The 72,089-nt window shown below is 37.4% G+C and overlaps 1 long non-coding RNA gene and 1 pseudogene across 2 annotated transcripts; both read right to left on the reverse strand.

The window, feature by feature from the left end:
- Positions 1-641: 641 nt before the first annotated feature.
- LOC140513592 (uncharacterized) lies at positions 642-36,663 on the reverse strand. 2 transcript variants are annotated; one of them, XR_011970245.1, is made up of 3 exons: positions 35,035-36,663; positions 34,202-34,302; positions 642-894 (listed from the first exon to the last, which is right to left on the reverse strand). It is a non-coding gene; the product is annotated as an uncharacterized lncRNA (long non-coding RNA). The 2 variants fall into 2 exon arrangements; XR_011970244.1 differs by lacking the exon at positions 642-894 and adding an exon at positions 22,448-22,845.
- Positions 18,141-19,249, reverse strand: LOC140514315 (large ribosomal subunit protein mL44 pseudogene; annotated as a pseudogene).
- Positions 36,664-72,089: the final 35,426 nt, after the last annotated feature.

A 72,089-nucleotide genomic window follows, 5' to 3' on the forward strand; every position in this document is an offset into this window, starting at 1 on the left:
TTGATTGGACAACAATAGGTTCCTGCCTAGGCAGCACTTAATGGTTGCCTTTTGGGTCCTCCTGTCTCAGAGAGAATGCAAGTAGTATTTTTTTTCTCTTTTGGTCAGCAAATCTGAGCGTCTTTCCCTCTCAGTTTGATTTTTTTTTTTTTATTAAAAAGGCCATTCCTTAATTCAAATCTTCAACAAGCTTATTAACTGAATGGGTGCTGCCTCACACAGTGAATAGCTTTAAATGGAGCTTTTTTTGGCATGAATTGCCTAGGTATGAACAGCATTTGAACACTTAGGTCCATTACTATATTTAAATGCAAATGTGAGTACTCACATAGTTTATGATAACTCCCACAGAGCAGAGGGCAGAAATAGTACTAGAACATAGCAGTTTACTCTTTAGTGATAGAATGAGGGGAGTGACTAAATAAGGGAAGCTCTATAAAAGATAAATGTATATATAGAATAATTTTGTATACATACTTATATACCATGTCAAATGGCAGTCATCTCTAGGGCAGGATACTGGGGAAGGTAGACAAAAAGGAGAGAGTTACATGATAATTTCATTGCATATTTGAAAAGTTGTGTGTAGTGACTTGTAGTTTCATGTATAATAACCTTTTTATTGTATTATGTTATGGAAATGAGCGGTTTTTTTCAATAAATATGTATTAATGTAATACAAAAAATAAAAGGGAGGGAAAAAGACAATTCTGACTTGAATTACCCAGGTGTTCACATCATTGTGAACACTTGCTTTCATTACTGGATTTGGAAACAAATGTAAGAAGTCCCATAAGTAAGAACTTCCTCAAAGCAAGGACCAGAAGCAATCTCAGGCCATAGCAGTTCACACTTCAGTGATACAATGAGGAGAGAAGGTAAACAGTGGAAGCCCTGGAAAAGAACACAACAATTTAGTCATGTAATCTCCTTTGATGCCCAAACATGGAGGAAAGAGCTCCAGTTACCCTTCCTGAGTTGACTGTCTTCGAAGAAAGGAATAGAAGGTCAGGTTTTCTTGGGAAGATTTTTCTCAATTATATATTTAGAATAATGAAAATATCTCCTTTCAGTCAATAGATTGTAACTTTGGCAGATGACAAAAATATTTACAAATTTAATTGATGAGTAAGCAGTTTGGGGGAAAGACATAATGATTTTACTTTTTACCTACCCTATTAATATCTCATATAATTGAAAATGTAACTCTGCTAGCCTTTGGAAATGATATTAGTTATTCCAAAGTACCAAAAAAGTTACGCTAAACTAATAACCTTGGGAAGGACTTAGAAGAAACTTAAGAGGCTTATTTTTCAGAACATGGTGACTCTGATTTGAGGAATAAGAGGAGTAGAAGCTAGGAGGAACAAATAGTAGTCAGTGGGAGCCCCCATCATCCAGGGTCCTTTTGTGAGAGAGCTCAGGCTCAGTTTTAGGGCTATCAGGTTCCATGATCCCTTGGACTAAAATGTATGAATACATGAAAACAGATATTTATTTTCTTCAAGATGAGTAGAGATGGGGAGACAAGACAGACTACTGGCTTCCTCAGTTATGCTCTATTCTAACTGGAGGGGCACAGAGTTGTCCCCTGAATCAGTTAGGAATGGAGTTGAACCTATGAAAATCAAACCATCAATGCAGAAATAGAAAAATAAAGTTTATTGTGAAAAAGAAAAACTAGATATAAGATACAGCCATAAACTAGCATTATATCTCTCAGCCCATAATCTCTGAGTCCCAGGACTCTCATTTCCCTGATTATGGGTGGGTGGCTTGAGACTTGGTATCTCTGATCCATCTCCTTAGAATGTGGGGAGGACATGACTTACATTTGATCCAGGCCATCCACTATTTCTCAGTCCCTTCAAATAAGTCTGTCCCAAATGTCTGAGGTGTGTTCTATTGCACATGAACGCCCTAGTCAACATTTTCACTGACTTTTTCTCCTCAGGCCTAGAAACACGGATGCTAAAAACTAGACTCAAAGCCTCAAAGTGGATCCCAAGTGTTTCCTTCCCTTGGGCTATTTCACTAACTCAGTGATTGGCAAATGTGGCCACATCTTCTGCAAAGAGTGTCTTTCAGCTGCTGGAAGGAATCTCACACACCAATAACCTCCAAAACTTGCAAGAAAATCATTGAATTTGAAGACTTTTTGAACAATAGGAGACTGCAGAATCTGATTATCATTGGCAAGATGCTTAGACTTCACTTACTGTGGAGCATCAAGGACTTGACCACCTGTGAGAAATATGGGCAAGAAAAGATCTTATTCTTTGAGGAGGATCTCAGACCCTTGCATGGCCCTTGCTTTTTAATGAGAGCACAAAGAGCACACAATCCTTTCCTTGGAAAAAGCTGCCAGTCAGTGCATGTTAAGATGACCCATTCCCTTTCAATCCTGGAATAGTGTGTGATCATTCAACTCTCTTCATGATAAACTGGGGGCATTTTTGGTATAAAACAGAGACTGGATGAAAAAGTCGTTTTTTTTTTCTTTTGCAGGAGAAACTACAGGCAATATGAGGTATTTTAAAGAGCAAGAAATGAAAATCTCAATTGGAATTTCAATAGGAGAAAATGAGAGAAGCACCATGGAAGGTAAATATCTGACTTTTGTTTTTAGTGATAAAAAAGAAAGGTGCCCTGTCTCCTGAAAGTTTATTTCACCTGGATGTAAATGGCAGAAGAAGTAACTTCTATAATAGAACAGACTTCTATTAAGGATGGAAGTTCTCAACACAGTTATTCATGAATATTTTGAGCCCCAAATAACAATATTTTCAAAAATATAATTTGCAGGGGAAGGGGGAGGAAAAACTTTAGAGCTCAAAGCTTTTTTTAGAAGTGAATGTTGAAAACTAAAATTAAATAAATTTTAAGAAAGAAAAGAATCTACATATTTATGTAAAGTGAATATAAACAATTTCTAGTTGATTTTAGACAGTTTGGAAAATATCAATATTTAGCATACATTTGAACACTCTTCATTTATTCCTTTGTACAAAGCACTCTCTCTGACCTTTTCATCATCAGATATTCCTTAGGAAAAGAATCTTAGGGAGGACGGAGCCAAGATGACGGAGTAGAAAGACGCACATACACATAGCTCCAAACCTACAACCCGTAGAACATCTAAAAGAAAGTAACTCAGGGTGAATTCTGCACCCAGAGGCCACAGAACATTGGAGTGAGGGAGATTTCTGTTCCAGAGAGACCTGCAAACCTCTCGCAAAAGGTCCTTCGTGCTGTGGACTGGGCGCTGGGACTGGAAGCTGAGTACAGTCCTGCCGCGGCCACGGCACCGAGAGGAAAAGATTCCAGCAGGCTTCAGGGATGGAATCTCCAGTGGCCACGTGGGTCCCTCCAACCACAGGTGACAGGGGTTGGTGAGAGGGTCTCTTTGGTGGGTCGAGAGGGGAGTGGGATTGCCCCCATAACTCAGGCCCCCTCGGGAGGCAACAGCGGAGACGGGAGCAGACCAGGGATCCCCAAGCAGGCAGGAGCCTGGACCCATTGTTGAAGGTCTCTGCATAAACCCCCTGAGGGAACTGAGCCAGTGAGGCGGCCCTGCCCCAATCTGAGCACCTGAACTTAATCTCACACTGAATAGCAGCCCTGCCCCCACCAAAAGCCCTGAGGCTGGGAAGCAGCATTTGAATCTCAAACCCCAAGCGCTGGCTGGGAGGATCTGGAGGCGAAGTGGGTGTGAAGAGAATATTCAGAAGTCAAATCACTGGCTGGGAAAATGCCCAGAAAGGGGAAAAGAAATAAGACTATAGAAGGTTACTTTCTTGGTGAACAGGCATCTCCTCCCTTCCCTTCTGATGAGGAAGAACAATGCTTACCATCAGGCAAAGACACAGAAGTCAAGGCCTCTATATCCCAGCCCACTCAATGGGCTCAGGCCATAGAAGGGCTCATAGAAAATCAAGCTAGAGAGGTGGAAGAAAAGCTGGGAAGAGAAATGAGAGACATGCAGTCAAAGCATGAACAACAGATCAGCTCCCTGCTAAAGGAGACCCAAAAAAATGCTGAAGAAAATAACACCTTGAAAAATAGGCTAACTCAATTGGCAAAAGAGGTTCAAGAAGCCAATGAGGAGAAGAATGCTTTCAAAAGCAGAATTAGCCAGATGGAAAAGGAGATTCAAAAGCTCACTGAAGAAAATAATTCTTTCAAAATTAGAATGGAACAGATGGAGGCTAATGACTTTATGAGAAACTAAGAAATCACAGAACAAAACCAAAAGAATGAAAAAATGGAAGATAATGTGAAATATCTCAGTGGAAAAACAACTGACCTGGAGAATAGATCCAGGAGAGACAATTTAAAAATTATGGGCCTACCTGAAAGCCAGGATCAAAAAAAGAGCCTAGACATCATCTTTCATGAAATTATCAAGGAAAACTGCCCTGAGATTCTAGAACCAGAGGGCAAAATAAGTATTCAAGGAATCCACAGATCACCGCCTGAAAGAGATCCAAAAAGAGAAACTCTTAGAAACATTTTGGCCAAATTCCAGAATTCCCAGGTGAAAGACAAAATATTGCAAGCATCTAGAAAGAAACAATTCAGGTATTGTGGAAATACAATCAGGATAACACAAGATCTTGCAGCTTCCACATTAAGGGATTGAAGGGCTTGGAATAGGATATTCCAGAAGTCAAAGGAACTAGGACTAAAACCAAGAATCACCTACCCAGCAAAACTGAATATAATACTTCAGGGGAAAAATTGGTCTTTCAATGAAATCAAGGACTTTCAAGCATTCTTTATGAAAAGACCAGAGCTGAAAAGAAAATTTGACTTTCAAACACAAGAATGAAGAGAAGCATGAAAAAGTAAATAGCAAAGAGAAGTCAAAAGGGACTTTACAAAAGTAGAACCGTTTACATTCCTACATGGAAAGACAATATTTGTAACTCTTGAAACTATTCAGCATCTGGGTACAGGGTGGGATAACCCACACACACATGCACACGCACACGCACACACACATAGAGACAGAGTTCACAGAGTGAACTGAAGAGGAGGGGATCATATCTTAAAAAAAAATGAAATCAAGTAGTGAGAGAGAAATATATTGGGAGGAGAAAGGGAGAAATGGAATGGGGCAAATTATCTCTCATAAAAGAGGCAAGCAAAAGATTTTTAGTGAAGGGAAAAGAGGGGAGGTGAGAGAAAAACATGAAGTTTACTCCCATCACATTCCACTAAAGGAAGGAATAAAAGAGAGAGAGAAAAAAAGGAAAAGAATCTTAAAAACTCTACCCTACTGTGCCTGGAAGTGAAAAAATCATTGAGGAAGGCAGAGAGTAAAATTGTGTCTGTCAACATGGCCCATGAATCTGCTCAGACAGACAAAAGCAAGTAATAATGAACACAAATGTTTGATGCTGTCTTAGACACTGACACTCATTGACTTTTCTTTCCTTCTTTTACTTCAATTTCTTGGGTGGTAGGTGGAAGGCTAGACTCTCAAAAACATGGCTGTAGCTGAATATGAGAAATTACACCAGTTCTTGGAGGAAGAACAGCTACAATTTCAAAGACTGGACAAGGAAGCAGGGGACAACTTGGCATCTGAGGAGAGCAAGGCTAGTCAGTTCCAAGAGATCCTCAACATACCAGTGAATTCAGAATACCACAGAACCCCAGGTAACTACAACAGCCGTTCCTAAGGCTAGGAAAATCACTAAGGAGGGCCCTCTTCTTGTGGCTGAAGGGACACAGTGCAAGACCAGAGCTGTTCCAGACAGCCCCAGTTCAGCAAACCAGGAGGAGATCCTGAACACCAGGGAGGTGGACACCACAATGGCCAATACCAGGACCCCAGGTGTGCTTCATCACACCAGGGAAATCGGAAAGACACTATCACAGATGAGCTTTACCAACCACTGAGCTTTCCTATGCTCTAGCTCAGCAGAGGAGATCTCCTGTGTCCAGACCACCCCTCCCCCACACTTAACCCAGCTAGCTGCAGGGTAACACTGGGGAAACCCAGAAAAACATCACCTGGCGTCTGCTTTGGCACACCAGTCAACTCAGCACCAGGTAAGCTGCAGTATTTTAACTTCTAGCTGAAAGAATCAGAGGACATAATACACAAACCCTCAGGTTCTAAGCACAAGAACTGTGGAACAGAGCCCCCTGTGCCTCAAAAGCAGAGATCCACTTTAAAAACCAGGAAAACGGTGATCATCATGATCAAGAAGCAAAAAAGAAAAGACAATGGAAATTTTCTATGGGAATAAGGACCAAAACACGAATGCCAAAGAGATGAGCATTGAGACTGTACTCCCATATGAAACTTCAGAAGGGAATATGAGCTGGTCTCAAGCACAAAGAGCATTCTTGGAAGAGCCGAGAAGGATTTTAAAAGCAAATTAGAGAAGAATAAGAAAAACTGGTCAATGATTTTTAAAATATCAAAAAGAATTCACAGAAGAGAACAATTCCTTTAAAAGGAAAATTAGATAAATGGAAAAGGAAGTGCAAAACCTAACTGGAGAAAATAACTCCTTAAAAGGAACAATTGGGCAAATGGAGAAAGGAGATGCAAAAGTTAACTGAAGAAAACAATCTATTAAAATTCAGAATTGGGCAAGTAGAAACTAAAGACTCTGTAAGACACCAAAAATCAGTCAAACAGAATCTAAAGAATGAAAAACTAGAAGAAAACTATAAAATATCTCACTGGAAAAACAACTCACCTGGAAAATATATCCAGGAGAGACAATTTTAGGAATCATTGGTTGACCAGAAAACCACGATGAAAACAAGAACCCAGACAATATCTTCCAAGAAATCATTAAGGAAATCTTCCCAGAGGCCCTAGGACCAGAGTGAAAATTAGTCATGTAAAGAATCCACCATTCACCTCCTGAAATGGATCCCAAAACTATAGACACCAAGGAACATTGTTGCCAAATTCCAGAACTATAAAGTGAAGGAGAAAATACCACAGGCAGACAGAAAGAAACAATTCAAATATCAAGGTGCTACAATCAGAATCACACAGGACCTTGCAGCTTCTACATTAAAAGATCAGAGGGATTAGAATATGATATTCTCTAAGGCAAAGGAGCTGGGACTACAACAAAGGATCAATTACCTAGCAAAATTGAGCATAGTATTCCAGGCAAGGAAGTGGACATTTTATGAAATAAGGGATTTCCAGACATTTCTGATGAAAAGACCAGAGGTCAATAAAAAATTTGATATTCAAACACAAGTCTCAAGAGAGGCATGAAAAGGTAAAGAGGGGAAAAAACTTGTTATTCAATATGGGCAAACTATTTATATTTCCTATAAGGGAAGATGATACTTGTTAATCTTGAGGATTGCATACTTATTATGATATTTAAAAGGGATATACATAGAGGAAGTCGGTATAAAGTAAATGATGTGAAGATAAAAACATGACTTAAGGGTGTGAAAGGATTGTAATGGGAGATGTGAGAAGGAGGAGGTAAATAGCATCACAGGAAGATGCACAAAAATACTTTTCATTAAAGGTAAAGAGGGGAGGGAGATGAGTATTTTTTGAGATTTACTCTCATCTGATTTGGTTCAAGGAGGGGACAAAAAACTCATTAAGTATAGAAATCAAACTAGTTCTATAAGGAATAGGAGGGTATGGGGGAAAGAAAGGGGCAGGGAGGCTAAAAGGGAGCGAAGAAATAGTAAGGGAGAAGGGGAGTAAAAAAGAGAGTGGGCCGAAAAGAAGGGAGGGAAGACTGAGGGAGGTGGTGATCAAAAACAAAATTTTTGTTTAATTGTTTAATTAACTTAAATCTATTGTCTATTGTGGAAGGGAAGGGAGAAGGGAGAACTAAAAGCATAAAGAGGGGAGAAAGAGAATGGAGAGAAAGACACAGATAGTAGTCATAACTGTGAATGTAAAAAACGGAGGCAGATGGCAAAATGAATCAAAAAACCATAATCCAATAATATGTTGTCTATAAGAAAAACATTAGAAACACAGGTAAAGGGAAAAGGTTGGAGCAGAATATATTTTTGCTTCAGCTGATGTAAAAAAAAAAACAGGGGTAGCAATCTTAATCTCAAACAGAGAAAAAGCAGAAATAGATCTTATCAAAAGAGGTAAGGAACGAAAATATATCCTGCTAAAAGGCACCATAGATAATGAAACATTATCCTTACTAAACATATGTGCTCCAAGTGGTAGAGGGTCCAAATTCTTAGAGGAAAATTTAAGGGAGTTGCAGGAAGAGATAGAAAACAAAACTATACTAGTGGGGGACATCACCCTCCCCCTTTCTGAACTTGATAAATCTAATCTCAAAATAAACATGAAAGAAGTTAAGGAGGTGAATAAAACTCGGGATAAGGTAAATATGATAGATCTCGAGAGAAAAATGGATTGGGATAGAAAGAAATATACTTTTTTCTCCATGGTATATGGCACATGTACAAAATTTGACCATGTACTATGGTATAGAAACCTCACAATCCAATGCAGAGAAGCAGAGATAGTCAATGCATCCTCCTCAGATCATAACGCAATAAAAAATTACATGTAGCCAAAGGCCATGGAAAGATAAACCAAAAAATAATTGGAAACTAAATAATCTATTACTAAAGAATGAATAAGTTAAGCAACAAATCATAGAAACAATCAATTATTTCATTCAAGAGAATGGCAATAATGAGACAACCTACCAACAGTTATGACATACTGCAAAAGCAGTTCTTATGGGAAATTTTAAATCATTGAACACCTACATGAATAAAAATGGAGAAAGAGGGGATCAAAGAATCAGGCTGAGAAAGCTAGAAAAGAATGAATTGAAAAATCTCAAGTAAATACCAAATTAGGAATACTGAAAAACAAAGGAGAGATCAATAAAATTGAAATTAAGTAAATTATTAGCCTAATAAATAAAACTAAGGGTTGGTTTTATGAAAAAAAATCAATAAAATTGATAAACCTTTGGTCAATTTATTTTAAAAAAAACAAAGAAGAAAACAAAATACCAATATAAACATGAAGAGGGTGGAGGAAGAAATTAAAGGAACAATTAGAAATTAGTTTGCCCAACTGTGTGCTCATAAATTCGACAATGTAAATGAGATGGATGAATATCTTAAAAATATAAATTGCCCACGTTAACAGAAGAGGACGCTGAATATTTAAATAACACCATCTTAGAAAAATAAATTGAACAAATCATCAATGAACTCCTAAGGAAAAAATCTCCAGGGCCAGGTGGATTTAGAGGTGAATTGTATCAAACTTTTAAAGAACAGTTCAGTACAATACTTTATAGACTATTTGGGGAAATTAGTGAAGAAGTCCTACCAAATTCTTTTTATGATACAAATATAGTTCTGACACCTAAACCAGGAGGAGCCAAAACACAGAGAAAATTATAGACCAATTTCTCTAGTGAATATAGATACAAAAATTTTAATAAGATATTAGCAATAAGAATACAGCAACTTATCACTAGAATGATAAATTATGATCAGGTAGAATTTATACCAGGAATGCAGGAGTGATTCAATATTTGGAAAACTAACAGTATTATTGTTCATATCAACAACAAAACTAACAAACCACATGATTATCTCAATAGATGCAGAAAAAGCTTTTGACAAAAAACAGCACCATTCCTATTAAAAACACTGAAGAGCATAAGAATAAATGGAACTTTCCATAAAATAATAAGCAGTATCTACCTAAAACCATCAGCAAGCCTTATATGCAATGGGGATAAGCTAGATGCAATTCCAGTGAGATCAGGGGTGAATCAAGGATGTCCATTATCACCACTGTTATTCAACATGGTACTAGAAATGTTATCTTCAGCACTAAGAGAAGAAAAAGAAATGGAAGGAATTAGAATAGGCAAAGAAGAAGCTAAGTTATAGTTCTTTGCAGATTATATGGTGATATTTCGAGAAGACAAGAGAATCAAGTGAAAATCTACTTGAAATAATAAACAACTTTGGCAAACTTGCAGGTTACAAAATAAACCCAGATAGATCACCTGAATTTCTATATATTACTAACAAAGCCCAGCAAAAAAAGATAGAAAGACAAATTCCATTTAAAGCTATGGTAGACACTATAAAATATCTAGAAGTCTACCTACCAAAACAAACCCAGGGACTATGTGAACCCAATTACAAAACACTTTTCACACAAATAAAATCAGATTTAAGTAAATGGAAAAACATTAGTTGCTCATGGGTAGGCTGAGTTAATATAATAAAAATGACAATTATACCCAAGTTAATTTACTTATTCAGTGAAATCCTAATCAAACTATCAGATAATTATTTTCTAGAGCTAGAAAAAGTAATGTCAAAATTCATCTAGAAGAACAGAAGGTCCAGAATATGAAGGGAACTAATGAAAAGAAATGCTATGGAAGGTGGTCTAACTCCACCAGATCTCAAATTGTATTATAAAGCAGCAATCATCAAAACTGGCTAAGAAATAGAAGGATAGACCAATGGAAAAGACTAGGCACTCAAGACACAGTAGTCAAAGAATTCATCAATCTAGTATTTGATATACCCAATAACTCCAGCTACTGGGATAAGAACTCACTTTTTAACAGAAACTGTTGTAAAAACTAGATGATAGTGTGACAGAAACTGAGCATAGACCAATGCCTGACACCATAGAAAAGAATAAAGTCCAAATGAATATATGATTTAGGTATAAAGACTGATACTATAAACAAATTAGGGGAGCAAGGAATAGTGGATTTGTCAGATTTATGGAGAATAGAGAATGTTTTAACCAAACAAGAGACAGAGAACATTATGAAGTGCAAAATGAATAATTTTGATCACATTAAACTGAAAAGTTTTTGCGCAAACAAACCCAATGCAGCCAAAGGTAGGAGGGAAGCAGAAAACTGGGAAAGAAGTTTTGCAAGCAGTGTCTGTGATAAAAGCCTCACTTCTAAAGTGTATAGAGAACTGAGTCAAATGTACAAGAATACATGTCATTCCCCAATTGATAAATGGTCAAAGATATGAACAGAGAGTTTTCAGAGGCAGAATTTAAAACTATTCTATAGTCATATGAAAAAATTCTCTAAAACACTATTGATTAGAGAGATGTAAATCCAAACAACTGTGAGGTACCACATCACACCTATCAGATTGGTTAATGACAAAACAGGAAGATGAAAAATGTTGGAGAAGATGTGGGAGATTTGGAACACTAATTCATTGTTGGTGGAGCTGATCTAACTACTCTAGAGAGCAATTTCCAACTATGCCCAAAGAGCTACAAAAATGTGCATACCTTTTGACCAAGCAATATCACTTCTAGGACTGTATTCTAAAGAGATTCTAAAAATGAGAAACATACAAAAATGTACACGTACAAAAATATTTACAGTAGCTCTCTTTGTGGTGGCCAAGAATTGGAAATCAAGGGGATGTCCATCAATTGTGGGATGGCTGAACAAGTTGGGGTATATGAATGTAATGCTATTGTGCTATAAGAAATGATTAAAAAGGAAGACTTCAGAAAAGCCTGGAAGGACTTATTTGAACTGATGCTGAGTTAAAGAAAGGAGCAGAAGAAGGAGTACTCTGTACACAGCAACAACCACAATGTGGCAGGTATTTTTCTGGTAGACTTAGTCCTTCACAGCAACGCAAGGACATAAAAAATTCCCTATGGACTCCAGACAAAATGCCTTCCACATCCAGAGAAAGAACTATGAAATTGGATCGCAGGATGAAGCACATCATTTTCTCTTTCCTTTTGTTTTGTTTTATGGTTTCTCCTATTCATTTTAATCCTTCTGTGCAACATGGCTAAGGTGAAAATGTAGTTAAAAAGAATGTGTGTAGGACCTATGTAAAATTGCATGCCATCTTGGGAGGGAGGGATGAGGGAAGGGAGAAGGAAGGGGATGGAGGAGGAGACATCTAAGATCCATGGAAGTGATAGAAAACTGAAAACAAAATAATTTTTAAAAATAAAAATGAGATAATTACTTATCTTAGGATAAAAGTTCCCTTGTATCTATCCAATTGGGAGATAACATTTGCCTCGTGTTCAAATCATGATGTTCATGTAAGCCAATCTACTTATAAGGTGGGCATTGTCCTTGATTATGAAAGAGGACAAATGCTGCAGATGAAATTCTAATCTCCAGTCCCCCAAAGGATGTTTTTAAAGGGCCTCTTCACCCTTGCTTCTCTCCTTGCTATCTAAAGGGGAAAAACAACTTTGGAACTCCACATATCTGCCCCAGGACCAATTAGCAAAATGATGAGAAAGATGACGATGACTAAAGTGAGATTTTCAAATTCAAGCAACCAAAAACAGCTCCCCAAACCACTCCACCCATTAGAAGCCATATGGAGTGTGTAAATAAAGTTGTGTATCACTATCAAAAACAATACAAAGAATTTCTATGTTATTTATACTAGTTAACAAAACTAGTTGCCTCACTTTGTATCAATCAACACCTGGTGTCACACAGTTACTAACTTCAGGAGTCACAGTGCCTAGATCACAATAGGCACTTAATGAATGTTTATTGACTGTGTAAATGTTTATTGATTGATTGGCTGAAGTCAAGTCTTGGTGATTCTAGGCCTAATGCTCTATTACTAATGCTTCCCAGTCAAACAATATACATAAAATCAATTCAATAAATACATGATATATAAATGCATACAAATAAATACAAAAATATAAAATTTTTATCAAAACATAGAGTTCAAGGCATAAATCAATAATAAGCACTTTGCATTTATAATGGCTCTATGTAGTACCCAAGGCAGTAATATGGTACACTGGACAGAGTGCCAGGTCTAAAGACAGTAATTCTCATCTCAATGAGTCCAAATATGGTCTCAGACTCTGGTGACCATGGAAAAATCACTTAATCCTGTTTGCCTGGAGTCTCTAACTTATATGTTAAATGAGTTGGAGAAGGAAATACCAAGCTACTCCAGTATTTTTGCCAAGAAAGTCAGACACAACTGAAATGACTGAAGAACATCAAATTAAATATATTGGATGAGGAGAATGAAAAAAAAATAATCAAGGAGGAAAATAATTGAAATGAAAGGTTTCCTAAAGTTCAGGACAAGGGAGAAACATCTTTGAGGAAATAAAATTATTTCTAAAATGAACAACTAAAAAAAGATAAAAAGTGAAAAAATTCTTTGATAAGACAGGGAAAACAGCTCACACCTTAAAAATCATTGAAGAAGAAAAAAAATTCAGACTAACTTTCCTGGGAAACAGAAACAAGGAAATTGGAATACATTTCCTGGATATAATTAAGAAAAGAGTCTGGAGTATTACTGACTTATTTACTTTAATAATTACTAAACTATGAAACTGAGACTAGCCTTTCTTTGAGAAACATACATGCACATACACATGAACAACAGCATGGAACTGAAAAATATTATCAGTCTCCCTTTATGTTTTGAGTTTTCAAACCAGAGGATTTGCTGTTGTCTTGGCTAAGACACTACAACCCAGGGATGAGGAATACAGAAGGCAATTGTTATCAAGCATTTACAAAGCCAGAGCAAGAGCTTGTCTATATACTCCCTGTTTTATTCATCTCATCGAAGTGCATCTGTGCTATAAGAATGTATAATTTGGGACGAGCAATTATGGCTATATTTATGTTTCAAAATTTTCTCATATACCTATAATGTCCTTTACAATAACTCTTCCCCATGAAGAAAACAATGTTTTGTTCTCAGTAATTCTTCCATCACTAATTGAGAAATCTGAGTTACACAGTTTACTTTTTTTAGGATGAATTTATCATTGTCAAGATTCAAATCTATCTATTGGGAAAGATAAAGAAAGACATTTCCAGGTTCTGGGAATCAGTGAACTTAAAGTATCACTTTGTAAGAAAAAAAGTCACTTTCAGATCAAGTGCTTGAAAAATAGATTTACCTGATTTAATTAATATTTAGCTTTAGTTTTCAAATGGAAAGGGACTCCCTATCTAACCATCTGACCATATAAGTATTCTTCTTGTCCCTAAATTAATTTTATTTCATAGTGGAATTTCACGTTCATACCATTGAAATAATTTAATAAATTATGTGTCAGCAATTTTTAATGGCTTCTGTTGTTATCAAGTCTAGCCTACACTAAACAAATGAAGTCACAGAATAATTGAAAAGACAACAGTGCTAAGAAGCTAGTCAGTCTCCTAGTAGGAAAACCACCTGTGCAAACAAAGTTTTTAACTTCCATTTCAATTGTTGGCTCCTGAACAGTCAGTTATTAAGGGCTTTTAAGAAATCTCAGTGCCGAGGGGAGGGTGTGTGTGTGTGTGGAATCTTCCAGCCCTAGTTTGTATAGCTTACTTTCTGTCATTCCAGGTAGGATTGTAACTATAAAGCATTGTTCTTATCTTGTTCTGGTCAAATGCATATTTCCCGTCACATTACACAGTCCCCTCCCACCTTTTAACTCCATAAAATTAATTTGGTTTTGTTTAAAGGGAGCACATAAAATATCTACAGGATTTATCTTCATACTTGCAATTCTGAAACTTTTTATTAGCTGAAAAATATATTGAGGGATAAAAAATTGAGATCCAGGTATTTTCACATTCCAAGGAAATTGTATTAATAAATGGGTCGACTGCTATAGTCTTAGAAGAAATTGTGTAGGGGTGAATTTTCCACATACTCATTTTCAATCCATTATACATATATACATATATATGTATATATATTCAGCACATGTAATGTACATAATATTGTGTGTATATATATGTACATATATTCAACATGTGTAATCATGCAAAACACTTCCATAACAGTCATGTGAAAGATTAACTATATTTCTCTCCATCCATTCCTGCCCCCCATTTATTCTATTTGTTCTTTTGACCCTGGCCCTCCTCAAAAGTGTTTTCTTCTAATTGTCACCTCCTGACATTTGCTCTCCCTTCTATCATCTCTCCACTCCCATTTATTCTCTTCCTCCCTATTTTCCTGTAGTGTAAGATAGATTTTCATAGCAAATTGAATGTGTACCTTATTCCCTCCTTAAACCAAATCTAATGAGAGTAAAGTTCACTCCTTCCCTTTACTTCCTCCCTCTTCTCTTCCATTGAAAAAGCTTTTACTTACCTATTTGATGTGAGAGATCATTTACCCTCATTTCATTTCTCCCCTTATTCTTCTCCCAATATATTCCTTTCTCACATCTTAATTTTATTTTAGGTATCATTCCTTCACATTCAACTCACCCTGTACCCTCTGTCTGTATGTTTATAATCCCTCCAACTCACCTAATTCTGAGAAGTCTCAAGAGTTACAAATACAATGGAACCTTGGTTTACATAAGTAACCTGGTTTACATAAGCTTCAGATTAGAAAAAAATTTTGCAAAATTTGTTTTGCAGGATGAACAAAAATTTGAAGTCCAAACATCATGTTTGGACTTGAATGGCTCACAAAGGAATGACGTTCAAATAGAGAGATATGTATTTTTTTTTTGAACGAGCATGTTTGTATGCCATCTCAGGGAGGAGAAAATTTAAAACGGATGGAAGTGATTGCTGAAAAGTGAAAACAAATGCATTAATTTTTTAAATGTCATAAGCAAGTGTCATTACATAGATTCCTAGTCAGAAATGAGTGCAAAGAAAGAAAAATCAGGAAGTCAAAACATGAAAGTGATTCTAAAAAATGAAAAATAAGTGAAGGCAGTACTGTTAGTCTTACTTTTAGCCAAAGTAGCATAAGAGAAAACATTCTTGACACTGAAATCCTGGATATTCTCATAAAAGGAGATTCTCCTTCCAAGCAATAAAGCTCTTGTCAAAGTTAAAGTGAGGGTTAGTTTATTTTATTTTTTGGTTTATATTGTGTTCTAATCATTGCTATTGTATTTCAGGTCCATTAGGAACAAAAAATTACTTAAATTATAAATAATTATTTTATACGAACATTTTTGGAGATATGGTACTGATCATCTGACTTTACATTATTTGCTATAGGAAAATTCACTTTGCAATACTAACAAATCACAGAATCTCAGAACTAATTAAGGTGATAAACTGAGTTTCCATTGTATTATCTTTCCATGTAGGAATGTAAACAGCTCAGCTTTACTAAGTCCCTTATGATTTCTCTTTCCTGTTTACCTTTTCATGATTCTATTGATTCTGGTGTTTGAAAGTCACATTTTCTATTCAGCTCTGGTCTTTTCATCAGGGATGCTTGAAAGTCCTCTATTTCATTGAGTGACCATTTTACCCCTGAATTATCATACTTAGTTTTGCTGGTTAGGTGATTCTTGGTTTTATTCCTAGCTCTGCAATATCCTATTCCAAGTCCTCTGATTCATTAATGTAGAAGCTACTAGATCTTGTGTTATCCTGGGTGTGTTTTCACAGTACTCAAGTAGTTTCTCTCTGGCTGCTCACAATATTTTCTCCTTGATCTGGGAACTCTGGAATTTGGCTACAATATTTGGCCTCTCAGAGTTTTCCTTTTGAAATCTCTTTCAGGAGGAGACTGGTGGATTCTTTCAATATTTATTTTACCCTCTGGTTCTAGAATATCAGGGAAGTTTTCCTTGCTAATTTCTTGAAAGATGATGTCTACAGTCTTTTTGTGATCATGGATTTCAGATAGTCCAATAATTTTTAAATTGTCTCCCCTGGATCTATTTTCAGGTTCGTTTTGTTTTGTTTTGTTTTGTTTTTTTGTAATAAGATATTACACATTGCTATTTTTCAATCTTTTTTTAACTTCTTGATTTTTTCAGAAAAGTATTAACTTCCATCTACTCCATTCTAATCTTTAAGGAATTATTTTCTTCAGTGAGCTTTTGGACTTCCTTCTCCATCTGGACAATTCTGCTTTTTAAAGTATTCTTCTCGTTAGCTTTTTTTAATCTCTTTTGCCATTGGGATTAGTATATTTTTAAGGTATCGTTTTCTTCAGCATTTTTAGGCCCCTTTAGCAAGCAGTTGACTCATTTTTCATGATTTTCTTCTCCTTTTTTTTTTTTTTGAAGATTGAAGCAAACTTTTTTCACTTTAATTTTTGCATTTTTTTCCTTTTAAACTATGTCTTCTTTCAAAGTTTATGTTTGGACTAATATGGAAATATGTTTTACATGACTGCACATATATAACCTACATCAAATTTCTTACCATTTTGGGAACAGGGGAGGAGAGGGAGGAATGGAGAAAAGTTTGGAATTCAACATTTTATAAAAATGAATACTAAAAATTATCTTCACATGTATTTGAAGAAAATGCAAAATACTGTTAAAAAATTAAAAGCAATTTCAAACTCCTTTGCAAAGGACTTTTGAGAACTTTCATGAAAAAGTTTATAAACCATTTCAAAGTAAGGACACAGATAGAACTGCTTTTTTTTCCCCAAATAGTAAGATGGATGTTTCCAATAAAATTGTCCTAAAAGGACAATGCTGAAGGGAAAGTTTTCTCCTCCAAAAATTATAGAAGCAAAATGTTTGTATTTTTAGTAATAAATCATCCTCCTAATTCTAAATGCATTGAGTTAATTATTATTTACAATCTTCAAAGTGGTCTTTTAAGTTTATATTCTGAGTGATTTTTAAAAAATAGTCTTGAACATTCTATTTTATTTGCTATTACTTTAGAATTCGAAATTGTGATTTATTAGCTCACAAAATTAAGCCATTAATCCTTACTGGATAATTGTCACAATTTGGCTTTTGCCTTTCCAGTGACATCAAAAGTTGTACCAAAATACTCCTTAGTTGTGTTAAGTAAGCCAAGCTAGCCAATCTGTTAATAAGATGCTTCAAATAAAATTAGTAACAGTTTGGAAAAGAAAGATTAATTGTATTTTATACAATTTTTAATAATTGTATTTTTTAATTGGTATTATTGGGGCTTGAAATAAAAAAAAATTTTCTTTAGGCCACCATATTTCCAAGTTAGAAAGGAATAATTATACGAAAAAAAGCATGCCATTCTACAAATCACACAGGGATAAATCTAGAATTTTTAAGAGAGAGCTCTTCCACAGAGGTCAACAAGTAAGACTTAACAAACTTGAAAGGCTTTCCCAGTAACCATTTTTTAACATTAATTGACTCTCTTGTAATCTGACAAGTGCTTGACGGAGGAAGAAGATGTCTCTGAGCAATCTGGGAACTGTCATATTTTCCAAGTCTCTTTGAAGTTTGTGTCTCATGTTTCTGCTCCTTTGGTGAATTCAAGTGCGAACATGCTTTTGTCCAATTAACCTGAGGCAATAACTTTTTCTATTAAGTTTTCATTGGGTTTGGAATAGTCCCAAGGCTGCCTATTCTCAGTCAATCCATAAAGTTTCCTTAGGGCTATCCGAGCAGCTTCTTCTTCTGCCACCAGTGCTGTTTCACCAGGTCCTTCTGCAACTGGTTTCTTTTCACAGTATAAACCAACAAAATACAATGGCAACATTGTGCTGCTTCCAAACTGCCACGTAATTCTGGGTTCAGGAGCAGAAATATTCCTTTTCATCAACTCATCCACTCGTAGTCCCATGGGATTTATGACCTTCCACATCTCAAAAAGCTCTTTTTCAGTCATCTGTGTAATTAAGAAATCCCTGATGAAAACTAATGTCTTCAGTGGTTCACTGCTTTGCAGCAATGTTTCTATTATTGCAAAGGAAGTCTGCTGGAGTACTGTCTGGAGGACTGGAAATTCTGCACTTAGATGTTAATTGTTTCACAGTCAAGTTTCTGCCTACATGATGAATGATGTGCTCACTGGCAAGAAAATCCACAACTGCTTGTATGCCTTCTGAGGGCAGGTTTGGGTATGCATCTCCAAGGAGCTGTGTGATACATGTCTGTGAAAAGGCTCTCTCTTGTTCTGACAATTCTTGTTTATCTCTAAGGTTGAGATCCACTGCCTCTTTGTCTACTCCTAGTTTCTGTCTTCTGGCTTCCTCACTTTAAATATAACATCTGTTAACAAAAGCAGTTCTGAGAAGCTCTAAAGAAAATGTTCATGTTGCCAGTAACAAAATGCCTGAATTTTTGCATGATAGTCCCAGTTGGGTTTCTCTGAACAGCGCATGTGAAGCAGAGGACACTTGAGCTGCAGCTGCCGCTCCAGCTCCTTCTGGAAGCAGAGTGCCTCGCGAATTCCTCCCTTGATGCCCCCGCTGGGTTAGACAGGCTGCCCATGGCTGAGGCCCTCAGGAGGCCACGGAACCTGCCAACAAGCAGCTGCACCAGTGCAGGCACCATGGTGGATAAGCGCGGGCAGAAAGAGGGAGGAAGGAAGGAAGCCTCGTGATTTTCTTACATCACTCTCATTTCTTTTCCCAATTTTCCTTCTACTTCTCTTACTTGATTTTCAAAGATTTTATTTTGAGCTCTTCCATGGTCTGAAACCAATTAATATTTTTCTTGGAGGCTTTGGATATAGGAGTTTTGACTTTGTTGTCTTCTTCTGTTTGTATATTTTGGTTTTCCTTGTCACCAAAGTACAATTCTATAGACTGACTCTTTTTCCTCATTTCCTCAGCCACTTACTTGACTTTTGAGCTCTTTGTCAAGGTAGTTCTCTGCTTCCAATAGCGATGAAGGGTGTACTGTCAGTCACTTCATCCTTCCACAATCTGTGGGCCTAGACCTCCAGAAATAGCCCCTCCTGCTACCCCTTCTGCTGCTGGGGATGAGTGTGGGTTCCTCCACCCACTCCCCCATCCTAGGATGGGGGAGCTGAACCACTCTGCTCTCTCATACAGGTCTGACAGGGTTTTCCAGTGACTTTCCAAAGTTTCCTCAGTGTTTTGGGGTTGTGAAGTCTGTAAATTTCCACAGGTGCTGGATGTCAAATCCTTCCAAGCCCTAGTCAGATCCCATCTGTGCTGGTGTGGCCTACTCAGGACTGCACAATCGAAACTTCTCCCCGACCTTCCAGGTTTTCTTGGACTGGAGATTTGCTTCACTCCATCATTCCGTGGATTCTGCAGCTCCAAAATTTGTTCAAAGTGATTTGTTTAGAGTCATTCTTGCAGTATTTAGCTGGGCTTTGTGGGGAAATGTTGGGGTTGGAAGCTCAATTTCGTGTGGACAGTCTCCGGCGGGTAAAGGTGGGAACTTCTAAATCTTAGAGCTCTCACGAGACCCCCCCAGGAAATGGCTGGGAATCGAGGTGAACCGAGCTATCTCGTGTATTTCTGCCTCTTCCCGTGAGAAACGTGATGGGAGAGAGCTCTCCCCGCCCTCGAGATTGTCCCGGATTGGAGCACACCTAGTTACCTAACAGGCACGGTATTCAGATGCAAACTATGCCGCTGCAGAGCTTAAGTAGGATCAGGAAAGCCTGAAAGCTCTTGGGGGAGGGGCGCGGAGCGGACAGGACAACAAGGCTCCGCTTTTCCTCTCTCCTCTCTCCCCTCCCCCTCTCTCCCCGCTTATACTTCTACTTCCAATCTCTTATTGTAAGATCTTTGCCTCCCTGGGAGATTCTCTTTCCCTCCTAAGGAAGAATTCCCCTGCACTTGTAACTAGACCCTGAAATAAAGCTCAACCCTTGTTCGACTCTGGAACGTCCTTTCTCTCATACGAGCATCCGGTTTGGCCAACCAAAGACCTCGGGATAGAGGTAAGAAGACTCGGGTAGCCCTCAGGCCTCTAGGCCTGGCAGGGAAACTCTAGAAGTCCCTGCTTCTATTCCACCATCTTGACTGCAGCCCCCATACCTTATTTCTTACCGGTAAGTGAAGTAATACTATTCATAATATTCTAATATACTCCACGGCATGATTTTATAAATGATCTTGTCTCCTAAATGCGTGCCAACAGCTGTCATATATGGCAAATATATGATTAATAACATAGTCTATTAATGTATAGATTTATGTAATTTTCCCTCTGGCTTAGTTTGTAGACTCTTTTGGTCTCTTTTTTGGTGCCAATTGCTTTATATCAGGGAAACATCATAGGAAATTTTGATGATTTAGGTTGATGTCCATTCCTTTATCTGTTTCCCACTTTTTTGCACAATTTCCTTTCTTAAATATGTTGACTCAAGCTGTTTTAATTTTATGCAATATCTTCTGACTTTAATTCTAATTATATATGTGTGTATACATATACATACATATAAATATATATGTACACACGCATATATATTTACACACATTTTCACACATGTATACATAAGCACATGTACACACATATATATGTATGTATATCGGTATATGTATGTGTGTAGGTACAGGTATGTATATATGTATATATATATATATGAGCACACATATATTCAAAGCAAACATTGGAGTGAGATAATTGGCTTGTTAACTCCCTAGTTCACATTCCTAGAGCCTATAAATATCATATGTGTATGTATGTATATGCGGTCATATGTGCATGAAACTTCTACAAACTGAGGACTTATTTTGCTGGTTGATACTTAGCCATATTCTCCAATGTATTTTTGGTATCCTTCCCTATACACACCTTGATATTGAAATCACTGAGTATTAAAAAATATTTCATTTAAATATTAATATTTTATCCTAGAATTCCCTTAACTCATATTCTATCAGGAAAGATACCTGAGAACAGAGAGTAAAGTATATCCTCCAAATTCTTTGTTTACCTGTACAAATAATTCTTTCCAGATGTACCTGTGAAACAACATTTCACTTTGCTCTAACTTCTTCAAATATTCCAATGTCATCTATGAGAAAGATGCCAGTGGTTTATATTCGGTTCATTCAGCCATATCCGGACTTATTGATTATTACTACATGGTCAAATTTAGATTACCAGCAACTAAACTGATATTTATAGGGAAGTCAGGGATAGGGTCTTTATTTGGATGAGGTGAATTCCTCTACCAATGCATGTTGTGCTTTTTTACAGCTTATAATACTATAGATTTCCTACTGAAAAATTAAATAACACATCCAGGGTCACACAGCCCATATGTGTCAGGGGTGGGAATTCAACGCTGTTCTAGGAATGTGAACTAGTGGGTTCACAAGCCAGTTCTCTCACTCTACTGTTTACAGATGCTCTAAAAATGACTGATTCATAGGATCCTCTGCCCCTTCTTTTCTCCCACTGTGCCATGGGCACTCAAAAAGTAGCAAAGTGCTCTACAGGATTAAGTCCCATTATGATTTTGATATTGAGACCATGGATTTCAATGGCTAAAGAATTTCTCAACTGGTAGTCAAAGTATTAGCAATAATCCAATCCACATTGAGCTAGGTTGATTCTTGAAAATGAGGTCTGTTGTTGGGACACAACTCAAAGTTTTACTAACATGGTACATTCTGGCATATTTTGTCCTCTGATGACATTCTTAGAGAAAATAAGCTCATAATTCTTTCAATGGTGCATTACAACATGACTTCTTGGGAATTAGAATCCATTTTACTATGCCTTAAAATGAAATGTTAGACATTTATGAATGTTTATGTCACTAAGCTAATATAAGCATTGCATAAGGAAAAATTATCCCAGATATCTAGTAACAGAAGAATTTTAACGAGGAAGATGTTGTTGCCTGGTAGTTTGAGTGATGTGTACAAAAGACATTTCAGTTTTCTCACATGAGACCAGTATATTCTACAGGTTTCAGAGGCATACTATAGTAATCACAACGGCTTTGCTGGCAGCCTCACGTCTTTTTTGTTGCGCTCTTTCTTTTGAAGCCTGCCAAATGCTCTTACAATGCATGTATCAACCTCATCAACATCCCTGGAAAGTATACTGCCAAGGTGAATGAACTTAGCCACAGAATTAAGTCTTTCTTCATTTGCTGTAAATGATGGTTCCATGTATAGATGGTGTGGTGGTGGCTGGTGAAGAACCTGTATTTTCTTGGAATTAAATATTAGGTCAAAATTAGCATAAACAGTAGAGAATGGACCCATAGTTTGCTACATCTCAGCCTCAGAGGCTGCACTGAAGGCATAATCAGCTGTCAACAACAACAAAAATCATGTACCAAATCTCCCTGTACTTTAGTCTTGATTTATAGACTTTATAAGTCAAATATTTTAACATCAGTGTGATAGCTAATCTTGATGCCTTCACTTGCCAGACATGTTGCATTCAGGGCTGCTGTTTTGATGCAGTACTTGCTGAGTTGTCTTATAAAAAGAACTGATTGTCTCTCAGGTCAACTAGATTTTTGTGCTGCCCATGAGCATGCACATATTCCATGTACAGATGATGAATGAAATAATCTTTGCAAAACAATCAAAAATAACTTTTTATATATGTTTATATATGTTTTGATTGACACAGGATCTGTGCCTGATGAGGTAAGCAGGCCAGGATTTAATGATGCTGATAATTTTAGGATAGTTTTTCTAGCCTTTTCCTCATGCCAGGAGGTGAAGAGTGAGGTCTTTAAAAGATTTCTTTGCACAGCTCTACTTCACTTAAATCCAGTTCAGTTCCAAGTCATGACATCATTTTCCTGATGTCATGGTCCTCTTTGAAAACAAAGGATAAACAACCACAGCAACAGCTCAGACATCCAGGAGGTTGATGAATCCCACTGCTACTTAAGTCCAGTGAGAAGAACAAGTGCCCTGAGCTGTCTGTAAGCAGGGCTGTAGCTTCAGCTGCCAGTGTATCTGAAGTTACTATTTCTGCACTCTCCTGTGGCCATAGGACTTCAAGGTACGTAGTAAAAAAATAAAAGAGTGGAAGATGAGTCTTGTCTTCACTTGTGCATGAATTGGATATAAATGAGGCAGAGTTGTGAAAAGTCATCAGTCTCACTCTCTCCTCCAGAGTGATCAAAGTCCAGTGGCAAGACAAATTCATGATCACTGGTGATGACCTGGATACAATGAAAGCCCATGACATGCTTGATTTCTGAACCAAGCTTTAAGCACGACAGTACCTGATTAAGCCACTTCCTGGCCATTGGAACAAATTGTTCTCATCTGCCCATTCCACCAGGGGAAGTCTTTACATTCTTGAGATAGACATTCCTCTAATGCACCAATGCATTTGAGACCTGTTAGTTAGTCTGGGTGAGCCTGTCTACTGAGACTGTTTTACGAGGGTGATGCTAATACATTGTGTTCATCCTTTATTGCCAAAGAAGACCATGCCATCAGAGAAATGATGACATGACTTGCACTTGACTTTGTTTTGAGTGAGAGAGGGCTGTGCAGGTCACCAGCCTCACTTCTCCTCCAGAGTCATCTGAATCCAGTGAGTAGATATTCATCAGGATGAGTGGAGATGACCTAGGCCTTAATGTGAAGTAATGCGCATTCACTGAATAGGTCTCTTTAAGAAGTAGCTAGGGTATGGCACCTTTAATGAAGTCAAACAAAAGAAAGACGTCAGACTGGAAGGGAAACATCAACAGCTAGTATTTATAATCAATCTAAAGGTAGGAGGGTGCAGAAGAGCCCTTAGGCAAGGCCCCATTGGCCTCCCAGATTGAGAGTGCAGTTGGTTTAAAGTTTTAGGGAAAGGAAGGGAAGGGAAGGGAAGGGAAGGGAAGGGAAGGGAAGGGAAGGGAAGGGAAGGGAAGGGAAGGGAAGGGAAGGAAAGGGAAAGGGAAGGGAAGGGAAGGGAAGGGAAGGGAAGGGAAGGGAAGGGAAGGGAAGGAAAGGAAAGGAAAGGAAAGGAAAGGAAAGGAAAGGAAAGGAAAGGAAAGGAAAGGAAAGGAAAGGAAAGGAAAGGAAAGGAAAGGAAAGGAAAGGAAAGGAAAGGAAAGGAAAGGAAAGAAACCATCCAGTAAAACCCAAGTCAACTGGGCATCTTTTGGCCATCCAAATTTAACTTCCTTTGGAGAGGAGAAGGAAGGGGGAAGACAGACAGGAGAGGAGAAGTTGAGTTACCCAACTCTCTGGGTCCCCATTCAGCCAGCTGTGTCTACTCATAGATTATTGTGTTCATCCTTTGTTGCTGAAGAAGACCATGTCATCAGAGAAAGGATGACATGGTTTGCACTTGACTTTGTTTTGAGTGAGGAAGGGCTGCACAGGTCACCAGTCTCACTTCTCCTCTGCTACTACACGTGCACCGGATAGAACACCGTTCCTAGAGTCAGATAATGACTAGCTGTGTGACCTGCAGCAAGTCATTTAACCCCAGTAGCCTCTTTAAAAAAAAAAAAAAGGAGATGATTCTGGGAACATCTTGGAGTAGGTGAGAATATTCCAAACTCTTAAGATTTTTCCCCATAAAAGAGTGGAAATAGCACTTTAGGGTGAACAAAATGTGGGTAGAGATAAATAAGAACTGGGACACAAAAGGGGTCTTTGGGGGACAATTTGGGAAGATAAGAAGTCCCAGAATATTTCATCCTTATGAAGAGTAAACACCTCCAGGTTAGGGGCCCTTTTAACAACAAGAGGTAAGCGCTTATACAACAAGCAGGAACCCCTAGGGTTAGTCGGTTTGAGGGGCTGCCTTGGCCTCAGCCACAGGAACTTTTACCCCCTTGGATAATGAGAGGAGTTGGGTGTGTCAGTCCAGGATAACTGAGAGAACCTCTGATGTTATGGAACACCAGATACAGCTGCGCTGGGGTGAACAATTGAAGGAATGAGCATGCATCAGCTGAGTGCAGAAGCAGTGGAGCAAAAAGCCCCTCACTGTGAGCACTTATAGGAGATAAGAGGTTTGGCTTTGGTTCCGAGCAGGAAGGGATAACTGAAGATCTGTGGCAAGAGGCACCATTTCTCATGCCCCAGGGCTACTGGTGATTACAAAAATTAAGCTATTACCACAAAAAATATACAAACAAAGGAGAAAGAATTCAACAATGGAAAGCTATTATGGGAATAAAGAAGACCGGGGTTCATCTGCAGAGGAGGATATTGAAGTAAAGAAACCCCCAAAGACAAATGTCAAATGGTCACCTGACCAAAAAGAATTCTTAGAAGATTTTTTTAAAAAGTTTAAAAAGCAAACAAGACAGATGGAGGAAAAACTAAAGACAAATATTAGAATAATCCAAGACAAAGAAGACAGTTATGAAAGAAAAGTCAACCAATTAGAAAAGAAAATCCACAATCTTAAGGAAGAAAATGACACCTTGAAAATTAGACTTGGGTAAAGGAAAGCCAATCAAATTATAAGAGATGAAGAAATAATTAACCAAAATATGAATAATGAGAAAAATAGAAGAAAAAGTGAAACATCTTATTAGAGAAACAACAGATTTGGAGAATAAATCAACAAAGAAAAATATAAAAGTAATCGAACTAATTGAAAGTTACATTCACAAAAAGAATCTTGATAACAATAATATGAGAAATAATTAAAGAAAATTGTTTAACAAGGGGGCAAAGTAGAAATAGAAAAAAAAATCTATCCATCACCACTTAATAGAGATCCTATGAGGAAAATGGGATATATCATAGTCAAATTCTGATGTCTCTAGCTCACGGATAAAATATTAAAAGCATCAAGATTAAAGCAATTTAAACATGGTGGTGCCACAGTTAGATTCACATAAGACCTAGCAGAAGAGACATTAAAGGACCATTTGTCATGGAACATAATATGTCAAAGAACAAAAGAACTGGGGTTTCAGCCTATAATATCATACCTTGCAAGGTTAAATATTATTCTGAATGAAAAAAAAAATGGACATTTAAAAAATTCTCAGACGTTCAAGACCTTGTTTTAAAAAATCCTGAACTGAATAGATTTGACCAAAATCTTGAACCAAGAGAAGTATAAGGTCCATACCAAATACTAATTTAAAGGATTTATAAGGGCAGACTGTTTACTTTTTGCTTTTCATGTATAAAAAATATAAAATGTATGTCTATGATTCTTATTAATAATTGGGTAGCTCATAAGTAAGATTGAGGAAAATCTGAGTAGGATATGAATTTAAAAAGTAAAACCATTCAGGAACAGCTAAAAAGAGTAATTTTGTTATATAAATGAGGTGTAAGAGGAAGAATCAATACAAAGGAATTAGATGGGGGAGGAGGACTGGTAGTTCTGGTAACCTACTTCCATCTGTAATGGGTTTAAGAGGGATACACACACATGTGTATATATGTATATATATATATACACACGTGTGTGTGTATGTATGTATACACATGGGGAAGGAATAGGAAAAAATGATGTATAGAAGGGTGGACATTATTTTACAGAACAATAATATTATATACTCATATACCATAATCTCAATAGCAGTACCCAAATCAATGAGATCAATTTTCTCTTTATTTCTCTGCTTCCACATGGGTCATTTATCTCTGTCTTTGTTCTCTTGGGATGGGGTGTTCCATGGTGATACTACTGAGTTAAAGTGATTTTCCAGTTTCATGACCTTTGGGATATAGTTCTAAGTTGTTTTGTGCAAATTTAATCCATAATACCACAAATGATGCATTAGTGTTTCTGTCTTGTCACACACTCCTAAATTATCAGTTTCCATTTTTGTCATTTTTCATAATCAGAGATATATAAAGTGGTGCCTTAGCACATTATTTTTATTTCAAGAGCTTTGATTACAGTTTTCTAGTATTTCTTATGTTTGTCAATAGCTTGCAATACTTCTGACTCTCATTTTGAATATGTCTTTAAAAATAGAGATAAAGTGACTTACTCAAGTTGTTAAGAACATGTAAATATTCATTCAAATTCTATTAGTTTTTAACAAACTCTTCTTCTCTAAAAGTGCTTTTCCTTTAGTTTGCATAAACTGACACCTCTCAGACATCTAGAAATTCCTAGTGTTTCTTTCCTAGTTAACAATCAACAATAGAGTTGGGAAAAATATTGCAATATACTGTTGAGATCAATGGGCTGTAAGTCAGGAAACATGTGCCTAGTACTGTCTTGCCTAACTGGGTAAATGTGGAATCTGGGACAGGTGACAATGTCTCGACCCAACTTTCCTGATATGAATTGAGGGGATGAGACTAATTTAGCTATTAAATGTCTTTCAAGTCTCACTAGCTAATTAACACATTTCTAAGATTTGAACATGTTTTTTTTTTTATATTCTGGTTCCTATGGTAACTAGCAAAAATTGATTTCATTGGAAATGATGTTACATAGCCTCTCAGTGTATCTAATAAATCCTCCAAGCATTAACTCTGCTCTCACTCAAAGTCCCTCACAATATGCCTCTAAAGATCTTTCCAGAATTATTTCAATTTGCTCTCTCCAACATCTTATTTCCAACTTAAGTGGCATATTTGTTGTTCCCCATGGTCAGTATTCGATCTTTATAATACTATCACTATATTTGATAATGGATAAGACATTGAATTTGAAGTCAAGACCTAGATTGAAAATCACAACACAGCTGATTGGTTCTGGGGAAATCATTTAATAACTCTATGCCTCAATTTCCTCTAACTTCTTCTCTCTAATTCCTGACATTCTTAGTTCTTTTCAAAGATCAGTTCAAATGCCACCCTCAACACCAGATTAAACAACAACTACACCCCCATCATTGTTTGCATTTCATTCCTCTAAATTGTTTCACATATATAGGTTTGGGTTTGCAAAAGTCAGGATCACAGAGACTTTGGAGGACGTTCAAAGGATGATAAAAAATACTGTAACTGAAATACTCAGAAACATTTAGTGGAGTTCAGTTTGTTTGGAGTTTCCATGACTTCAAGAGGGGAACTTTCTCTCACTTTGGATTTTCAGAAAGGGAGGCAAAGTGTGAAGGAGAAATATCAGCAGAATAGCACATGGACAAGAGAGTGAGAAGAGAAAAACCATGTATGAGATGGTCAAACTGGCAATTGGGGAGAGTGAAGTCCATTCAATAACTCCTTTCTTTTGTTTTTCTGAGTATATAGTATTTGGAAAATTTCCAACCAGAGGTTAAATCTTAATTTGTTTCTTCATAAAAAAATACTGGAAAAAAGAATGGAAGATAGAGAAATGAACTTAGCTACGAGTGCTGTCATAGCCTTTAATCACTTTTCTGAATACTTATCTGCATTTTTATGTTGATAATACCATAAATTCAGGGTTCAAGATTAAGAGTAAAAATTTGCCACATGAGAATATATTTCCCCAACATTACCCTAGGGTGAGAGTTGAGACAGTTAAAGAGAGTGATTCTGAAGGATTGTTAGTTTCCGAGACTTTCCCAGAATATTTTTATAAGACTATCTTTGGACCTGGATTAAATTTTTTTATTTCTATAATGATTAAGATTTTGAATTTTTTTCATGATAATGAATAAACTCTAATCATACATGGTTAGTGATAACTGGAAATGATTTGTGGATCCCCATTGCTTTCCAGTCAGTAGGTTTGGCTTAATTTTTTTTGGCAGCAAACACTGTTCTTAATAGACCTATGGGACTATGCCTACAGCAACATTTATAGAAAACACTCTTCAAATTTGTATGTGCCACAAGAATATCTATTATCATTATTATTGGTGGTGCTGCAATTGTTTGTAATATTAATCCCCCCATGTTCTCACTATAAAGGATGACTGTAAAGTTGATATGACTGCATATCAACCACAAAAGCAATATATGGGGCTCTGTGTTCATGCATGTGTTTGCAATGACAGCATTAGACTCTGCACAATATGCATCTTAAAAATGAAAGTATATCACAGTTATCAGGCTACATTTGTTGATGTGAGATTTACTCATCTGAAGTCATATTTCTCCAAGTTGTAAAAAATCCCTAACCTATAGAGGATGAAGACTTAAAGTTTGAAGTCATCCCAAGTGCAGTGGTAGTCAGAAACTATCCAAAATACATTATAAATGGGAAATGATTCAAAAGAAAAGTAAGAAATGTTATCAAAGAAATATGTGACTGGCAAATACTGGCAATGGGGGATAACAGATCATGAATGGACAATTAAAACATTCTATTGAAATGCATCTATTGCTTAAAGAATGATAATAGCAGCTGGTGTTTATAGTGCAAATCTGGATTTGCAAAGCACTTTGACATATATTATTTCCTTTGGTCCTCAAAACAATCCTGTGAGAAACATACCAATATCAACCCTATTTTATAGGTAAGAAGAGGAAAGGGAGTAAGCATCTTTAAGTACCTGTTAAGTAGCAGAACCAGAAATTATCTTATTTGAAAGAAAAGTGGAGCATTTATGGGTCTGAGGCAGGATTTAAATTGAGTACTTCCTAATTTGAAGTTCAGATTCCTACCTTCTATTGTACTGCTCTGCACATAGCACATAGCAGGAAGTTAGTGTGCATTAAAGTGAATTGTTAAAAAAAAAATCAAAATTGAAAATGGAGAAAAAGAAAAACCTACTCAGAGGACTAGACCTGTAAAGCCTGTTTTCTCAAAGAAGCTAATTAATTCATTTATTTTTTATTCATTCATTTGATCAATTATTAATTTATCTGCCTATTCATCATTCATTCATCCATTTACCTAATATCTATCTATATGTTTCTAGCTTTCTCTGTATGTGATGAGGATCATGTAGAGTTGTGGTGGGATGTCTCTAAAGAATTTCAAAGACTCAGGTCAACTCCAAGACAGTTGGAAAGATTTATTACAATTTTAAGGTTTCAGGCCCTGGTGAGTGGCTAAATTCCTCCCCTTAGAGGAATTTGGCCACTTTCGTAAGCCAAGGCATACAGCTTTAAAGAGCATATGATGCTGATTATATAATCAAAATTTACATAGAATATAGAAATATGATTAGTATTTAAAAGGCAGGAGGAGTTTGTTAAGGGATTAGGTAATGAAAGAGGGATCCCAGCTTCAGTGGAACTGTGCATGTGGTTACCCATAATGCATAAGTCAGTGGGGTATGTATATATGGTAATGATGTTATAATAGATCTCTCTACATAAGTTACTTGTAGCTCAATTCCATACTATCACTGCTCAAATGTTATCAAAGAGTGGGCCCTTTCTATGGCTTGGTGATCAAGAATCCTGCTCTACATCCTTTTGGTGCTGTCTTCTGATTTGCTAGCTATTGTGGTACTGTGCAGTCAAGATGGATACTTAGGTATTGTGGTCTTGTCTTGGGCTAAGTGGATGATGTGATTGTGCCTGAGTAGTACAAGAACACAACTGTTTCTGTGAGAAGTAGGAGGAATGGGTCTGGGGACAGTGCTTAGGTAGAAGTGATGGCTAGATTTCCATGTGTTTCTGTGAAAACTATGAGTTTCAGGGACACACCTGTTGTTTTAGTGAGCAGTGAGGCATATATTTAAAAGTCAGAGGGGCAGAGTCAAGAGGGTGGAGTAGAAAGATGCCTGTACTTTAGCACTTCCCTCACAGCCCACAAAATACCTGTAAAAAATTACTCTTAACAAATTCTAGAGCAACAGAAGCCACAGAACAACAGAGTGATAGAGGTTTCTCCCTTAAGATAACCAGGAAGGCTAACAGGAAAGGTGTATCTCACAGGTCGATAAGCTGAGCAGAGCCCAGTCCTGGCCATGTGGCACTGCAGGAACAGAACCTGAACAGATCTCCAGGGTAGAATTCCCAGCAGGGAGGGTCCCAGATGCCTCAATCCACGAGCAACAAGGAAAGTTCCAAAGGTCAATGTGGGACTGCTTTCCCAGCTGACTGAGAGGGAAATGGGGTCACCCCAGCACTGGCCCCAGGGGGTGACAGAGGAGGCAGCAGCAGCAGCGACAGGTGGCAATTGGCTACAGTGGCCTTGGAAGCAGCCTGGGTCCATTGTCTAGGCAGCTCAGCTTAAAACTTCTGGGAAAACTGAGTAGCTGACCTGAACCTCAGCCCTCAGTGGTGGCCCCACCCCCAGTCAAAGTCCCAGGAGGAATTGAGTAGCTGATCTGAATCTCAACCTTGAGCACAATACTGGGGGGAGGAGGAACACTAGGACCCTCCTCTTGACAAAGGATTCAGAAGTCAAGAAACTGGCTGAGAAAATGCCCCCAAAAGGGGAAAAAATGACCATGAAGGGTTATTTTCTTGGTGAGCAAGTGTCTCCTTTCATTCTTTCAGATGAGGAAGAACAAGGCATACTGTCAGAGAAAGTCAAGGCTTCTGCCTCCAGTACCCCCAAAATGAATATGAAATGGATTCAAGTCATAGAAGAGCTTGAAAGATGAGTCAGCTGTTTGCTAAAGGAGAACCAAAAAATGCTGAGGAAACTAACACCTTTAAAAATAGGCTCACTCAATTGGAAAAAGAGGTCCAAAAAGCCAATGAGGAGAAGGAGACATTGAAAAGCATAATAGCCAAATGGAAAAGAAGGTTCAAAAAAGTTCCCTGAAAAATATAGTTCTTTCAAAGAGAAACTGGAGTTCAGGGAAGCTAATGACTATGAGATAAACCAAGAAGTTCAAAAACAAAACCAAAAGATTGAAAAAACAGAAGATAATATGAAACATTTCACTGGAAAAACAACTGACCTGGAAAATAGATCCAGGAGAGACAATTTAAAGATTTTGGGACTACCTGAAAGCCAGGATCAAAAAAAGAGCCTAGACATCATCTTTCATGAAATTTTCAAGGAAAACTGTCCTGATATTCCAGAATCAGAGGGCAAAATAAGTATTCAAGGAATCCACTGATCAAAGCCTGAAAGAGATCCAAAAAGAGGAACTCCTAGGAATATTCTGGCCAAATTTCAGAGTTCCCAGGTCAAGGAGAAAATATTGCAAGCAGCATGAAATAAACAATCTGAGTATTGTGGAAATTCAATCAGGATAATACAGGATCTGGCAGCTTCTACATTAAGGGATTGAAGGGCTTGAAATAGGATATTCCAGAAGTCAATGGAACTGGGATTAAAACCAAGAATTACCTACCCAGAAAAACTGAGTATAATACTTCAAGGGTATAAATGGTCATTCAATGATATAGAGGACTTTCAAGCATTCATTATGAAAAAACCAGAAATGAATAGAAAAATGTGACTTTCAAAAATTAGAATCAAGAGAAGCATAGAAAGGTAAACAGGAAAGAGAAATCATAAAGGACTTTGTAAAGCTGAACTGTTTACATTCCTACATGAAAAGACACTATTTGTAACTCTTTAGACTTTTCTCAGAATGCCGAGTATGGGTAGGTGGAGGGATTACACACACACACACACACACACACACACACACAGTGCAGGTTGAGTTGAATAAGAAGAGATGATATCCATAAAAAATGAAATGAAATTAAGGGATGAGAGAGAACATTACTGGGAGAAGAAAGGGAGAAATGGAATGGGGCAGGCTATCACTCATAAAAGAGATAAGAAAAATCTTGTTCAATGGAGGAGAAAAGGGAGGATGTGAGAGAAGAAAAGTGGAACTTACTCTCCCCACATATGACTTAGGGAGGGTATAACATGCTCACTAAATTTGGTATGAAAATCTATCTTACGCTATAGGAAAGTAGGGGAGAAGAGGTCAAGTGGGGTGAGGGGGATGATAGAAGGGAGAACAAATGGGAGAAGGGAGTAACTAGAAGTAAACACTTTTGGGAAGGGACAAGGTCAAATGAGAGAATAGAAAAAAAGGGGGAGGACAGAGTAGGATGGAGGCCAATATAGTTAGTCTTACACAACATGATTATTATAGAAGTCTTTTGCAAAACGACACTTGTATTTTCCTGTATTGAATTGTTTGCCTTCTCAGGGGGGATGGGTAGGAAGGGAGGGGGAGAGAGAAGTTGTAATTCAAAGTATTGGAAATGAATGTTGATAATTGTTAATGCATATAACTGGGAAATAAGAAATATAGATAATGTGGTATAGAAATTTATCTTGCCCTACAAGAAAAAAGACAAGATGGGGGTAAGGGAAGGGTGGGGTGTGATAGAGGGGAGGATACAATGAGGGAAAGAGCAATCAGAATGCAAGGTATTATGGAATGGGGGGAAGGGAGAGATGGGGAGAAAAATTGGAACTCAAAATTTTGTGGAAATGAATGTTGAAATCTAAAAATAAAAAAATAAAAATTAAAAAAAATTATAAAAATTCGGGATATTGGAAGAGAGAGTAGATCAGGTGCAGTGGGTCTGAAGTTAGAATACTAGGACTGAGGGCAGCTCTGTTAGGACTCCATCAGATGGATCTATCATGTGTCTATTTTTGTATCAATCTATTGATTGCCAATGAGGAAGCATTAATAGGGCAAATTTCCACTCAAGTTTCTCTAGGACAGAGGGACATATGTTCTTAATATTCCCCCAATCTGCTTTCCATCTTACTTCTCTGAAATTAACGAGTATAATTGATATGTATCATGTCAGCTCTTTTGGCAAGCTGTTAGAATAATGAGGGTAGTACCTCTGACTGCACCATTGAGATGATGCCAAGCCTGCTTCTCTTCTGCTCTCGTCTGGCCTCTGTTTTAAGGAGAACTATGACTTTTTGTTGATAGATACAGCCTGAAAAAAAAGCAGAGACTTCAGTCAGATTAACGCCACTCCAACTGATTGACCAGAAAGGTCCTCTGTCATTATGTTTAGGGGAACTCAGAAAAGGCCACCAACGGGGGAAGGGGGATGTTGAACAATGATGGTGGTGACCAGGCCCTGATTAACTCGCGGAATTCACTCACTGACTCCCAGACGTGATCGCAGCTTCTGAGGACAAACTCCCACTGCCTCCGTGCCTTAGGGAAAAGGTGATGGTGACCAATCATGCAGAGGGAAAAGGACAGGGGGAGCAGCAGCAGCCCAGGCAACCCAGAAAGGCAAATTTGACCAATCCCACCAGCCACCTCGAGTTCCCTCCCAGGGGCATGAGAAACCGACGGAACCCAAAGCAACCTTGGGATTCCGGAGCTGCGGCCACACCTTGCAAATAACTCTGAAGATACTACAGACCTTCAAGATTAACATCAATGCTAAGGAGACAGTTAAGGCACTGAAAGTGAAGACTGAAATTGAATACCTTTCCAGTAGCAGGAGAAAAATTAATTTATGCTGGCAAAATCCTCACTGATGATACTGCTCTCAAAGAATAAAAAACTGACAAAAAGAACTCTGTGGTGGTTATAGTGACAAAACCCAAAGCACCAGCTTCTTCAACACCATCACCATCTACAACTCAGTGATCAGTTAGGTTATCTAGAGCAGCAACTCTTCCCCTGTCTTGACTCCCACACCTATACTTACATGGGTCACTCCAACACCAGCTGCAGCAGTTATATACTGGTGCTCCTAAGGAAGCGAAACCAGCAGAGAAGTCAGTGGAATCTCCTATTGGCACTAGCCCAACATCTTCTGACAGATTTTACAGGCACACAGAATATCAGTTTAATGACTACCAGTATGATGTCCACTTCTGTGTAATGAGAATATTTCCACATCCGGGATAACAATCCATTTAACATTGTGATGTAGACACAATAATAACTCACTTATTTGGAGGACAACTATGTGGCAATCTCAACTATCTGTAACACCACCCAGAACCTGGCAGTAAGCAGAAAAAGAAAGACAGAAAGAAAGAAGGAAGGAAGGACAGAAAGAAGGAAGGAAGAAATAAAGTTTTACAAAAGGAAAGAGGCCTTTGAACAGCCACAATAAGTGTCATAAGGTCGCTAAGGCTCATGCCTTTTACTCAACTGAAAACTCCTCATACTCTCAGTCAACATCCATTTGCTTATTGGGGACACAGTTTTAATCACATTGGTTACAAGGGGGCTCCTTTTTGGTAGGAACACTGATAACAGCAAGAAGTGACAACAAATTACAACATAAATAATGTGTAAAGCACAAAGAATAACTGGAAAAATGTTTTACATTTTAATTAAAGATAAATAATCCTGCAGACCTCAATGATTGTGCTGATATTCTTCCTCTAGTCCCAATATAATACAATAATAATTAAAATGCATCTTTATCGTCCCAAGTCAAAGAAAGGGTTAAATATACTCTGTTTAAGAGGTTGGGGACATACGAGATAGAGTTAGAGAAAGACTTCTATCGAAAATGTTTAAGTTTTTAGATTGATACTTCATATGATGAGCTTCAATTATCCAGGAAACAAATGTGAGAAACCTCATTTCTCTGAGACAGAAAAAATGAAGTGTATAGCCCAAATTTAAAAAAAAATAAGTCTTATACTACATTTGTCCTTTTAACAAGGATAGTCCTTTTGATGTAGTTCAACATTTGTTTTTGAAAAATTGTTAAATTGAATACCAATAAAATTTATTTCTTTAAAAAAACCCACTAGCATATTGATTAGAAATCCTGTGGAGAATTTATGGGAAGACAATCAGAAAGAGTTGCAAAGAATGGACAAACCAGGATATTTTTCCATTAGAGAGAGTACCCAGTAGATCACAGATCCATCCATTGCAATACTGGAGTATTAAAGGAAGGAAACCCATACTACAGAGGCAGCCATATTCAGATTAAACATCTCATCTTATACTGTTTAAATGCCCTTTTCTATTATAAGAATATAAATTGCTAATTTTAATAGGAGAGGCAATTCTATCCTACTAGGTGGCATAGTGAGAAGAGTGTTTGACATATTTTTAGGAATAATTCCAGCGAGGAAGATATTTCTCTTCACTTTCTTCCTGTCTTTCTTCTTCAAAGATTACATTTAGATCCCAAGGAATCACAAATAATACATATATATATTTCCCCTGACTCCCAGTAGAGAAATACTACACATTGAGCTGTTCTAAGCTATTTTTTAAAGCTTGCCCTCTTTGTATTTTCCAGGGATTACAGGAAAACTTTATCTTCTCTTTCTTTCCATAGGGAAAGGCATTTCAAATTAAGCCATTTTCTTAACTCATTTCTGTAAACTGCCAACATAAACTGTTTTTCTCAACATTCCATTTGAACTCTTAAAGATACAGCAACAGTGCCTATAATCTCTTTGAGATAACATTTCAATAAGAATTGTTTTTCAGGCATATAAAAGTCTATGTTTTAAAGTAATACCCACAGAATATTACTGAATTTTGCACTGATTGGCTATATTAAAAATAAAAACATAGAAGTTAGAATGTCTTTGAAGAGATAGAAATAGATACTATACTAGAATAGCAATAATAAAATGGGTCTTTTTGGCAATGATACTCATGTTGAAGTAATTAATACTGGTTTTTGGATTAATATTAAATATTTACATTTCTTTTCCTAAGTAGTTTTGTTGATTCTCTCATACTTTGTGAATGTAATGTTTTCACTTGTTCCAACACAGTGTTTATTAACAAACTTCCTTATTTTTACACAGGAACCACCATCTTTTTAGTTGTCCTGATTTACCACTCATTGATTTCCCTCCCTCTCTCTGCACACTCCTCTTCCCTATACTATCAGTTGCCAAATGTTGATGATGCTAAGTTCAAACATCTCCAACTACCACGCTCTCTTCTTCACTTACATGGGCATCATTCCTAATTCAAACCTTATCTGACCCGTTATAATATCCTCATAATTATTCTCCCTGATTCTAGTTTGTCCCCTCTCCATTCCATCCTACAAATCTTTGCTAAGTTATTATTCCCAAAGCAAAAGCATTCCTAAAGCTGTCATTCTCTTGCTAAAAAACAAAATCACTCATTCAGTGGCTGGCTGTTGTTTTTCAGATAAAAACCAGAAGCTCTAGATTTTTTCCAGACTGATTTCCTATCACCTACTCACACACTCTGCATTCCAACTACATTTGTCTACTTGTGTCTCAGACACAACTTTCCATTCTTCTAATCTGTGTCATGACAAAGGATGTCCTTTGTGCCTGAAGTGTTTAATTTCTCATTCCTGCCTCCTGAATACTGTAAAACTACTCAGCTTCCACCTTTAAGAGGAAGCCTAAGCTTAAGTTCTTCCCAGTTGTTAACAGTGATTCCCCCAAAATTATTTTTTTTTACTTTGCATATTTCATTGTCTATGTAAGAGAATTATTCCCCTAAATGAATAAGCTTTTTAAGGGAAGAGTGGAAGAGGAAAGAAAATTTCTCTTGCATCATTAGCCCCTAACATAGTGCCTAACATGTAGGAGGTTTGTAATAAATCATTAAATAGAATTCTATGATAATAAGAGAAATTACACCTAGTATTTATATAGCCCTTTAAGGTTTGCAAAATTCTTTACAATATCACCTCATTTAATCTTCACAACAACTCTGGAAGTTGAGTACTATTTTTATCCCAATATTACAGATGAGGAAACCGAAATGGGTAGAAGTTAAATGACCTGACTTTAGGTCCAAGGCTCTACTCACTAGCACACCTAGCTCTTTCTAATATCTGCTTTCTCTTTCTGTAGTCAGTTACTATAATCCTCTCTTCTTTTCTCTTATTGATGAATAGAATGTAAGTTCCTTGAAGACATAAAATAACAAAGTTTTGTCTTTGTATCCATGGTGCCAAGTACATAGTAGGAAATTATACAATGCTTTCCAAGTGAATGGAATAAAAAGTATTAATGATTGATATTTTCATAGTTCTTTCACATTTTTAGCTCCTGTAATTTACCTATTATCATAGTCAACTATTACTTTTTTTAATGTTGTCTTTTTAAAATTTGAGTTCTAAATTCTCTCCTTTCCTCCATCCTCATTTAGAAGGCAATTATAACCATTATACATGTGAAATCATGGAAAACATATTGCTACTAGTCATGTTGCAAAAAAAAGCAACAAGAAAGGTGAAAAATATGTTTTTATCAATAACCAGAGTCCTTTAATTTTCTCTCTGGAAACGGATAGCATTTTTCTTCATGAATCCTTTGCAATTGTTATGGATCATCGTATTGAAGGAGCTAAGTTTTTCACAGTTGATCTTTATTACAATATTGATGTCTCTGTGTACAATTTTCTCCTGCCTTTACTCACTTCCCTTTGCATCATTTTATACACAGCTTCCTCAGTTTATTTTTATCTGAAACATCACTCTAATCGTTCTTTATAGCACTATAATATTCCATCACTTTAGCATACCACAAGTTATTCAGCCTTTCTCAAATGATGGCCATTCCCTAATTTTCTTTTTTTTTTTTTTTGCCACCACAAAAAATCAGCTGTTATTCTTAAATAAAATGTCTTTGATTCATGAAATCTGAATTGTCAACTTCTTAATTAGCCCAGGTTTAAAATAAACGAACCTCTTGTTCTTCATGTATTTGATAAGGGAACTGAGTCACAAATCTGAGTGCTCTCTATCTGAGATGTCTCTGAAATCAGGCCACTTGACTTGACAGCTCCTTCACTCACCACAGTGACAGCCAGGAAATGTATCACCCCTGAAAAGAAAGTATTGAGTGGAGTGGGCTGAAATTTATGAAATGTGACTACCTTCACTTTTATAGCCTAGAGAATGAAAAGGCAGTGCATGGAATCATTTAAAGAAATTGAAGCACCCCAACTCCCAGGCTCCCAAATATTACCAGAGTGAAGAAGGGAATAAACTAGTGAACATCTATTAAGTGCCTACTGTGTGTTAGGCACTGTGAAAGGAATGAGGGATACAAGATAAAAATCAAACAGCTTTTGCTCTCAAAGAATTCTCAGTCTAGAAGGAGACATTTTAGAAAGCAAGCAAGAAAGGGAGGAAGGAAAGGAAGAGAATAAGTAGGGGGGAAGGAAGGAAGGAATGAACAAACGAATGAAATGAGGGATGGAGGGAGAGAGGAAGGAAGGGAAGGAGGGAAGGAAGGCAACAAGCACTTTTTTTTATAATGCCTGCTATGTGGCAGGTACTGTACTAAGCACTTTAAAAAATATTATATCCTCATATAACAGCCTTGGGAGTTAGTATTAGTATCCCCATTTTATAGTTGATGAAATGGAAGGATATGGAAATTAAATGACTTACCCAGTGTCTCACAACTAGCAAGTGTCTACTGACAGATTTGAACTCTGATCTTCCTGACTCCAATTCCAGTACCTTATCCAATGGCACCGCTTAACTGTCTTTTAAAATCACTACAAGGTGACTGAGTGGGAAATAATTCGCATTTAGGAAGATAAGAGAAGGAATAATATAGAAAGTGGTGTTTGACCTGTGCTTTGATGGAAGTTACACATGTAAGGAATAGACAGTGAAAAAGCAGAAAGTGGGAAGATAGGGCTTCATGTCTAAAGAACAGTAACAAAGCATGTTTGGCTGGACTGCAGTATGCTTGGAGGTAAGGAATGTGTGATAAGGGTGAAAAAAGTGAGATGAGTACATGTTAGCAAGGAATTAAGTGTCAAATGTTTAGTGTTCAGTCATTTCCAATTCTTCATAGCCCTATTTGGGGTTTTCTTGGCAAAGATACCAGAGGAGTTTGCCACTTTCTTCTCCATTTCATGTTACAGATAAGAAAATTGAGGCAAACAGTGTTAAGCTAGTACATGCCTGAGGCCAGATTTGAACTCAGAAAGATGATTTTTTCTGACTCCAGGTCTTGCACTTTATTCACTATAACACCACCCAGCTGTTCAAATGCCAAATAGAGTAGTTTGTATTTGTTCCTCGAGGGATTAGAAAGCCACTGGAGTTTTTGGAGTAACTGACAAATAGATTTCAACCTTCACATTAGGAAAATCAGTTTGGCAACCATATAGAGAATTCATGGTAATGGGGACAGACTTGAGGCAGATAGAACAACTAAGATGCTAGCACATTCTAGAAAAGAGATGGTAACTAGAACATATTACATACACATACACGAATATATAATATAAACATACATACGTATATATGCACATATATTCCTATGAATATATATGCATGTGTATATGAATGGCACATAGATTTTTACAGGAGGTAGAAATAATAAGATTTTGCATTTAAATAGGATTAGCAAGAATGAAGAATGGGGTTTGTGAACTTTGGTGAATGAAAGTATGGAGGTACTCTTTAGAAAATAGGGAAGTCTGAAGGAAGGATAGATTTGGGGAGATTTTTATTTGAAATGCATCATTTACATAGATTTTAACGACAGAATTTCACAAAGTTGGTCGTGTTATTCTTCAAGAAAAGGTGCAAAGATTGAGGCCTGATAATTCTTCCTTAGAAGCTATGCAGTCTTGGTCTATGTTGAATTGGAGATGCCTATAGAATATGTACTATGAAATATGCAAAAGGCACTTGGTGTCACAGGACAACAGCTCAGAGAAGAAGCTAAGCTTCTTTTATAGAACTGGGAGTCCTTTGCATGTATACAATATTGAGATCTGATGAGCAGAGAGACACAGAGAGTCTCTGTAAAACAGAGAGACAGACAGATAGAAAGACAGAGGGTAACAGAGAGAGACAGACAGACAGAGATAGAGTGACAGTGGGAGACAAGGATAGTTAGACAGAAAAAAGAATAAGATTAAGATCTTGGAGATAGAGTTAATAAGGATGATTTAGACATATAGATGATTCTGCAAAGGACACTGAGACAATACTCAGACAGAGATGAAATAAACAACAAAGAGCAATGTCCCAGAAACCAAGAGAAGAGGGAATATCCAGGAGGAAAGGGTGGTCAACAGTCATCAAACACTGCAGAGATATCAAGGTGATGACTGTGAGGAAAAGTTTCAGATTCTCAGACACAGAGATTACAAGTTTGGATTGAAACCACAGACCTGTTCCCATTTACCTGCATTTTTACAGTAACTGATATTATAACAATAATATCCTGAATGAGTCAAATGTAAGCCTTGTACTCTCTTGCCAACTCTTTTTCAAGTTTTCAATCATATTGGATTTTTGTTTCCCTAGTTATTTCTTCCAAGGGACTCCAGGATCCCTTCATGCTAAGTGGCTTGTGAAAGCTGTGTTACCGTCTTCAAGTTTTTTTTTCTTTCTGTTGAGATCGTTTACTAACAATGCCCAGACAGCTACAGCAGGAATTGTTCATCCAGAAGTGCCCACAAACCTTAGTAACACCTTTCAACTTGAGCTCTCCTTTCCTTTCCTAAATAACAATGAGGTCAATGACTCATCACAGGAAAGGAGAGAAACAACTTGGACCAAGGCATTAGGAAGATCTGTCCCATCCATTAGTGCTGAATAGAAGCATCCCTGGGTCTGTCAGAGTAATTTGTAAGTGAGACAGTACCATCTGAAATTTCTCCTCACTCATTTTTTTCCATTGGGTTGGGAAATCCCCAGGTGAAGGGTTCACTTTGGAAGTACTGATGGAATTATACTTAAAGTAGACAGAGTCAAGGGTTCACCCTTTAGGTGTGAGATTTGGCGACTCCTCTACTTGGAAAACCCAAATGACTGGGGAGATATGAATTCAAGTAGGAAGAATGGTGCTCTGCCAATTGATCTTTCCCTATCTTTGACAGAAAAGACTAGGTTGGTGTATTACTTTCTGTTGATATTGTCTGATTGTGCAAAACAGAGCTATTCTTGTCTGCGGTAAAAGCACTACTTTGACACCCAAAATGGTTAAATAATATGTCATAGGTTACATAGAATTACACCCAGGATCTTTGTTTTGCAAGCTTTCTTGCTGGGCTCTGACCAGGCAACAGATTCTTCTTCCTTAATTCTACTCATCTCTGGAAATGAAGTGTTCCTCAGCTTGCAGTGACTTTTGAGGTTTCATTGCACAGAACTACAAAAGTATCACTATCTGAAGAGCCCCAGAGCATGCATTTCACAAACCTCATTGTTTGACAATCAGTTTTTTTTTTTTTAATGACCTATGCTCTTGGACAACAGACTTTTTTATAAGCTGTTGCTCACAAGCAACAATACCCTATTTCTATAGGATTAAAGATTGAGGCACCAGTAGGTTGAGACATTCCTGAACTAACTTAGTAAAATCAGTTAGAAAAGTAGCATTCACTTATTCATTCATTTCTTGACATTCATCTGTTTTTATATCTGTTTTATCCATCTACTTCTCTCTCTCTCTATCTCTCTCTCTGTCTTTCTTTCTGTCTCCCTCTCTCTCCTTGTGCATTTTGTGTCTCTGTATTTCATTTCTTCCTTATTTTTGTTCATTTACTCTTTTCCTGATTTGTTCATATACTCATTTGTTCACCCATTTATTTGTTCATTTGAAATTTCATTAATTCCTTCTTTTACTTCTTGTAGGCATTTCCCAGTACAGCTTCCTACACTCAATCTTGCTTTATATGGAAGAAAAATATTCCATCAAAGCCAATGGATGGAGCAATATCCTCTGATGATACACTGTACTTACAGCCTTACACTCCCCTCCCAAGAGGAAAGTTGTTATATTCTGAATAAATGAATGAATTTTTAAAAAAATATATTTAGCCCTTATTTTGTGTTAAGCAGTCTAAGTTCTAGGGATACAAGTAGAAAAGAAAGACAAGCTCTATACTTAAGGAACTTATTTTCTAATCAGGAAACAATACAGAATGTCATTTGTTCTCTGAGACCAAGACTGGCCATTTGCAAATAATTTGAATCCAATTGTCTTGTATTTTGTTTTCCTTTACATTATATGGTTGCAATGGTAATTATAAGAAAAAAAGATCTTCCCCACCCATTGATGGACCTGCCTATTAAGGGAAACTTGATCAGGGGAGACCTACACCTTTTGTAATTTCTAATGCACTGGTTCTCAAGGGTTGTGATGTCCTCTGGCTCTGAAAAATGTGTATGTACTTTGGGGCTTAGAGTTTGGAAGAAGATTTGTGTGCCACATAACACTGGGCAGTTGCTAAACTCCATTACCCCACCCCCTGACTTTGAAAACCCAGATGTTGGTGCTTCTCTCTCTGGTAACTATGTATATATGGTCAGACAGTTGCAGCTGTCTGCTGCTCTGTCAGATAGCTGGAAGACTTGTCTGGTTGATCTTTGTTTCTCTCTTTGTATTTTCTCTGAATTTCAGGATGCTGACTTTTCCCCCCTGGACTAAGTGGATGATATATGTATACATATACATATATATGCATATATATATATACACACACATACTATATATATGTATATGTATTTATATATATGTATATATGTATGTATATATATATACATATATATATACATACATATATATATACACATATATATACTTGATTAAAGTTATTGTTGACCCCTCAAAAGTTTCCTTTTCTTTTAGAAAATGATATCAAAAAACCTGTGATAGCAGGCCCCCCTGTGTATGTCACAGTGTTTGCTTTTATATTAGTCATTGACTTTATTGTTCATCTAGTTCCATGCTCTTCATTCCATGTTAATTATTACAAGTCTTTCCCTTCTCTGAATTCTTCACATTCATCATTTCTTACAAGACAATACTACTCTGTGTTATTTAGAGTTTATATTATGTTTGACTATTCCCAAAATCTTTGGCACCTACCCATCTGTTTATTTTTTTATATTTTATTTTGTTTATTTTTCCTTCCTTCCTCCTTTCCTTCTTTCTTTCTTTTTGCTACCCCAAGAAATTCTGGAGCTCAAAACTGAATTACGAAACTTTGAAATTTTGTTTTCAAAATAACGATTTTAAAGTATCACAAAAAAGTCTGAATATCAATGCTAAGTAAACTAGATAAAAACTTTTATCTAACTAGACATGGAATTGAAGTACTCTCCAGGATTAAATAAAATTTTATGAAGATTAAAATAAAATGCTTTATAAACCACATTGTGAGAATGAGAAGGCAAAAGAAACAAAAAATTATTGAGTGCCTTCGATGAGTTAGACACTGTGTTAAGTAATATAATAATAACAACATTTATAAAGCACTCAGTGTTTCACGAACTTTGCTAAGTGCTTTACAATTATCATCTCATTTGATCCTCAAAATCTCCCTGTAATGTAGGTGCTATTGTTATCCCCATTTTACAACTGAGGAAACAGCCCAACAGAGGTCAGTGAAGTGACTTACCCAGGGCCATATGCCTAGTAAGTGGCTGAGGTTGAATTTGAACCCAAGATATTCCTGACTCCAGATCCAGTGCTCTATCCACTGCACTATTTAGCTACTTTCCCATCCATTTTATACACTTGTTTCTTAATAACATCTTGAGTGTTAATGTCAATATCTCTGGGGCCCAATTTTCATATTTGCTTGTAAAGGTATTAAACTAAGTGGTTGCCAAAATCCCTTTCAGATCTGAAATAAACATATTTTAACTTCTCTAGAAATAAAAATATTTGAGAAGAAATAAAAGAAATATTTTTTAAAGAGTGATTTTAAATCTTTAGGATAGCAGCATGGTGTAGAGAATGGAGGAATGGATCCAGGAAGATGTGGAACTGCTTGTGAGAAAAACTAGCCTGTTGTTCCTCTGGGTTACAACAGCCATATCTTTGTGAGATGAGATTTGGGATGAGGCCACCCCCTATGAGGTCACAATGGCAGACAGGCCAAAGGTTCGGGAACCTAATCCAATCACTACCAAGATCATCAAGTCAGTGTGGCAAACAACTTCACAACAGAAGGGGAGAAACAAAAGATTATCAGTTATAGAAGGAATTGTATTGTTGCTCTTCATGTCCCCTTTGAAAGAAGAAATAGAATCATATGGGCATGAACAGAAAGGGGGAAGAAAAGCTGCAAATATGAAGAATATAAGAACAAAAAGAACAATTCTGAGAAGCAAGACCAAAATTGGGAAAGGGATGGGTAGCAATGCTCCAGAGGAAAGCCCAGAGTCCCTCGAGGTTGAAACACATTGTTTGACACAAAGAGCAAATATGAACCAATAGGAGGCTGCCCTGTGATATATACAGGAGAAATAAAGGAAGAATAGTTTCTCAAGAAACTACTCCAAGGAGTGAGGAGTAAAGAACAAAGAAATAGGAAGTATAAACCTGTACTACTCCAAGCAGAGGCTTAAGGGGGCTTTGGGGGCAATCACGTCCAAATTTAAGGTCAATTAGCTTTCATAATTTGCATCTTGGAAGGATGGACCTGTATCAGACAAGCTAGTGTACACTAGCCGACACATGAGTAGGTTGTATTAGACTGTATGTGATGAAGTGAGTGATGGAGGTAATATGGATTTGATGTACCAACCAGAAAGTTTGGGGAGAAGAATGAGGTATTTGTCAGTCTATGTAAAAGTAACATGATGATTGGGTTGTCACTGTATAATTATGCTCTGTTTGCTAAGTTTTGGACTTGATATCTTGCCTGCTTTGTGTCTCTTTTCAAGTTTGCCATGTACCATGTAATTAGTGAAGTGCTTGGTCACTTATAAGGTATATATTTTCATTCCAAAATTTTATTCCCCGTCTCCAGAGTATTAAACAAAAGTTGACAAAACAATCTTTCTGGTATCCATAATTCTTTTTTAAGTTATATTTTAAAATGTATTTGGTTAAATGTTTCCCTATCACATTTTAAAATGTTTTTTTTTTAATTTCAAGTTCCAAATAATCACTTTCCCTCCCAACCGACATCCACATATCGAATAGTCAAGCAAAATGATATCATACAATTATTTCTAATTTATTATTTATGCAATTTAACATTTTCTCTTTTTCAGCTTTGCTTTAATTCTCTCCCTCCCTCCCACACCTTTCTTGGTTTCTAAGAAGTCATTAATTATACATATGAAATCATGTAAAACACATTTTAATATTGGCCGTATCACAAAGAGTATATCTATACATCTATCTATGTCTAGATAGATAGGTAGACAGACAGACAGACAGACAGACAGACAGACAGACAGACAGACAGATAGATAGATAGATAGATAGATAGATAGATAGATAGATAGATGGATAGACAGAAAGATAGATAGAAACTTCAGTTTTCACTGAGAGTTTATCATTTCTCCGAAGGTGGATAACAGTTTTCATCATTAGTCCTTTGGAATCGCTTTGGATTATTGTATGATCAGAATAGCCAAGTTTTTCACAGTTGGTCATTATTATAATATTGCTGTATCATTTGTCATTTGATTTTGAAGAGGACCACAACATCAGGGAGATGATGATATGACTTGCAATTGAATGTAATCTGAGTGATGGAGAGCTGTGCAAAGTCATCAGCTTCACTTTCTCCTCCAGATCCATTTTCCCTCTTTCATTCTTCTCTGGGCAGAGCTTTTGATACACCAGAGGTCTGTCTTTTCATCTTCCTTTTTTGTAATTTCTCCTCCACCCCCAGAATATAAGCTCCTTGAGTGCAGACAAGACTTTCTTTTTTTTACTCTCTAATCCCAGCACTTAACATAGTGCCTAGAACATAGTGAATGCTTAACAACGCTTAATGGCTTGACTTGAGCACAACTCCCTTATTTTATAAAATGTGCCCTGTGTCACCACAAAGGAATAAAAGCAGCTCCATTTCCCCAGGATTGATGTTGTCTATGTATCTAAAATAACTGAGAGAATACAAAGAGGGGGAAAATACTGTCAAGGGCAACAGAAAGTTATATTTACTGAAATAAAATTTTCTCTCTCAAGTTTATAGTCTAGTGCTAACTTGATTTTTTTTACACTTTAAAAGGAACTGAAATAATTTACACTAAAGATTGCTTTTAGAAATTCCTATAACTATACAATAAGTAATCTTCTTCTCTGAATTGGATTTCATTTTCACTAATTGCCTTTTTAGAATCCTGAAGTAGAGGATATAGAAACAAGTTCCTAGCAAGACAGAGAGATATAGATATAGATGTATATGTCACCCCTCCTCTAGCACTCCAAGACAAACATCCTTAATATCATAGCACAACTTAGCACACATAGGGAGATGAGCAATAGAAATCCATGCTTTGATTCACACTTTAAAAACAGAAGGAAAAAGAAACAACTTATTTTCACCCAACCATTTCCTTCCCCAAACACTCTAAAGAATGATTAAATAGAGCAAAACTGTATTTAAACAGATCTCAAAAAAGAAGAAGAAAACTGGTTCTGAAATGTCATGATTTTTTATTAACCTGAGCTCTATGTTCAGAAAAAAAAATAAAGGTCAATGGTTAAACAACAGAATCAGTGACAGAGCCAAGACTGTGAAGTAAAAGAAGGAACCCCCTTGAACTTTTCCCCCCAAACCCCTCAAAAAACTTGTAAAAAATGACTCTAAATAAATTCTAAAAGAGTGGAATACAAAAAATGACTGACCAAAGTAAATTTTCAGCCCAAAGCAATATGGAAGGTTGCAGGAAGGGTCTATTACCATCAACTGGGAGTGGAGCCCATTCAGAATGGGTCATGCCAACATGTTCACAGCTGGCATAGGCCTTAGGACACTGAATCGCTGACAGCTGTGGTAATTCTCAGAATTCTTAACCTACAAATGCCAAAGACAGCTTCAAAGATCAGTGGGAAGGGTCTCTCAGTTGACTTAGAGGGGAGCACGGTTTGGCCCCAGCCAGAACTTCAGCCTCAGCCCAGCCCTAGTCCCAGCACCAGGGCAGCAGCAGCCACTGCCAAAATGGCAGTTGCTTCTGGATCCCTTCACTTAACAAGTAGCTCAAGGGTCAGGTAATTGGCTAGGAGGATGAGCAAACAGGTAAGAAAAAAACAGACTATAAATTCTTACTTTTTCAATGAAAATGTATTTCCTCACTTCATTGTGACAAGAAATATCAAGGTATGCAATCAGAAAAAGAAAACAAAGTTGAGACTCCTGCATTCAAAACCTCTAAGGAAAATATGAATTGGTTTCAGGACATAGAAGAGCTCAAAAAGAATTTTGAAAATCAAGTAAGTGAAGTAGAGGAAAAATTGGGAACAGAAATAAGAGTGATACAAGAAAATCATGAAAAACAAGTCAACAGTTTGCTAAAGGAGACCCCAAAATTGTTGAAGAAAACAACACTTTTGAAATTAAATTAACCCAAATGGCAAAAGAGGTCAAAAAAGCCAATGAAGAGAGAAATGCCATAAAAAGCCGAATTGTCCAAATGAGTCCAAAAGCTCAATGAAGAAAATAATTTCTTAAAAAACAGAATGATAAAATTGTATGAGAAATCAAGAAATTACAAAACCAAATCAAAAGAATGAAAAAAATAGAAGAAAATGTGAAGTGTCTTATTGGAAAAAAAAATGACCTGGGAAAATGGATCCAGGAAAGATAATTTAAAAATTAATGGATTACCTGAAAGCCAAAATTAAAAAAAACACAAAACAGAGCCTAGAAATCTTCTTTCAAAAAATTAAGAAGGTCGGAGGGGGGTGAAGCCAAGATGGTGGAGTACAAAGATATACATACCCTAGCTCTTCACCCACAGCCCATAAAATACCTGTAAAGAAAGACTCTCAACAAATTCTAGAGCAGTAGAAGCCACAGAACAATGGAGTGGAGAAGGTTTGCAGCCCAGGGTGATCTGAAAGGCCAATGGGAAAGGTCTGTCACACGAAGCACACAGTGGAGTGAAGCCCAGCTTTGCCCATGCTGTGCTGGGAGGAGCAGGACCTGAACAAGCCTCGGAGGTGGAATCCCCAGCAGAAGCTCAGATTCACAGACCCTTCAACCCACAAATACCAGGGGCAGCTTCAAAGGTCAGTGAGAGAGCTTTTTCACCTCCCTGACAAGGGAGCAGGGTCCTCCTCAAGCCCCAGTCCCAGAGGGCAGCAAAGGCAGCAGCAGGTGCAACAGTAGGTATTGTTGGAGCCTCAGCTTAAAGTCCCTGGGGGAATTGAGCAACTGATCTGAAGCTCAGCCCTGAGTGGTGACCCTGCCCCCTCCTAAAGCCCTTGGGGGAGGTGAACAGCTGATCTGAATCTCAGCCATGAGCTAGGCTGGGGCATAAACACCTCTCCCTTGGTTGTGTCACCTTGGAGGAACTGAGAGCTTACAGGTCCCCAGAGTGTACCCTACTCTTGACAAAGGACCGAAAAGTCAAGTAACTGACTGGGAAAAAGTCCAAAAAAAGGGAAAAAATAAGATTGTAGAAGGTTACTTTCTTGGTAAACAGGTGTTCTCCCCATCCTTTCAGATGAGAAAGAACAATATTTACCATTAAGGGAAGAAATAAAAGTCAAGGCTTTTGCATCCAAAACCTCCAAGATAAATATGCAATGATCCCGGGTCATGGAAGAGCTCAAAAAGAATTTTGAAATGAACTAAGAGAGGTGGAAGAAAATTTGAGAAGAGAAATGAGAGCAATTAAAGAAAATCATGAAAAATAGGTCAACAATTTGCTAAAGGAGACCCAAAAAATGCTGAAGAAAATAACAACTTTAAAAATAGCCTAAGTCAATTGACAAAAGAGTTCCAAAAAGTCAATGAGGAGAAAAATACCTTGGGATGAGGGAGGGGAGAGATGGGAAGAAAATTTGGAACTCGAAATCTTGTGGAAATGAATGTTGAAAACTAAAAATAAATAAATTAATTTTAAAAAGAAATTATCAACTATAAGCTCCTTGACATTTTAGAAGCAGGAGGTAAAACAGAAATGGAAAGAATCCACAATCACCTCTTGAAGGAGATCCCCAAAAGAAAAGTCCTAGGAATATTGTATCCAAATTCCATAGTTCCCAGGTCAAGCAGAAAACATTACAAGCAGCCAGAAAGAAACAATTCAAGTATTCTAGAAACAGAATTAGAATAACACAAGATTTAGCTGCTTCTACACTAAGGGTTCAAATAGCTTGGAACATGATTTTCTAGAGGTCCAAGGAGGTAAGATTAAAACCAAGAATCACCAACCCAGCAAAACTATGTATAATACTTCAAAAAAAAAAAAAGAAAATGAAAGAGAGGACGTCCAAACATTCTTATTGAAAAGACCACAGCTAAATAGAAAATTTAACTTTCAATTATAAGAATTAAGAGAAGCATGAAAAGGTAAACAGGAAAGGGACACCATAGGGGACTGATTAAAGTTGAACTGTTTACATTCCTACATGGAGAGAAGATATTTTTAATTCATGAGACCTTTCTCAGTATTAGAGTAATTGGAAGGAAGATAGATTGATAGATAAATAGATAGATAGGTAGATAGATAGATAGATAGAGATATAGGTAGAGAGTGAGAGATATATATGTGTGTGTGAGCATGTATGCATATATGTATGCATATGTACATGTATGTGTGTTTATGTATGTATATATGCATATATATGGTGTGTGTATAAATATGCACACATACCTATAGATACACACACATATACATGTGTGCATCTGTATATGTGTATGTGTATTCATATACCTGTATGTATATATGCCTGTATGTAAGTGTGTGTGTGTGTGTGTGTGTGTGTGTGTGTGTGTGTGTGTGTACGGGGGGGGGAACAGGGTGTGTGGAACATGAAGGGATTATATCTAAAAAATAAAATTAAGTGTTGAGAGGAATGTACTGGGAGAAAGAGAAAGGGAGAGGTAGAATGTGGTAAATCATCTCACATAGTAGAGGCAATAAAGAGCTTTTACAATGGAGAAGAAGCGGGAAAGTGAGAGGGAATAAGTGAGCCTTACTTTTATCAGATTTGCTTTAGGAGGGAATAATATGCACACTCAATTGGGTATGGTAATCTATGTTATTCTACAGGAAAGCAAGGAGGAAGGGAATAAGAGAGAGGGGGTAACAGAAGGGATGGCCGATTTAGGGAAGGGGTAATTGGAAGCAAACACTTTTGTAGAGGGACAGATCAAAGAAGAGAACTGAATAAATGGAGGGTGGGACAGGATAGAGGGAAAGATAATGAATCTTTCACAACACGATTATTATGAAAGCGTTTTGTATGACTACACATGTATAACCTGTACTGAATTGCCTGTCTTCTCTATGACGGTGGGTGATGCGGGAGGAAGGGAAAGAATGTGAAACTTAATGCTTTAAAAATGAATGTTAAAAATTGTGTTTGCATGCAACTAGGGAATGAAATATATTGGCAGTGGGATATAGAAATATGTCTTGCCCTGTAGGAAAATAGAAGAAAGGGGATAAAGGAGGGAGAATGACAAAAGAGCAAGCAGATTGGAGGAAAGAGTGATCAGAATACATCCTGTCCTGGAGAGGGGGAGGAATTAGAGGGGGAGAAAATTTGAAATTCAATATTTTGTGGAAGTAAATGATGAAAAGTGAAAATAAATAAATTTTACAGAAGTAACACCAAAATAATTTATTCAGCACAAATCAATAAATATTCATTAATCATTCAGGCACTTTGGAACAAAGGAACAAATGAGCTCTTAAAAAAGAATGTAAACATATAACTTCTACAGAGAACTGTCAATTTTAAGAATTTACAAAGCAAATACTAAATAATTTCACAGAGATTAGGAAGAGCCCTAACAAAACTTGGGGGGAGCAGGAAGGGCCTTATCTGGGTGACTCAGAGTACACTTATTATGTGAAGAGCTACTAACTTAGTGAGCATTTTAGAAGATGTAACACTACCTTTACTTCTCTCTTTCCATCTGCAAATTATGTTAGGATTATTATAAACTCTTTCACAAGAGGAGGGTGGAGGGGAAGACAGCTTTTTCTATCTCCAGTTCTGATCTCCATGTGAGTGTGAACATATGACCTCTAAAACACAAAACACTGGACCAGGGTTTAGAAATATTTGAATTCAAATTCTCTTTCAGATACTTACTACCTATGTGGCGACTGAGTCATTTAACCTTTATGAGCCTCAGTTTCTGCAACTGTAAAATGGGAGTGGTAATATCATCTACTTCCAGGTTTATCATAATGATAAGAAATAGTATTTATAGAACCTTGTGATTTTAAAGAGTTATATAAAAAGTAGATGATAATATTGGTAAAACACATCACATATGCCTGCTATGTAATAGACACTTAATAAATATTTTTATATCACTATTATTAAAGCAGGTTATGGGGTGATTATTAAGTGCTTCATATTTCACCTCTGCTCTGGAAATTCTTTCAATGGACAGTGTAATTTTCCAACCCTCTCCCACACCTAAACCTCTCCTGGAGGGGGAAGGATGAGTGTTAGCACTTGAAGTAGACAGAGATGGAGGTAATTTCAAAGTACCTTTCAAACATGGGTAATGCAGGGACCTAAAAGACAGAATATTGTTTAATGGAAAAAGTAAATAGGGCAGTTTGTGTAAAGTGTGAATGAAATGGAGGGTGGAGATAGTCAAGTTATGAGGGACATCAGTGGAGCTAGAGGCAGAAAGGGATAATCTGAAGCTGGGGGGGGGGGAAACGAATAAACAAAGAAAAAACCACCAAAAAACAGCAAAAAGAAAGTTTCAAATTTTCCCTGGAGTCAGGAAATATTTAGACCAATCTCTAACACTTTTTATAGTGATAGTCACTGTGTAATGACTGATCTTCAAAATGACATACTACAAAATCCTGAATGATCATAATATTGTAATCATGCTCAGTTTTTTACATGACTAGTCTCTCATCTCTTCCCTTTCCCATTCATCCAACACAATTCTCAAATTGATATGTGTGTACAGTGTCCTGTATGTGTATATATACACACTATATATGCATTATGCACATTATATATGCAGTATACATATGTATATATGCATATATAGATATCTATTGATACATATGTGTGTATTTTTTTCTACATACATATTGTTTCTCCTAGACATGATTCCTTGATGTGAGTGAGAAAGTGTTTCCATTTTGTTTTTGTATGCCTTTTGCTTAGAAAATATACCTAGATAATTAACATTTGTATAGTCATTTAAGTTTTTATTGAGAACTTTACATACTTGACCTCATTTGATCCTCACACTGACCTTGTAAGGTAAGTGGTCTTATTATCCCCATTTTGTGGATGAGAAAACTTAGACTGTAACAGGTAAAGAAATGTGACCCTAGTCATATCTAACCTAGTGCTTGGTAAATTACAGGTGTTAGTTGAATATTAAATGTATAAACTATGCAGATATCCAAATATAAGGGTTGAATTTTTAAACTGAAATATCAAAATGGTAGACAAGCAGTAACAAGCATGCTCAACTACATTAAAATATAATTTGGAAATGTTCAACAAAAAATAGAATACAAGATAGATGATGTTAATTTGTGTTTTTCCAAGTCTACACAGGCCAGCAGAGATCCCTCTCTATTTCAGTCTGACACCACTGAACTCTAATGAATTATAGTTAACAAGAAAAATCAAATAGAGCTCTTTAGAATGTTAGTCTTACAAGGAATCTTAGACAGAAAACTAGTATTTCCCAAATACTGTGATCTACAGATATTTTACTGAGAATCACATTATTTCTAAGCCAATGTTTCTCCCCTTTGGAAACGGAGAAGTTTAAGGTGATGTGAAGCCTTCTTCACACACTTCAAGTAATTGTAAGTATACTATTATCTTAAGTGAGTTTTCAAGTTCTACTGTCTAATTATGAGGCATGAGGAGGTAACTTAGACTTTGAGGGAAATCATGGCATCACATTAAATTGAGACTTTTTTCTGGGTGAGAAATATTCATACTTTTGGTTCCTCACTCAGTATGATTTGACATTCATGTGACAAACATGGAGCTTATATTGTATGTTGATCTGGGTTCTAAAAAAAAACATTAAATTTTCACAAAGAGCTTAACTACAATAATTAAAACATTTGAAAACAAAATCAAAACCAATTAATGTGTGGAAGATTTAAGACAGCTTGGAGACTTGGAGGTGTTCTGACATTGGTTCTAAGAACTCTTTTCTCATAAAGAAGGTCCTTTTTCACCTTTTCTTTTTAGAAATATACTTCGGGCTCCTTGGAAAGTGCAGAAATATATCCTAGTGAAAGAGAAAAAGAAATATTTGGGACATAAAAAATTAGTTTCTATTTCCTGGCTATTTCTACTTTCAATTTAATATGAAAAGTAAATATAAATATAACTTGGAACAAAGCAGCCATGTACGATATGAATTCATTTAATGTATTTCATCTATTGTAAATGAATTATTCTGGCAATAAAGCATTTACATATGTCTAGAGGGAAACACTTGATTGAATTTTAGAATTGAAAGTGAAATAAAAGGCCATTTATTTAGTCCAAGAAATCCTGAATAAGAATGTCTACCACTATTTGCCTAAGAAGTGGTTGTAAAGCTTTTCCTTGAAGACGTCCAGGGAGGGAAAAATTACTAACTTCCATATTGGCTATGGTACCAGCAACAACCGTGTAAGCAAGTTTTTTTTTTCTTTTTCCCCTAAAATATATGGAGGCTTCCTCTGATACGTCATTGACCCTGAGGCTTGAGGATCTAAGTGTAGACATGGTTTTCTGTTCTCCCAAAGACATAGTAATGTCTATCATCTTGGAATTCCAGATATCCCACTGATATATCCCACAATACCTAGCTGACCAGACACATTTATCTATGAAGAAGGGAATCTGAATGGGTTACATCTACTTAAACCAGAGCTGCAATTTGTTGAGTGTTCTTTCTTAGCCGTGAATAAGTCAACCTTGTTTTGGTAACTGTTAGATGGTCAGCAAGGTTTCCTTTAGGTTATGATTACAATTCCAAACCACCAACCTGACTTGACTCTGGCTGACAAGAGAAGACTCAGTTTGCTTCTTTTCCATTTCCCAATTTTTTCCTTTGAATTTTGTTTCATTGCAAGAAGTATAACAAACATAACTGCTCTTCTATGGGGCAATACTTTGAATTCTTTAAAGGGGAAGGGAAAGGGAGAAAGTACTTACTAAATATCTACCATGTGTCATTTGTAAAGAATCAAAAACTTTACATGTATTTTCTCATTTAACTCTCACAACCAATCTACCAGGTAAGAGCTATTATGATGTCCATTTTATGGTTCAGGAAACTGAAGCAGACAGATATTCAGTGACTTACCAGGGTCATACAGCTAGCAAGAGTCTGAGGTAGAATTTCAGTTCTTCACTCCTGTCTATCTCCCCCTCCCCTTCCTTCTCCTCTCCAAAGGAAGGTAAATTTGGATGACCAAAAGATGCCCAGTTGACTTGGGTTTACCGGCTAGTCCCTTCCCTTCCCTTTCCTTCTTTTCCCTTCCCTGAACCTTGAGCTTACTGCACTCTGTAACTCAGACACCATGAGGACCTTGCCCCTTGCCTAGGCTCCTTTCTGGACCCTCCTGTGTTCAGAGTGATTATCAATAATAACTGTTGCTATTTCTCTCCCAACCTGATGTCTTTCTCTTCTTTGCCTCATTAAAGGGGCCATGCCCTGACTATTTCTTGTAAACAGGCTTTTTCAATGAATGAGCGTTACCTCACCCTAAGTGACTACCTGCATAGACCTTGACCTAAAGGCGCCGAGGTCTTCCAGTGTATCCTGGATCATCTCCAGTCATTCTGAGGAATATCTGGTCACTGAATTCAGATGGCTCTGGAGGAGAAGTGAGACTGGTGACCTTGAACAGTCCTCCCTCACTGAAAACAAAGTCAAGTGCAAGTCACATCATCATTTCTTCGATGGCATGGTCTTTGGCAACAAAGGACAAACACAAGCATTCTTATGCAGCATGCCTCCTAGCTACCTCAAGCCCTCACCACTCTAGTCTCTACCCTGAATAGTCTCCAGATTAACTATATCTTTTTTAAATTATAGCACACTCCACTGAATGTATTTTTCTGGATATGGTCTAGGGCAATTATAGTGAAATCATCACCTCATTCTTCCTGTCTTGGATGTCAAATCATACTGTTGGTTCATTGCAACCCATTAAAACCAACTTTTATTTCTCCCAGATAAAACAGTGCCCTGCACTGATACCCCCCGCCCCCGTCTTCACAGTGTACATCTGACTTTTTTTAACACAAGGGTTAGACCTTATATTTATGTCTATGTTCCCTAAATAGTATAGGCAAAATTCAATTCTCTCCTCTCCCTGTGAAGGCACTATTGAAAAAAAAGATGCCATATCAATTCAATTTTAATATACAAAATACATCTAATGTTTTGCAAATCTAGTTTAAGTGCCTGGAATTGTTAACTGATATTTGTTCTCTATTTCTCTTATTTCTTAGATTGAAAATAGAAATAGCCAGAAAATTGAAACCTAGACCTAGAAAATAAAACTTTGTGCCCCAAATCCTCCATATTTTCTTCAGTCTGTTGCTGATATATATATATTTCTGTGCTCTCCCAACAGCTGGAATTATATTTCTGAGAAGAAAAGAAGAAAATAATCCTTTAGAGAAAAGCTCCCTTAGGAGAAATGCCAGAGCACCCGAGAGTCGAAATGCTGTTTAGAACCCTCAACTTTTTAATGAGAACACACTAATTTGTTTTTTTTGGTTCCAAATGGGTGGTCTAATTATTATTAAGCTTCATGGAAGCCTCACTGGGACACAGTAAGAAAACTTCTTTTGGGACCCAGGTAAACACACTATATCAGCTTCATCTTCTTTGCATGAATATCAAATCAGCCTGAGTAAAGAACTAAAAACAAGCAAGCCTGTCTGTCTATTTTCTGTTTCTATAGGGATAGGAGGAGGCCAAGTGGCTGCTTGCCAAGGGCATCTAACAACCATAATCCCTTATTCAAGTAGCATTTTGAAATTAGGGTTTTTATTAAAGTAGAGCCCACTCAATGAGCATTTCCAGTGCCAAGGAAGCCTTGGTAGTCCCTCAGGGAAAGTCCCTAGAGGAGAAGGGCTCACACTCATTAATGGAGGATTTGCCACCAGAAATTAGACAACTCTAGCTCCTTTTCAGCTGCCCTTATTCAGTTCTTCCTGACAAGATCTCTTTCTTCCCTGGAGTATGCTGGAATGACTTAAATCTATCCCCATGACAAAAACTGGTACAATTATGGATTTTGGACTGTGACTAATATTGCTCCTCATAGCAAGATATATAACAGGGAGTGGACTGCAGAAAGGAAAGGAGGGAAGACAAGAAACTCAGTAACTAGCAAATTCTGACACTCCATACCTTCTTATTTTAATATTCTTCTTAATAACAACAGGCACAGTAGATTATGACCTCCTTGAGGTCAAGACTGATTCATTTTTGTCTTTGTAGCTCACAATCCTAATTTAGAACCCATCTCCCTTAATTTATAGAGCAGGAGACTGAAGTGAGAGCAGTTTGGTGACATGCCTAGAGTTACACTGGTGTTTATAAGTGAGTGAGGTAGGATGCAAATTCAGTTCTTCCTGAGTAAAAGTCCACTGTTTGCTTCTTACACCAACCTGAACCTAGTGCAAAGCCTGACACTTAATGTTTTAAAAATTCTTGGTAAGTCAAATCAACAGAAACAACAGTCAAAGCAGCCCACAGGCCTGGAGTTTTCTTTCTTCTTCCTCCTCCATATCATGAGTGGCAATTTACCTTCCCACCTGACCCTATTATTTCATTATTCAGCCTCTCAACCTTCCCTTTTCCATTCCCCCTTTATTTATCTCTCTCCTACAGGATTTTCAATGATACTAGAGACTAAAGATATGACTTGTTTACACAATCCATATTCCCAGAATGCTGCTCAGCATGAATGCTTGTGTGATCAAAGGGAAATTAAATGTTGGTCTTATTATCTGACTACTTATTTGTGATTATGAAGTTGGAAACATTTTTAGAAAAATAAAAAAGGAGACTGTGTAGAAGATGGATAAAGAGAATAATGTGCATAGCAACACCTCAAAAAGGAATTACAAGAGAATAATCACTGACTGGATCCACCAATGCCCTCCTTAAAGACTTTGCCATAATCATAAAAAAACACTGAGATAGGGACAACAGCTATGATGGATAGGACTGTCACCAACAGGCTCTCAGTAACCATAATGTTTCTGACCTTTGTTATACAATGGCATATTCTCATTAGAAAAAGAAGATGGGGAGGCGGAGCCAAGATGGTGGAGTAGAAAGACGCACATACACATAGCTCCGAACCCACAACCCACAGAACGGCTAGAGGGGACCAACTCACGGTGAATTCTGCACCCAGAGGCCACGGAATATTGGAGCGAGGGAGATTTCTGTTCCGGAGAGACCTGCAAACCTCTCGCGGGGGGTCCTTCGCGCTGCGGAGAGGGCGCCGGGACTGGGAGCTGAGGGTAGCCCTGCAGCAGCCGCAGCACCGAGAGGAAAAGATCCGAGCGGGCTTCGGGGACGGGATCTCCAGCGGCGGTACAAGCCCCTCCAACCACAGGTGACGGGGGTTGGTGAGAGAGTCTCTTTGGGGGGTCGAGAGGGGAGTGGGGTGCCCCCATGGCTCGGGCCCCCCCGGGAGATAGAAGCTGAGAGGCGGCTGCAGACAGGGGCTCCCCAAGCGGGTGGGAGCCTGGATCCATTGTGGAAGGTCTGTGCATAAACCCCCTGAGGGAATTGAGCCTGAGAGGCAGCCCTGCCCCGACCTCAGCACATGAACTTAATTCTCAAACTGAGTAGCAGCCCTGCCCCCGCCAAAAGCCCTAAGGCAGGAAGCAGCATTTGAATCTCAGTCCCCAAACGCTGGCTGGGAGGACCAGGAGACGAGGTGGGTATGAGGAGAATATTCAGAGGTCAAGTCACTGGCTGGGGAGAATGCCCAGAAAAGGGAAAAGAAATAAAACTATTGAAGGCTACTTTCTTGGAGAACAGACATTTCCTCCCTTCCGTTCTGATGAGGAAGAACAATGCTTACCATCAGGCAAAGACACAGAAATCAAGGCTTCTGTGTCCCAGCCCGCCCAATGGGCTCAGGCCATGGAAGAGCTCAAAAAGAATTTTGAAAATCAAGTTAGAGAGGTGGAGGAAAAACTGGGAAGAGAAATGAGAGGGATGAAAGAGAAGCATGAAAAGCAGATCAGCTCCCTGCTAAAGGAGAACCAAAAAAATGTTGAAGAAATTAACACCTTGAAAATTAGCCTAACTCAATTGGCAAAAGAGGTTCAAAAAGCCAATGAGGAGAAGAATGCTTTCAAAAGCAGAATTAGCCAAATGGAAAAGGAGATTCAAAAGCTCACTGAAGAAAATAGTTCTTTCAAAACTAGAATGGCACAGATGGATGCTAAGGACTTTGTGAGAAAGCAAGATATCATAGAACATAGGGAGAAGATTGGAAAAATGGAAGATAATGTGAAATATCTCATTGGAAAAACAACTGACCTGGAAAATAGATTCAGGAGAGACAATGTAAAAATTTTGGGACTACCTGAAAACCATGATCAAAAGAAGAGCCTAGACATCATCTTCCATGAAATTATCAAGGAAAACTGCCCTGAGATTCTAGAACCAGAGGGCAAAATAAATATTCGAGGAATCCACAGAACACCACATGAAAGAGATCCAAAAAGAGAAACTCCTAGGAACATTTTGGCCAAATTCCAGAATTCCCAGGTGAAAGACAAAATATTGCAAGCAGCTAGAAAGAAACAATTCAAGTATTGTGGAAATACAATCAGGATAACACAAGATCTAGGAGCCTCTACATTAAGGGAATGAAGGGAATGGAATAGGATATTCCAGAAGTCAAAGGAACTAGGACTAAAACCAAGAATCACCTACCCAGCAAAACTGAGTATAATACTTCAGGAGAAAAAATGGTCTTTCAGTGAAATAGAGGATTTTCAAATTTTCTTGATGAAAAGACCAGAGCTGAAAAGAAAATTTGACTTTCAAACACAAGAATGAAGAGAACCATGGAAAGGTGAACAGCAAAGAGAAGTCATAAGGGACTTACTAAAGTTGAACTGTTTACATTCCTACATGGAAAGACAATATTTGTAACTCTTGAAACATTTCAGTATCTGGGTACTGGGTGGGAGTACACACACACACATGCACACACACACACACATACATAGAGCAGAGTGCACAGAGTGAATTGAAGAGGATGGGATCATATCTTCAAAAAAAATGAAATCAAGCAGTGAGAGAGAAATATTGGGAGGAGAAAGGGAGAAATTGAATGGGGCAAATTATCTCTCATAAAAGAGGCAAGCAAAAGACTCATTAGTGGAGGGATAAAGAGGGGAGGTGAGAGAAAAACATGAGGTCTACTCTCATCACATTCCACTAAAGGAAAGAATAAAATGCACACTCATTTTGATAGGAAAACCTATCTCACAATACAGGAGAGTGGGGGACAAGGGCACAAGCAGGATGGGGGGGAGGATGGAGGGGAGGGCATGGGGAGGAGAATGCAATCTGAGGTCAACACTCATGGGGAGGGAAAGGATCATAAGAGAATAGAAGTAATGGGGGACAGGATAGGATGGAGGGAAATATAGTTAGTCCTATACAACACAATTATTATGGAAATCATTTGCAAAACTACACAGATTTGGCCTATATTGAATTCCTTGCCTTCCAAAGGGAAGGGGTGGAGAGGGAGGGAGCTAAAGAAGTTGGAACTCAAAGTGTTAGGATCAACTGTAATGTTCTTACCACTAGGAAATAAGAAATACAGGTTAAGGGGTAAAGAAAGCTTTCTGGCCCTACAGGACAAAAGAGAAGACGGAGACAAGGGCAGAGAGGGAGGATAGAAGAGAGAGCATATTGGTTACAGGGGCAATTACAATGCTTGGGTTTGGGGGAGGGGATAAAAGGGGAGAAAATTTGTAACCCAAAATTTTGTGAAAATAAATGTTAAAAGTTAAATAAAAAAATGTAACTCAACCCTGGACTTTAAAAAAAAAAAAAGAAAAAAAAAAGAAAAAGAAGATGGAAAATCCAGGAAATGAGAGTATAGGGGCTTAATTTCAGATGGCTGAGGAAATGTTATGAAGCTCAAATGAATAGGCTATCACTCTCTCCCAAATATTACAATCCAGCATTGAGAATGTCAGATAAATCCCTCTTGTCACAATAGCCTCCTCTTAAGGTTTTGAATCATATTGCTCAAAACTTTCCAGCTCTCCAATCATCTAGATGCTCAAGAGAAGTAAAGGACAGCCTTTCCACATACCACCCTGTCCTTGAATCTCACCCAGAAGCATCAGATTTGGCAAATCTGTACCAAATGGCAATTAATTACTATCATTTTCCTATGACATACAGCAGCAAAACAATCAGTTATATGGATGTGTCTGCAAAGACATGATCTGAACATTCCAGATGATTTAAAGACCTCATGAAGTAACTATTCCAAATGACTTAATTGACTGAAAACTGAACATCAAAGTAATCAAATCAATTATTTAACATCAGATTCTGAGGCTAAAATCAAAATTGCCATCCAGGGGAAGAAGCTTCTAAGAGGAAAATTATTACCAGTTGATCTGCTGCCAGTATTTCCCTGGCCCAGTAGCTAACCAATGGCATGCTTTGCTCAGACACACGTAGCAAGGAAAGCAGTTTGTATAATGCAGATTTTCCCTTGACTGCCTTCTGCTATTTGCCAAGTATGTTGTTGTTGTTGCTGCTTCAGTCATGTCTAATTTATGTGACAGAATTTGGGTGGGTTTGCCATTTCCTTCTCTAGCTCTTTTACAGATGATGAAACTTTGGCAAAAGGAGTTTAGTGATTTGCCCAAGGGTGCAGAGTTACTAAGTGTCTGAAGGCACATTTGAACTTATCTTCCTGACTTCAATCCCAGCACTCTATCCACTGTGCCACCTAGGTTGCCCTTCTTATTCTAGGTGCTTTAATTTTGGCTGTGCAGCAGCTTTTTAATTTCAAGGACTCAAAGTGACTACACACACATAGTGTGTGTGAATATGTATGTATGTATGTGTGTGTATGTATGTATGTATTGTAACTGTGTCTATCTCTGGTTAAGAATGTATGATATATCTGTGTAATTTTAACAGTTAATAATTCCAGTATCAAGTAATTAGAAAAAAATTAGTTCTGAACAAAATTATCATCCATTATTAATTTTAAAAAGAAACAGGGTTTTAATTCTTTTCTCTGATCAGACATTGCACAGATCTCCTGTTCTTATGTGGGCTCTTGGGTTTATGCTACCCATTTTGGATGTCAGAGGAGAGGCAATGGTGGAAGTGTTAATGGTGCTTGTGAATAGGCTCAGTCAATAGAAGAACTCCTAAAAAGACCTCTGCTATTCCAGCTAGCATTTTTTTACTTCCAGCTGGTCACCTAAATGTTCAGGATGGGTCTCTGTCTTCACAGACATTGCACATTAGGCAATAGCTATGGGAGCAGTCCAGAAGCAGAGTTAGTTTTTGGAAAGATGTGGTTATTCCCAGATCTCTTGAATAATAGATCTTAGTCTTCTACAAACTATATCGTGGGGGACATGGTCATTTAAGGAGGTGTGTGTGTATGTGCGTTTGTGTGTATATAGACATATGTGTGTATATACATGCAAATCTATACATGCATATATACACATATGCATGTGTATACATGTGTGCGTGTATAGACATATGCATGTATATACATACATATGCATAAACATGCATATACATCTATGTGTATGTGTGTGTGCACGCATACCTATATTGTGGTCTTGGCATTTATCATAAATGTATGACTCTGCATATACATACATATACATTATACACAAACATATACACATATTATGTATGTCAACATATGCATATATACATACATACTATATACACATACAAGTTGCAAAACTATACACTAAATAATTAATACAAGGTAACTTTAGAAAGTGGAATATTAGTAAATGGGGTCTAGGATGAGCAAAGGTTTCATACAGAAGAAAGTGATGCTTGATTTCAATCTTCGATCTGGAACCAGGGGTTCCAAAAGGTGGAAGTAAAGAAGGATTGCATTCAAGAGATGGAGACTGTGAACAAGCAGAGAAGAAATAGTGTAGGTGTAACAGCAACGAGGCTAGTATAACTGAATCATAATAAAAATAACTAACATTTATACATCATCTGCTGTATGCCAAGCACTATGTTAAGTGCTTTACAAATATCTTGTTTGACCTTCACCACAACCCTGAGAGATATGTTCTGTTATTATCTTCATTTCACAGGTGAGGAAACTGAGGTAGGTGTTAAATGCCTTTCACTGGATCACACAGCCAAGAATTGCAAGAGGTCGTATTTGAACTCTAGTCTCCCTGACTTCAGAGTTAGTGATGTATCCACCTTATCACCTAACCTCCTAACAATATGCTTTGTCTCATATTTCAAAAAGCTCCTGTCTATCCTCTATATATAGAGTACATGTCAGGAAATAAAGTGTAAGAAAACTCTTAATGCAGGAAGAAGATAGGATGTGAAGTGTTTTTAATGTCAACATTTGATCCTATGGGTATTAGAGAACTAATGAAATTTTTTGAGTAGGGACATGATCAGGTCAGACCTTCACTTTAGGGAAATCACTTGCAAGGATGGATTGAAGTGACGCGAACCATGAGATAGGAAGACCAAACAGGAGGCTCTTGTAATAGTTCAGGTAAAAGGTGACATTGGCCTGAACTATGGTAACAGCAGTGTCAGGGGAGTTGAAAGGTTGTACATGAGAAATGGTGTGAAGATACGGGTAGAATTGATGATTATATAGGTGGAGTAGGTGATAACCCGGAACCTAGGTTGACACGAATATTGAAAATATGAGTATCTAGAAGAATGATAGTGCCACCGAAAGCATTTTTCAAAAATACATTATCATCATTTTATGTTTCTTACACCATCAGTTATGCTAACCACCCTTCTCTCCCAGACAGCTATCCCATGTAACAAATAGAATTTTTAGTTAGGAAAAAAATCACCACAACTGATCAATACATTGATTATGTGCGAAGTGTAACACTTGAGACATCTTTGCTTCACAAAGGGATGGATTGAGATTGTCCTTTCATACTTCTTCAATCAAGTCATGATTAATATTTGTAATATTATTATATTTACTTTTGATGTTCTAGTGTGTCATTCGTTTCATTTACACTGATGTAGTTATTGTGTATACTATTTTCTTGACACTGCTTACGTCATTCTATATCAGCTCATATAGAACTTCACATGAATCTGGATTCTTCACAGATATCATTTCATATAATCCAGTAATATTTCATTATATTAATATACCACAATTATTTACCCATTCCCCAAATGATGAACTTATTCTTTATTTTCAATTCTTAGCTGTAACTAAAATGTTGCTACAAATATTTTGTTATATATGAAAACTTTCTTCTTACTGATGATGGTTTCCCTGCAGTAAAAGCCTACTAATGAATGTTCTGGATCAAAGGGTTTGGAAATTTAATCTTGTTGTTCTTGTCATTATGACATTCAAAAAATATGTTTTTCTTAGGGAGTTCAATGATTACTTGTTAATTTTCTTTTCTAAGATAGGGTTATTTTCTAAGGTAGGGTTTTCTATTCCCTCTACTGTTCATGAAAGCACTTTATATTTTTATAAATATTCATCCATTTTGCTTTTTTCAGTCATTTATTTCTTTTCAGAGCACTGTGTAATTTAATCTATATAAGTTTTATGTAGGCTTTGAAAGGTCAATCTTAGATATTATGTTCATTTTGTGGTTATGTGGAATGGATTTTCTCTTTCTTTTATTGCTTCTTGTATCTAATTATTTAGAAATACTGTTGATTTTTGAGAATCTATTTAATAGACTGCAACTTTTCTCTGGCTACTTTCTCAATATCTTGGCTTATTCCCTGGGATTTTCATTGCAAGTGATTCAATCATCAGTAAATATGAATAATTTTACGTCCTTTTAACCTAACTTTATGCCTGTGGTTTTCATCCTTGTGAATTGTTGCTATTGATAGGATTTCCAAAGCTATAACAAATAATATTTCAGAGTGTTGGCATCTTTTCTCATCCCCATATTTGTTACAAAAGTTTCTAATGTATCTTCTTTGCATATGATACCTGATTTTGGTTTTAGATAGATGTTTTTGAAGACTATGTGTATACTTTATAAAGACTTCAACCTAAAAGGTTATAATAAGAGAATTGTATCTGTCAAAGACTTTTCCTGTGTCTATTGAGATTATCATGTGACTTTGGATATTTTGGTTTTCCATATGAATACTTTTGTTGATTGTTTTTCCAGTATATCAATAGCCATGTGAAAAATATTTTAAATCATCTTTGATTGAAGAAATTCAAATTCAAATCAGTCTGATGTGCCACTTGTTGCCCATTGTACTGGGTAAAATGACATAAAATAAATGCTAAAGGAAAATAGAAACACTAATGCACTTTTGGTAGTGCTGTCAACTAGTCCAACTATTCTGGCTTAGAATTTGGAACTGTACCCTTTCCTTCAGGCTTAATGGAGTGCTTCATAGTCCCCTTCATACACAAAGTCCTGTCACCATCCCTTTGTTTCTTAGCTCTCTGTCCTAGTATTGGCAGTTCAGAGAGCTGCCACACTGTTGAAGATTGTTGTGCTGGTGCTACAGGTTGTCTACCTTGGCACTAGGAGTTTTGTGCTTTGCATTACTGTTGCTACAGGGTTGCTCCCTCCAGCACATGTGTGCTTCTGAAGCACAATCATCTGCCCTGTTGCCTGTCAGTCACTGCCTAAGCAAACTTCTGAAGCCTAAATGCAGGGCCTTCATGGTTCTAGAAAGAGAGAGTTTGGACAAGGCATGGTATTAGATTTTGTTGTAAACCTGTGTTTTGGTTCTTTGGGTCTGCTAGTTCAACCTCAGGACCAATAGTATGGTAGGTGAGGAAGGGGTGCTGACAAAGCTCAGGGTCAGTATATATCATTTAATTTTTTTAACCTTCTTTTGGATTCTGGGTATTCTATACCATGAAAACAGTTAAAGTTGCTTTATCTCTGACTCATAGAGAAGTTTGAGATATCATAGGTATCAGAGAATACCAGAAGATCCACGCTAAAAAATAATACTGAATTGTGAGGAAAAGAGTAGCTTTAGAAGGCTGGTGATTGGTTTTATTTTGGACATGTTGGGTTTGAGGTGCCTATAGGATATTAATTTCAAGATGCCCAGTAAGTATTTCACAGTATAAGACTGAAGCTCAGGAGATGGTAATCTTACATATCCAATCAGTCGTAAGTCCTTGTCATGTTGACTTTCACATCTCACCTGTAGATCTGTAGATCAATTTAAGGCCCTCATCACCTCTAGCCTGCCCTATTACAATAGCCTTCCTAGAAATCTTTACCCTCCATACAACTGTCAATGGAATTTTATTAAAGGTCTTTCCATGTCACCTTACTCCCACCTCTTACCCTCTTCAATGCAATAATGCACATTAAAGTGCTTTGAAAAACTTTAAACCATTGTGTCTGTGCAAAAAATTGTCTTTTCAATGGTTGACATATATTAATCAATTAAATATTTGCTGACTCAGAATTTTGAAATTGCACTGTGGGTTTACCTTTAAGTATTGGATCAATATCTGACACACTCATACTCTCAGAAGGAAACATAAATTCCTTATGTACTGTTCCTCCCAAATTAATAGTGTTTCCAAATGTGTTTAAATTTCAACACTTAAAAAAAGCTTTAATACTGAGAGACTTAGCCCAAACTCCCAAATTCTTTGCATATTAAGCTAAAAGTTTCCTTCCCACCCCAAACTCAAAGAAATTTTTACACTGACAACTTTCTCACATTTTATCCCTATTTTATTAGTAGAGAGATGTATTGTGAATATATTGAAGTGCCGTTTTTATGCTGTTGGTTTATTTTTCGTTCAACTGCAAGTGCCAAGAATTTCAGAGATTCATCAGAAGTGTCCATGTCAGCAGCTGGCAGTCAGTCATTCTTAGCTTTCCAGGGATCATTTTTCTCTTAAAATTTCCTTCATTTTTTCATTTTCTCCCTCCTACTCTCCTCTCTCACCTTTTATTTTCTCTCTTTTTTGTTATTGAAAGAGTGATGTTTAACCATATTGACTTACATTCTTGATGGTTGCTTCAAGTCTCATGCCTGCATCTCTCATTTCTCCCAGACTGTGTAACAGTATATATCAGCTTGGTCACTTGGTTTGTGTACGTTGAAAGCTTACTACGCATGACTGAAGTGCCAGAAATCATTAGAACCTCTGTTCATGCCACAAGCAACAAAATGGCCACATGCAGTCCCAAACACAGAATCACTGATTTTTCATTTTGAGATTGACGATCAGTTTTGGAAGCACAAATAGAACCAGATCTCAAATTGCGAACAAAATAAGCAATTTGCTACCCCGTTAAAAAAATAAATAAAACTTTCTCACTTATAGGGTAAAGTGAGACTGTGTGTGTGTGTGTGTGTGTGTGTGTGTGTGTGTGTGTTTTATTTGAAGTTCCATCTCCTTCCTAGAAGAAGCACTATGGGATATGATAAAAGCAGGAAATATCTTCTTATTTGCATCACATTTGATGGAAGTCAGACAAAAATGTTCTGGAACCAGGTGCTATTCTGATATCATTCATTTATACTTAATGTTCTGAGGACTACTTTTCAAGAGTAAAAGATGACTGCTTTTTGGAATTGAAAAAAGTATTGGCATCTGCCTTAGGTTTAATGCATCTTGTTCAGAGAAGACTGAGGTATTTCAAGATATTGCTGTCATTTATTGGCTCCTTCTGGCTTTGGGATCCAACCTTAGTGTCCAAAAAAAAACTATCTTGGTATTAACTTGGTGTTGATTCTATCAATGACAAGCTCATGTATAAAGTTCAAAAGACCTTTTGACATTGTCCATGAAAATTTTCATGGAATAAATTGGTGGGGGGTGGAGCCAAGATGGCCAAGTGAAAGCAACGACTCACCCAAGCTCCTGTAAAAACTCCTCTGGATATCTCTGGGGGGAGAGTCTGACCAGACTTTGGAGGTATAGAATCCAGTGGGTGACGGACTTTGACCGATTCGGAGCCCAGGTTGGACTGGAGGGTCCACGGGAGGGATCTGTTCTGCGGGGGTAAGACTCCAGCGCACAGCGCAGCGCGGTCGGTGCGACAGGGCGGAGGGGACCTGAGGGGCCCGAGAGTGGCGGGCGAGACCAGCGGAGCAGGAGATAAGCCAGGCCGAGCCGATGAGAGCCACTGAACACCAGATATCAGCGCAGCAGCCCTTAAAACCTTCAGCCTGAAGACTGGACTTCGGTGGGTCAGCTACTTGAACTTCCAGGAGTTGGGATGGCAGAGTGATCAGTAAGTGCTCTCTCCTCCCCCCTGATGACCGTGAGGGAACCATAAAATTCTTCCCCAGATTAATCCTGGATCAGCGGGAACAGTAGAAGGGGGCGGGTGGTCTCACAACACCAGAGGCTGGAAAAGTGGCAAGGGGAGATTCTTCCTACTGTGGCAGAGGCGATCTGGAGGGACAGACGACCCAGGGCAGAGAAAATTCACACTGAGACCCAGGCAAGCCTCAGAGCCGGGAGACAAGCCCCTGGAGGGGCGGGGACATGCATTAACTTCTAGGCGGACCCCAGCCCTCCAGGGGAAAAGGGAAGACAATAGGGAAGCTGGGATCACCATCCCCTGACCTTGCCTTTGCCTCAAGTCAGCTGAGGAGATCTCCTGAGACCAGACCACCCCTCCCACACACCTAACAAGCTAACCCCAGGGTTGATCTGGGAAACAACAACAACAACAACAAAAAGCCTGCTTTCAGCCTAGACACACAGCAGCCCAACTTAAAAGATCTGTATCTTCTGACTGAAAGAACCAAAAGCTACAACACTCAGCCAACATCATGAATCAGAAAAAGCAGACGAAAAGTGAAAAAAACCATAGAATCTTTCTATGGGGATAAGGACCAAAACACAAACACCAAAGAGGTCAGAGCTGAGACTGTACTTCCATCTGAAACCTCATGTGGGACTATGAATTTCTCGCAAGCACAACTAGATTACCTGGAACGTCTGAAGAAGGATATAAAAGAAAAACTGGCCAATGATTTTAAAATTATAAAAAAAGAATTCACTGATGAGAACATCACTCTGAAAAGGAAAATTGAAGAAATAGAAAAGGAAGTTCAAAAATTAACTGGAGAGAATAACTCCCTAAAAGGAAGAGTTAATCAAACGGAAAAGGAAACCCAAAACCTAATTGGGAAAATTGAACAGATGGAAAAGGAAACCCAAAACCTAACTTGGAAAATTGGTCGAATGGAAAAAGAAATACAAAAATTAAATGGAGAAAATAGCTCCTTAAAGGGAAAAATTGGTCAGATGGAAAAGGAAATGCAAAAGCTAAGGGAGAAAACAATACGATGAAGATTAGAATTGGGCAAGTAGAAACTAATGACTCAATGAGGCAACAAGAATCAGTCAAACAAAATCTAAAGAATGAAAAGATAGAAGAAAATGTAAAATATTTAATTGGAAAAACAACTGACCTGGAAAATAGATCCAGGAGAGAAAATCTAAGAATTATTGGCCTGACAGAAACCCATGATGAAGAAAAGAGTCTGGACAACATCTTCCAGGAAATCATCAAGGAAAACTGCCCAGAAGTACTAGACTCAGAGGGCAAAATAGTCATTGAAAGAATCCACCATTCCCCTCCCGAAAGGGATCCCAAACTAAAAACTCCAAGAAATATAGTTGCCAAATTCCAGAGCTATCAAGTGAAGGAGAAAATACTACAAGCAGCCAGAAAGAAACAATTCAAATATCAAGGACACACAGTCAGGATCACACAGGACCTTGCAGCTTCTACATTAAAAGATCGAAAGAACTGGAACCCAATATTCCATAAGGCAAAGGAGTTGGGACTTCAACCAAGGATCAACTACCCAGCAAAGTTCAGCATAACATTTCAGGCAAGGAGAAAGTCATTCAACGAAATAAGGGATTTCCAGAGCTTCCTGACCAAAACACCAGAACTCAATAGACAATTTGATCTTCAAATGCAGGTCTCCAGAGAATCATAAAAAGGTAAACAGAGGGGAAAAAACAAAAACAAAAACTTGCTACTCAATTAGGGCAAACTGTTTACCTCCCTATAAGGGAAGATGATATCTGTTAATCTTGAGAACTGTGCAGCTATTATGATAAAAGGGATATATGTAGAGGGAACGGGCATAAAGTAAAGGATGTCATGTCAAAAATATGATTTAAGTATGAGAAGGGAATGTAATAGGAGGTGTGGAAAGGGGGAAGCAGAAAATGGCAAATTATATCACAGGAAGAAGTACAAAACTATAGTAGAGGGAAGGAGGGGAGGGAGATGAGCATTGTTTGAGAGGTACTCTCATCTGATTTGTTCAAAGGAGGGAACAATAATCTTAAGTAGATAATCCTAACTAGTTCTATAGGTAGTAGGAAGGGAAGGGGGAAGAAAGGGGAGGGTGGCTAAAAGGGAGGAAAGAAGCAATAAGAGTAAAGGGGAGTAAAAGGGAGGGGGGTTAAAGAAGGAGGGGAAGGCTGCAGGAGGAGGGGGAGAAAAGTGAATACTATTGAGGAGGGGAAGGGAGACAGGAGAGCTAAAAGTACAAATGGTGAGAAAGAGGTTGGAGGGAAATACACAGATTGTAATCATAACTGTGAATGTGAATGGAATGAACTCTCCCATAAAACGGAGATGGATAGCAGAATGGATTAAAAGCCATAATCCAACAATATGCTGCTTACAAGAAACACATTTGAAACGGGGGGATACACATAGGATAAAGGTCAAAGGATGGAGCAGAATATATTGTGCTTCAGCTCATGTAAGAAAGGCAGGAGTAGCAATCCTAATCTCAGACAAAGCGAAAGCAGAAATAGATCTAATCAAAAGGGATAAGGATGGAAACTATATCCTGCTAAAAGGCACCATAGACAATGAAGCAATATCATTACTAAACATGTATGCTCCAAGTGGTATAGCATCCAGATTCTTAGAGAAGAGGTTGGGGGAGTTGAAGGAAGAAATTGATGGCAAAACTATACTTATGGGGGACCTCAACCTCCCCCTCTCTGAACTCGATGAATCCAACCTCAAAATAAACAAGAAAGAGGTTAAGGAGGTAAATAAAACTCTGGATAAGGTAGATATGATAGATCTTTGGAGAAAATTAAATGGGAATAGAAAGGAATATACCTTTTTCTCAGCGGTACATGGAACATTTATAAAAATTGACCATGTACTAGGACATAAAAATCTCACAATCCAGTGCAGAAAGGTAGAGATAATCAATGCATCCTTTTCAGATCATAATGCATTAAAAATTACATGTAATAAAAGGCCATGGAAAGAGAAACCAAAAATCAATTGGAAACTAAATAATCTAATTCTAAAGAAGGGTTGGGTTAAAGAAGAAATCATAGAAACAATCAACAATTTCATTCAAGAGAATGACAATAGTGAGACAAGATACCAAAACTTATGGGATACTGCAAAAGCAGTTATTAGGCGAAGTTTTATATCTTTGAATGCTTACATAAATAAAATAGAGAAAGAGGAGATCAATGACTTAGGCTTGCAGTTGAAAAAGCTAGAAAAAGAACAAATTGAAAATCCCCAAGTAAATACCAAATTAGAAATAATGAAAACCAAAGGAGAGATTAATAAAATTGAAATTAAGAAAACTATTGAATTAATAAATAAAACCAATAGTTGGTTTTATGAAAAAACTAATAAA

Source organism: Notamacropus eugenii, chromosome 7 (genome assembly GCF_028372415.1).
Source record: "Notamacropus eugenii isolate mMacEug1 chromosome 7, mMacEug1.pri_v2, whole genome shotgun sequence".
NCBI classification, from domain to species: domain Eukaryota; kingdom Metazoa; phylum Chordata; class Mammalia; order Diprotodontia; family Macropodidae; genus Notamacropus; species Notamacropus eugenii.